At 33.2% G+C, this 72,089-nt stretch overlaps 1 protein-coding gene across 4 annotated transcripts; it reads right to left on the bottom strand.

The window, feature by feature from the left end:
- Nucleotides 1–21,815: 21,815 nt before the first annotated feature.
- On the bottom strand, nucleotides 21,816–58,845 carry LOC111502608 (longitudinals lacking protein, isoforms F/I/K/T-like). Of its 4 annotated transcripts, none has more exons than XR_012464845.1 (2): nucleotides 57,308–58,845; nucleotides 21,816–22,233 (listed from the first exon to the last, which is right to left on the bottom strand). XR_012464845.1 is itself a non-coding variant. In XM_074172620.1 (2 exons), exons 1-2 carry the CDS (start codon nucleotides 57,321–57,323, stop codon nucleotides 38,342–38,344), a joined length of 429 nt encoding a protein of 142 aa, XP_074028721.1. In that variant the 5' UTR covers nucleotides 57,324–58,845; the 3' UTR covers nucleotides 37,688–38,341. The 4 variants fall into 4 exon arrangements, 1 of the variants encoding a protein (XP_074028721.1); XR_002721749.2 differs by lacking the exon at nucleotides 21,816–22,233 and adding an exon at nucleotides 27,921–28,232; XM_074172620.1 differs by lacking the exon at nucleotides 21,816–22,233 and adding an exon at nucleotides 37,688–38,754.
- Between the last annotated feature and the right edge of the window lie 13,244 nt (nucleotides 58,846–72,089).

Genomic DNA, 72,089 nt, shown 5'->3' with positions numbered 1-72,089 from the left:
ATAAACAGCATTTTATTTATTAACGAAGGAAGATTGATGAAAATGATGATGAAAGTGATAGTAGTATTATTAAAAGGTGTATTGGTCATAGCACATGAAATGGTACTCCTACTAATAACTGAGCACTTTATAATATAATAGTTATATAGTTACTACGGGTATTAGGTTTGGAAAGACAGCTTTTCAGCTTTGTACTTCTTCATGTTTATATTAAAGTTACTATTTATGCTGCTGATACGACCATACATGTCTATCAATACCCATTTTGCATACAAACTTATATTTTTGACTCCTTTATTCTTTCTTAATTGACAATCCTAAAAATTGCATTGAAAGTTGTCATAACACGACACCAATAAAAAATATATAAAAATACATAATCATACGCCTACTTAAAAAAATTCAACAATTCAAAACGATTACATACATTAATTCATTGAGATAGTCAGCAACTGAATAGTAACATTTTTCCAACAGAAACTGTTTCAATATTTTTTTTTAAATATGTAAACTTTCCTTTCCTTTTATTTGAGGTGGAAGGTTATTGAATAATCTAGCACCCATGCTATTTGCAGATTGATTGCTCAGCTTTAAACATACCGTATGAAAATGTATATCTTTTTCCTTTCTCGTATGATAATTGTGCACGTTATCATTAAGTGTGAATTTATTTTTGTTTCAGAAAAAATACATACATGCTTCATATATGTTGTATCGTAGCTATATAACATATATATAAACACATGGTGTAGTCAATATACCTAAGTTTGGAAACAATTGTCTACATGAATGAGAGCTAGACACTCCTGCCATGCAGCGAACAATTTTTTTTGTGCTATAAACACCTCAGCACACCTAGTTGACATACCCCACAATAAAATGCCATATCTAAGTTGGGAGTCTATATGAGCGGAATAAAGAGTTATTATCTGTTTTCAGGTTAAAAGATTACGCATGTTCCTGACTAAGTAATTCATTGAGTTAAGCAATAATATGTCCACATTATGCCTTCCAGTCAAGGTGCTCATCAATATAAAGCCCTAGAAATTTCATTGTATCTTTATTAGAGCTTGATAAGGGCCTGTCATTCACTTCGATTTCTATTGTGTTACATGCTTTCTGTTTGTTATGAAATCTAAATAACGTTGTCTTATCAACATTCAAACACAAGTAGTTTTCATTGAAATAGGTACTAATTTTTTTTTCATTACATCAGTGCCCACCTTTTCTATTTCCGATGTTGTAGGAGCTGATATTGTCAGTGAAAAATCATCTGCATATGCAGTGTACTTGCCTGAATTGATATTCTTATCTATATCTGTCACATACAATATAAATAGCACAGACCCTAATATTGACTCCTGAGGAACACCTCTCTCAAAAGTTCTCAGTTGTGAGTTGACCTTCTGAGTCTTGCTGCCATTGTTTTGGGCTATACTAACATACTGCATACGATTTTTTATGAATGTTGATATCCAAGTCTTCGCTACCCCTCTAATACCAAATCTTTCCAGTTTTGCTAGTAACTTAGCGTGGTTCACACAATCGAACGCCCTGCTCAAGTAACAAAATACTAGACTTTCACCTCCTTCAATATGTTCTACCACTGTGCTATAAAAGGAAACTGAAGCCGTTATCGTCGACCTTGCTTCTCGGAAATCATGTTGGTTTTCGGTTATAATTCAAAATTTTTCAATAAATGTTATAAGACGGTCCAGAAGAGAGTATTCGAATACTTTTTGAGAACCGAAAGGTATCATTACTGGTCTGTAATTTTCCAAATTATTTCGATTATTTTTTTGTGAACTGGAATCACTTTCCCACATTTTAGTCCTTTTGGGAAAGCGCCATTAGAGAAAGACAAATTCACCATGAAAGTGAGAGGTGTTATTATCGATTTGATAACTTTTTTTAATCATCATCATCAGGAACATCATCTGGACCTGTCGAACATTTATTTTTTAGTCTATTATTTAATATGCTGACTAACTCATTTTCCTGAAATGGACTCAGAAAAATAGAATTGAGATTAAAATCTGTATTTTCTATTGGTTTTATGCTTTTTTTGTCTAATTGAGAAACCAGATCATTTGGAGCAGTAACAAAAAAGTTTTTGAAAAGTGTTGCCAACTCAGAGGGATTTTCAATCATTTCATCTCCCATTTTCATTTTTATGATTTGGAAACCTCTAAATTTATTTGACAACTCCGCAATCACCCTCCAGCATGTTTTTGCAGGGTCATCCGATGCAAAAATCCTGTTTTGATAATGTTTCTTTTTGGTTTTTTTTTCAATAAGGCTTTATGTTACTTTTTTGAGATACGATATTGGGTATATTTTTGTAGTATGTAAAGATCATTGAGATTATTACTGGACAAACTAACTTCTTCACTAATCCAATACTTTTTATTAATTTTTTCATTTTCCTTTTGTGGAAAATTTTTATTGAAATGATACATGAATACTGAATGAAAATAATCGAAAGCATCATCTATCTTGCTCATTTCATAGAGAACACGCCAACGTTCAGACATTAGAACGGTTTCAAATTTTTTTATTGCTTCTTGTGTGAAGTATCGTTTCGTTCTAAGACTTTCCATGTATTCGTTTTCATGTAATGGAAATTCATATACGATTGTTCTATGATCAGAGTAAAAATTGTCAACAACGCAACAGGTTCCGTTCTCATTTGAATTTACCAATATTTGAACTATAATAGTACATGTTTCCAACGTTATTCTTGTTGGCCATTTCACTATTGGAGTTAGGCAAAAAATAGATAAAATATTGCTCAACTCATGGAATTTGTTATTTTTGTAAACGTTGAAATTAAAATCCCCACAGAGAATAATATTGACATGGGTTTTATTCAAATAATCTAACACCTCATATATCCTATCCATAAATACATCACTATTTCCTGAGGGAGATCTGTAACAATTGAGAACAGTATATCGCTCACCCTTTTTAAACGTCACAGCACACGTTCCATTTTTTTTCATCACAGAACTTAGATAGATTAATTGGAGTTGCCTCAATATTTTCCTTGGCCCATATAGCTACTCCTCCACTTTTTTTTAATGGCCGACAGTATGAACTAATTAATTTAAAACCATTGAGATGAAATCGTATTGATCTGTTATTCAATTGACAATATACATATGAGGATATTCATATAATGGATACATCAATATAATTTTTTGCTATATCTGTGATATCAATTAGTTATTCAAATACTGCTGCACTTCATGCTCTCATGGCAATGTTAGTTTGCGAAATTTCACCCCGAAGTGGTTGACCTACAGTAATCCAAAGAGGTGAAGATTCTATTTCAAAAACTGAAGAAGAAAATAAGGATGGTGATTCTAACCAATTCTTTGTGCAATTTTTTTTATTTTTTGTTAAGTTGAAATAAAATAATTATTTATCGTTTGAATTATTATTATTAATTTATTTGTCACAATGTCAAACGGCATTTTAAAATTGAATTATTATTCACAATGAAATTTTTGTTGTTTTTTCCCAGAATTTCGCTCTTAGAATACTCGGAAATTCAGAATTAATTCCTTCGTTATCTACTTTGACTATATTTACAATAACCCAAATGGAATAATATTGCAAACAAAAGTTTCTATTCCTTTTTTTCTAATAATTTCTTTGTCATACACCTATCCAAACTTTACGCAGATACGATTTCTTCCACCGGCCATGACTGAGTCCGGTAGCTGTATTTCAAACACCTTATTCACAAGTTTTCTTTTCTGCACTTTCTCTGCAAGGTTGACTATTCCTGCACTGAAATGCATCAACCAATCCAATGTTTACGTTTTCCTGTGGTACCCGTTTCATTTCATTAACACACACTCCGGCAATCACTATTTTTATATCAAGGCCACTTCTTTCAAGGCCACCATTAGCGCATTCCAATAAACCACAGAATAATTGAATAGAACTGGCCGATACTTGATGAAAATCCATAAAAAAAACTGATTAATACAGTTTATTGTATGATTTTCACTATAAAAGGGTTTTACAAAAACCGCGACACGTGTTTTGCCAGTTTATGCTTGAGGAAGCTATTGTATAGCGAAACACGTATCGGGGTTTTTGTAAAACCCTTTTTTAATGAAAATCATACAATAAACTGTATGGATCAGTTTTTTAAACCACAGAATGTTTATCACCAAATAACTTTTTTCTTGCTCCTAAGAACTTGCACCTGATTTTATATGAAACACTAAATTATTCAGTTGATGACAGGAAATAATTGCAATAATAATTAATTATTGTGAAATGTAGATTTATGTGGATCAACTCAAGATTAGTACAATCAAAATGTGAATTTGTAATCACTGATAGCCCAGATAAATTCAGATAAAAGAGACATACTGAAGAAAATATAATATATTATAATTATAAACAACTTTTGAATAAACTCAATTTAATTCATATACATATTATGAAATGAAAACAAGATATAACAAATTTTCCCAAATGACAAACCACTTCAAAAGTACATCTGTGAAAAAATAATAATAGTAATTCAGAGCTGAGAAGATCTCCAACAATAATTTGGACTAGAAATAATTATTTTTATTCAATCAGCACAGCATTTCGAAGTCGCCCCAGAGCTGCGTTGTGAATTCTGAAAATATAATAGTTCTATAATATTTCAGTTCAACAGATTCAGTTGGGTATCATTTCTTAGGGATTAGAAAGTAGATAAAGATCGTCATGAATTTATGATTTCAGTTTGTATTTCCAAAATGCTTCAGAAAATCCAATATGTTCAGAGTTATTCTTTATCGATCGTTTCTTCTGAAGAACAAATGCACGTTTGTGTTATAGTGTATTATGTTATGGAAGGCTCTATTTTAGGAGATACTTTCATAATGATGTTAATAAGGGATAAAGCTTTCAATAGATTCAATAGAAAAAAATCGGAAATTAATTTTTAGTTCTATAAGGGCACGTGGAACGTCACTAATCAGGCGATTAAGAGAGAAAAGAAGGCATATTTCATCTCAGAGTTCAACAAAAAACAACATCAAAGATATCTGGGAAACCATAAAATCTAATGATTTTATACCGAATGAAGTTCACAGTATTCAAGACAATTTGAAGGCTCCCTTACAGTCAAATGATTTTTTGTTAACTCGATTCTTATTATTGAACCACCCACAGAACTCATTCTTTCTATATGGACAATAAATTGATATATATACTTTCACTTGAAATTACAAGAAGTACATAATGTGTTTGTTTTTGGAAAACTTTCTAAGATAGAAACTAATGCAATGGTATATGATTTTCTGAATATAAAAGTCATAAAAACGTGCTGTCCATATAAAATTCTATATATAAAGCATATTCTGAATTTTTGTTCGATTAACGGAATGGAATGGAAGAGAGCAGTTGTGAAAGTAGTACAAAAAAAACCAATCCATCAGATTATAAAGATCTACGTGCTATTAGTTTATTATCAACTTTGTCGAAAGTTCATAACTTGTGATGCGTTGTTTGAAACTTTTTGTGTAGTGATGAAAATTACTGGAGTGTTTTCCCAACACCAAACTGTTATTTTTGACACTTCGACACGTGTTTAGATCACCAAGTGATCATCTTCAAAAGAAAGATCAAACTCTTGAAGATGATCACTTGGTGATCGAAACTTGTGCCGGGATTATAAAAATAACGGTTTAGTTTTGGGAAAAACTCCAGTAATATTTGAAAGTTCTTAAAAGAGCTATTGAAGTTCATTGGCAATAACTGAATCCCCATTTCGTTAAGGACATAGTTGTGCAACTGCTTTGTTGCATGAAATAGACGATACTATTAGAGCACGTGACGCAAACAATAATACAGTACTGATACTTCTTTATTTTTGTAGAGCGTTCGATACTACTTACTTCAATTTAATGTTAATAATTCTTGGCTATATAGGACTCTCTAAAAAGGCTATACTTATCAGTAATCACTATCTCACCAACCGTCAACAAAAGGTTACCATAGAGGGAATTAGCTCAAAATAATAAAAGCTGATATGTGGGCTACCACAGGGTACTATTTTTGGACCCCTTTTGTTTGCCATCTACACATTTCAACTTGCTAAATTTTTAGAATTTTGTAATATACATTTGTACGAAGACGACACTTAGTTGTAGTGTAGTTTCTCACCGGAAATGATAGATACGGTTAATTTTTGGAATTTGAAGAAGAGAGAGAATATCACATGAATTGAAAGATGCTGGCTGGTTGAATATGAACGATAGGAGCGTGTTGGTTGCATGTTGCAACTTTGTTTGACAAGATAATTAATAGTGAAGTACCGTCTTACTTACACCAGAAAATTACATTCATAACTGATGTGCATAACATCAATGTAAGGCACAAAGGCCGACTTACTCTGCCCTTCAGCACAGAGTTCTTCAGAAGGAGTTTCAGCTACCAGACCTTGCAGTTTATTATGACATTCCCGATCCCATGAAACGAGATCAACCGGTGAATGATATCTGATTCGATTCTATAACGAATGTTTGAAGTTCAAACTGAATAGACAAAAGTGTTTTTGTATAATTCAGTGTTCATATAAAAGTATTTGTTTCGAAAGTACTGTTCTCTCGGGGATTCTGCTTCCAGTTTGTGTCTAAAAGTTACTTCTTTGTATAATTATCACATCTTTATGAAGACTTTATTTTAAAATTGATTGCTTTCTTCGTTTCTTTGAAATATTCCCATATTTTTTTGTATGATGATGAAGAACTAGGAAGCCAAAAGCTTTCTTTCCCAAAAATATCTTAGTTTTGATACCACTATGAAACATGGGTATATATATATATATATATATATATATATATATATATATATATATATATATATATATATATATATATATATATATATATAGCTGGATTGCTTCAGTTTTTACAGCTCTGACAATGAAATAATCAGTTTACTAAAAACAAGTTTATTAGGTTCACTAAAAACATTATAAATGCACTCTGAGGTGCTGCTTCAAATGGTCGGGCCTTTTAAATTTCTTTCCACATACACGGCATTCATAACTCTTAGGTTTTCCACAGTCTAGCGTCAAATGCATTCTGAGTGTTTTTGGATTCTTATAGATTTTATTGCACTGGTGACAGGAAACAGAATCTGAAATTATATTCAGTTGAAGCTCTTGGGCGGCTGCACCGGACATGTTGGAAAGAACACAATAATATCACAGTTTTTGTTTCTGCGGATGTTCTTTTTCATCAAATGAATTAACAATTTTTTATGTTTTTGATGAAAGTTTTCATTCAGTTTTTTCAATGCATAGAAATGATGAGAAAGTTGAAGCCTGGTAGTTTTTACAAACTTTCACAGATATTAAATGTATTAGATCTCTTCAGCCGTTGAAGTAACAAGCGATGTTGACCTCAAAATTTTGGAACTCGATAATTTTGTGAAACCCCACATAATTCCTAAAATTTGGATTACGAAACTTATTTCTTTGTTACTTTTTTCTGATAATAATAGCATTTATTCCTCGGACAGCAAATTCAGTCAATTGAAATGCCAATAATGTTTAAAAAAATGTACTGTTAGGCAAACACTTCGGTGTATAAACCAAGAATAAATTTCATACTCTGAAGTAAATTGCACATTTTATATGATTGAACTTGGTGTAACGTTTGAGGTAGACATTATATAATTCTACTAGAACTTCAAACTACATGAATGAGTGAAAATATGATAGAACTGACCGATACTTTATGAAAATGCATCACAACGTAGTCAAAAAACATACTTTAATGTGAGATTTCCACTTAAATGTTCACAAAACCCCTACACGTGTTTTGCATGAAGATGCATTTGTAAACTGTCAAGTGGAAATCTCACATTAAAATGTTTTTTGAATACGTCAAAGAGAAATTTGGGTGCACTAACGTATTTTGATGGAAATTGGAAAAAAATTATTATACTTATTTCCAGAGTTACAGTCCTCCGAGTTAAGAAACTTGCAATGACCTTCATTTTACACAAAAAAAGTATAGAAAAACAACTATTCGTTCAATATATCACATATCGCAATATTTTCCAAAACAAAACTAAAATGTAAACAAATTAATTTGAAAAGTTTTGTGTTGAGAAAGTTTTTGAAATTTGTGGCATGTCCTTCAAAATGGAAAATGAAACTATAGTCATTTTAACATGTAACCGCTCACCTAGCAGTAACATTGATGTTTTTTTAGAAAATATTTCAAGCTCCACTTTATGTGGAGCTTCTTTAAATATTTACTCTACTATCAGTTCCAGGTATAGTGTACACTTTAGTAAGCTCACACATATACTTCATAGTTTTAATATGTCACCCATCGTGAACTGGCCTACGATAGTTACATATCATTCTGCGACTATCATTGATCACGTATTCACACGGTGGTTTGTGTCATCGACAATGACGCGTCTGATCACCGTAGCGTATTGTTCGAGTTCGAGAACAGAAATCAGAAAAATGTAAAGATACCTTTCAAACCAGAAGAAGCTTTAATCAACAAGCCATTATCAATTTCAATAATGCTCTCACAAAAAAAATTGGAATGAGGTGTTCAGGTACTCAAGCCTTGAACAACTTTCAGTTCATTCATGGATTTTTTCTAATTCATTCAAATATTCATTTTCCTTTGAAAACATATTTTGATAAGAATAATGTCCCCAACAAAAAGTAAATAACAGGTGAAATTAGGAAAACCAGTATAAAACTGAAAGATTTACAACATTTAAAAAAATACTGATTTAAAAAAAATTATTTCCTTATAAATACAAGTATTCTACTTAAAAAATATACACTTATTTATTTGCATGCTATTTCCTGGGCTTTTCAATTAATTAAATTCAATGATTTATGGAAATTTAAAAAAAATATTTTTATTTAGATTAGGCGAATCCCTCTAGATAATCGTCAGTCTATGAGACAGCACGTCTAGAACATAAAGATGAACGATAATTTTTTTGCACATTATAATAATGACCGCGAGTTTGCGTCAGATCGAAATCGTCAGATTATTGAATGAGAGCTTTTTTTTGTTGCACATATTTAAAAATCTATAGCCGCTTCCCCCACCGATGAAAAAGTATATATTATATAACATTTTTTCCTTCTTATCATCTAAGTTTTGCAACCTAATATGTTTCTATGACGAGTAAATCTCCATTTTGCATCGTGGGCTCCCCTACTATAATCCAGGCGTGTTTAGAAAATATTACTGAACCTCTCACTCATTAATGAATTTGTTCTTTCTGAAAAGTGAGTTTCCACAATGTCTGAAAGTTGGAAAAATAATTCCCATCTTCAAAAAGGCATGATATGAATAACTATCGTCCAATTACTGTAACATCAAGTTTCTCAAAAGTATTTGAGTACTCATTTCACAACCGACTTTTAACAGTTTTGTATAAATGCAATATCTTCACGAAAAATCAACATGGCTTTCTAGCTGGTCGTTCCACTAGTACTGCCATTATCGCTTTTTTTGGAAAGGTCATAGAGTTCATGAGGCAGGCGAGTGCCTTGCTGGGATTTTCTGTGATCTCAGCAAGGCATTCGACTGTGTCAATCTTAATCAGTTAACATCGAAATTGTATAATTATGGATTACGATGTTGAACATTAGAATGGATTTCCTCTTTTTTGAAACACCGTCATCAGTCAAGTCAAGTCAAAAAAGTTTATCAGCTCTTAAGATTAATTACAAAATATTGTGAATGTGTTTTGTATGGGGCCCTGCTATAGGCTTATGCCTCTTCAGGACCATCATCAGTACGTATGTATTCCAAATATCCAAACTGAAAGGGTTGGTTTCGTCAATTCGCAGAGTAAAGCCATTAATATTGGCGTACCACAAGGATGGATCCTGGGACCTATTTTATTCATATTGTACTCTAACGATCTGAATAAATTCTTGACAGGCGTTTATGTAACAATGTATGCAGACGACACGCCATTGATAATTCCACAAAAAAAGAATTTAATATGCAAAAAGATACAGAAAAAGCTCTAGAACTGATGCAGGACTGAATTTGAACGCTCATAAAACCCAAATCATACGATTTCATAACTATCAAAGAAAATGCGATCCTCTCTGAATCAAGACGAGTGTTGATGTATCCATTGACAGTACAGATGAAACCAATTTTCTTGGACTCTTTGTTGAACTTATTGAAAGCTCAATCATTAATTTGAACGTAATTTCAAACTCAGTCAAAGTGAGAGAGTTTTAACTCTGTGTATAATTCAAATTGTAGTGTTTGTAGCAACAATACGATGTATCAAAAGTTGAAGTGAAAGAAAAAACCGAAATAATTAATTGTAATTTCACTGAAACATCCATGAATGAGTCTTCGTTTAGAGGGACTACTTTTATTATTTTTCCGGTAAAATTTTGGATAGGCTGCGCTCTCCGATTTTGAGAAAAAATTTGGGTTCAGTCAAAATGAGAGAATTTTAACTCTCTATATAATTTAAATTGTAGTGTTTGCCGCAAAAATACGTTGTATCAAAAGTTGAAGTGAAATAAAAAACAAAATAATTAGTTGTAATTTTACTAAAACTGCCAAAAAGAACATCTTATTTGAATGATGCCCAACATTGAAGAGGTTATTAATAATGTTCATGGCATTTTCTTTGTTTATTCCACATCCCAAAATAAAGTTCATAATGAATATATTAAACATGGTCTGAAAAGCTATGAATGATTGGAGCACAAATTGCAGAGAAGTAAAAAGAACGTTTTTGAGTTATGAAATTGAATTGATAGAATAATTGAATGGCATATTTTTCAAATTTGATTTACTTATAACTCAACCCGCCAAGTCGGTGGTGTTAGACTGAACCACTCAACAATCTCAAAATGGGAAAGTCTAAAAGTTTTGGAAACGAAAATAAACCAAACTTCCCAGGCTGTCAATTGCAAAGTGAAGCTTCGACATCCACTGACAAATAAATTTCATTCTCTGTCTGTTACTGCAATTTTCATAAGAAGAACTTAATGAACTTGTGATCCAGACAGCACCGTTTCGTCCCTCCAAGGTCTCATTGTGGTAGGCTAAACCACAAAACCATACCAAAAAAGACAAACCTGAAAGTAAAGGTGTTTCTTCATTTCCGCCTTGGGGAGCCTCGTTTACCTTTGATATTCAAACATACTGACACACATGATTTTTACAATCATTCAGAAGATTTGTGGCCAGAAGAGGAAGACAAACGACTGCATACAGCGAAGATGACACAAATTTTATTGGTGCTGAAAATGCCTTTTCACAATTGGATTGGAAAATGATAACTGCTTACCACTTACAGTACCACCGATAGGATAGGGTGGAAATTTAATCATCCAACCGCTGTCTCGTGGGGTGGTTGGTAGGAGAGGTTTAAAAAATCTGTTTAAAATGTGTTTTTTCCGTTAACCAGCTGTCGCACCCCTACGCGAACCCTCAGAAGTCGAAACTTGATCGAGCTAAGGATTAACGTGGTCTTACCTTTGAACGTGTGATTCCTAACACGGGTTGGACGATAGTAAGTGTAAATCGATAATTCAGACTAGGGCTTGAACCACCGACCAACATGGCAGTCAATTCTAGTGAGTAAACAAAGCACCCACGTCGAACCGCCTGGCTACCGAACGGAATCATGAAGGATCTACTGAGAAAAGTTTAGGGAAAAGCCATTCTGACATACGAGGAGTTATTCACAATCGCAAACTCGTCGTTGACACCATAAAACACAGTAAATCTGGTTCAGCCCTGTGCCAATGAAGATGATGAATGTAGTCGTAACTACGTGTTGAGAAATGTGTTGAAATGTTTTTTACCACTTTCATTCATAACTAACCTTATTGCAGTTTCGTCTTATACCTACGGACATTTTGTAATGAGTTTAGTGTATTCGTTTGAAAATACATTTTTCATCGTGCTTCAGTGTTTGTCAATTTGCATGTAACGATTATTGTATAGATTTCATTGGTATGATTTGTTCCAGTAACTTTTTCGCCTGAAATTATGGAGTAGTATGCGTCAAATCCGGTAGTTCTGATTTTTTGCAGACTTGTTTGTGATGTTGGCCTAATGAATAATCCAAGTTTATGACCTCGGGCGCCGAACGCAACTTTGTCAAAAAATGAATTTTTTCTTCAATTTTGGCGATAATAATACTAAAGAACTAGTTTTCAAAATCTGGTAGTTCTGATTTTTTGCAGAATAATCGGCTTTTTTCTCCAATTGTGGCGATAATAACCCTAAAGGACTAGTTTTTGAAATCCGGTAGTTCTGATTTTTTGCAGACTTGTTTGTGGTGTTGGCCTAATGAATAATGCATTTTTTTTTTTCGTTTCAGTTGTTGACTGGCCGGCTGCACATAACGTGAGTGCCGTTTGAATTCAAAATCTACAGAATGGCTGATCCCAGTCCCAGCCTGGGTTTGTGTTTTATATGTAAGGATACTTTAAGTGAAGGTCAAGTGCGCCTAGTGAATGGAAGAGGTGTAAAAACCCTTCTTGCGTCGAGTATTTCCCTTAAGAACATAGAAAATCAGCGTTTATTGAAGCGCGTAAATCCGAATTTGATCAAAGCAGCTGTTAGCAGTGGAAAATCAAATATTACCCCATTGAGGGCCACGAGATCAGTCTCTGAGTAGTTCAATTTCAGAGAGAACACTGTTGTTTATGTGGAGACAAAATAACTGAAGAGTTCCTTGTGGCAGAAAGGAAGAAGAAGCCAGAAAAACAGAACAATGTCATTACTGCGAAAAATTTGTCTCTCAGTGCAACAATCTTGAAAGCAGCTGAGAAACGTGGTGATGAATGGGCTCTTAAAATGAAAGAGCTATATCTGAGAACACTGATTTGGTAGCCCTTGATGCCAGATATCATCGGTTTTGCCAAACAAAGCTCTACCAACCAGGGGAAATCGTCAGCATCTCATAGTTGATAAGGCCTGATATTGCAGTAGTAGATATCCCAAAAATCAACGATCTGTCCGATGTCGAAATGACATATCCCCTAATGGGGTCGATCCAGACACAGTCGAATCTCAACCGGGACTTTCCAAGAGGGCTAAATCAATTAAATTTTTTTATTTATTACTCAATTCATTTACTACTAATTTGATTCATTACTTAATTTGATTCATTTTTAATATTACTCAATTTCCTATCAAATAAACTCATTAACTTTTGTTGTACTTATCTTTTTTACTTCATTATTCGTAGCTGAAAAAATAATAGACGAAATCAAAGATGAAATTGTTTTATTTCAAAACTGACTTTTATTTTAAAAACATGTGTTCCATTACATAAATAAGAATTTATCAATTTTCCTACATTTCTCTCCTTCCTCTTTGAGTTCATTTCAATGTCTTCCTAGTCAATTCTTCACCCTTAAACATCATCGTTCACACTTCTCATTTTCTTTTTTACCATCCCATCATAAAAAGCTTCAATGGTATAATCAGGGTCAAAATTAAATTAATCAGAAAAACATAATTGCAAAAAATTGCGAAGTTCGAATAAAATGATAAACTTTGAAAGGCTTAATCTCAGAAACTATTGGGTCTACAGAGACAGTTTTATTGTAGCAAATTTGGTCTACTTTAAAAACTGACGAAGCAAGTTTTTTCAAAAACTAGTCCTTCAGGATTTTAATCGCCGAAATTTGAAAAAACCCGAGGTCACAAACTCGGATTATTCATTAGGCCAACATCATAAACAAGTCTGCAAAAACTGGATTTGACACATGGTGTGACGTATAAAGTTACTGGACTATCCTAGGTATCGATTTTGAAGAAGCTACTGTGTTAGCGAAACATGTCGAGATATATTTTTAAATAAAGTTTGTGAATTTCAAATCGTGAGTTGTAGCTTATGAAAGGTATTTCATAGAGAAGTGGGGAAGGAGCTAGGAGGGTCTGTATTACAATTAATTAAATCTATTTTTAAATGTAAAAATGAAAAATAACACTGAATCAATTAATATTTCAAAAATATCAATTGGAAAAAATTAAACCATATTTCATTTTGGCAAACCTCCCACCCGCTGGAGAAGCAGCAGAATAACATTGTGACATGGCATATTATCAACTTTAAACTTGGTTGGGTAACGAACTGACAGCAACATATTGAGGCTGGAAGCAACATCAACGTAGCATTAGGTCCAAATTTACACAAAAGGTATTAATTCCGGAAGTATTTCACAAATGTATGCTCACATTGTCATGGTCCTGAAAATTGCTCCAATATGGAAGAAAAAACCTACGAGGAAGTTATTGATTCAGATGGAACTGTGGATGAAGAACCAATGCAGGCTGGAAATAATATTGGAGATGAAGAAGGTGATGGTCTTGAAGATCAACTAGAATTGGAAAGGTTTGTCGAATCTAACGATGAAGAAAACTAATGGAAAAGTGATTGAAATGCAACATAAGATATTTGTACATAACAAGATTAACTTTCTTATTAGTCAATGGGCTATGCTTGAAGACTGGCAGTAAACAAATCTAAAGCAAATGGAACTTCAAACGTTCAAGCCAGTCTCTATATACCTACACAGTAGGTTTAATGGACTGACGCCTATCAGAAAACAACTACTCCCCTGGCAAATACCACGAAGGGCGTTGGATTATATCAGACAGGCGTCAGTGCAGGAATCTTCACAGAAAATGTCCTGCATATGCAATTGGCAATACAACTGAAAGAGTCGACTGATGAGTGGCTAATAAGCCCGAAACCGGTCTGCAAGTGTGCCCGTTCCATAATTGAAGGTCGACTCTTTCAGTTGTATTGCCAATTGCATATGCAGGACATTTTCTGTGAAGATTCCTGCACTGACGCCTGTCTGATATAATCCAACGCCCTTCGTGGTATTTGCCAGGGGAGTAGTTGTTTTCTGATAGGCGTCAGTCCATTAAACCTACTGTGTAGGTATATAGAGACTGGCTTGAACGTTTGAAGTTCCATTTGCTTTAAACAAGATTAACGTTTTTGAAAATATTATAACTAATAATGTAATCAGAATGAAGTATCTGAATTCAATAGTATCATTTACATGTATATTTATATTTTATGAGATTTTCTATGACATGACAGAAATGTAATTAGAATGTGATAAGTAAACTTTTAACTGAATAAAATTGCAGCAATCACAATTTTTTTAATGAAATTGTTCATAATGATCGAAAACAAATTCGAATTCGAGTTTTTTTCGATTTTTTGCATTTTCTGAAAACATTTACTATAGTAATGTATTTTTTTACACCATCAGAAAGCAGATATCTCAACGAACAAAAGGCACATCGACAAAATAGGGTTGAATCAAATAAATTACTGTATATTTGGAACATAAATGGTGACTTTTCACCAAATTTCGTGAAAAAAAATGTCTTGAAAAAGATAAAAATAAAAAACCAAAAACTTAGTTATTTGAATTTTTCATATAAATTTTGAGATTATGTGAAAAAATTGTAGATAGAAAAGTTGTAGATTTTTTTATAACTTACAACTTTGCAATTATCTTTCTTTCATAGAACTTGTAGTTTTGCCGGAAATAGAGATAAACCATTTTTACGCTTGACAACTAACTTCCCCTACTTCCTGAACTCAGATCGCCCGTAATTTATTTTTCCTTTCAATTTTATCACATTTCCCTCCTTTTCTAATGGGTTTAATCATACTGTTTTTTTTTGGTTTCAAAAATGATCGACCCTGGTCTGTTTAGTGTTTTCAATTTTTATGTAATCATCATTGAATGGATTTTTATTGTAATCTAAAATGGAATGAAATGAAAATGATTTCTGCAAGGACTTTATTGTGTAATTTCCAAAACGATTTGAAATGAACCACTACACGTCTAACAAAATGAGGAACAACTTAAAGTTTTCAGAAAGTTTCATGCAATATGATATTTATATCACTCAAAGAAACATATTTGAGGGTTTCGTCCAAATCTTCGGATAAATTCTCAATATCATCACCGGATGATTCATCATTTAGAGAGATGGGACTTTGGGGAGGGTCATCCTCGAATGTAACATCAGACTTTGATGACTGTGGTATTTGTAAGAACCTATCGGGAGTTTCAAGAACCTGTGCTTCTTTCAATGGAGGTTCCCTCGTTTTAGTACTTGACCTCAAAACGGTTTTTATTGACTTTGGTTTAATTTTTCCGTCGGTCTTTTGCTTTACTGGATCAGTAGATTTTGAAATTGTCTTATTATTAATTTTTTTCTTGTTGCTAACTTGTTTTGTTCCAACTTGTGTTTTACAAGCAATACTTTTTTCATCGGGTTTTGAAGCCAGTTTAGAGGTAACACTTTTTTTGAGCGACACTTTTTTCATTACAGATGTTATATTTTGGGGAGTTTTTTCTTTAATCTTTTTCGTGATCTTTTTCACTACCGGTTTTTTTAGAACCGTGGTATTTCCTACCTTTTGTGTTTTTCCCAATTTTTTTTTAGGATTTCCTTTACCACCCTCCTTTTCCATTTGTAATAGACATTTTGTGCATTCCGTTTTATTTTTAGCTATAAATCCGCCGCAGTGACCACATCTGAGAATGAATGATTTGACTATATATTTGCCTCTTTCTTTGGTGACTTTTGTATTTTTAAGTGACACTTTTCCAGTAACTTTGGGTTTCTCAATATTTGTTGATCGGGTTTGTTTTCCAGTCAAAATATTCATTTTATCATGGTTTCTAGTTCGTTTTGAAGACGCAATTTGGGTTTCGTCACGGTCAAGTATACTAACAGTTGAAATTTCTTTGATGTAACACAGAGGATCTGTTGATTTGCGACCTACAAAAAAATTCGTAAATGAAAAAATTATGATGAACACATGCAATAATAACTACTTTCCCAAAAAAACTTTTCGAAAGTTTATGTATCTGGATAAAAATAAAACTGATAAAAAAATATAATAGTTACAGATATTCTCTCAGGTTTGGGTTTTTTTTCGTTAATATACATGCAGTATATGTATTTCTCATTCAATATACGAGCTTTGAAATGTGATTTAGCAAGCGATTCCCGTGTTAGGAATCTCAAATTAAAATCTGATACAGTCCAAGTAAACGATATTGGGCCCTTTTAAAATTGGAGGCACTCTCAAAGGCCAAAAAAAACCAATACATAGAAATGAACCGGCGGCGAACTAGCCACGTGGACTGTAGACTTGGTGGTTCGTATTGAATAATTTCTTCTAAACGAGTTTTATGATTGGCTGAAGAGTCATAAAATTGAATTTGAAGTCATGTTACGGTTGTGAGTAGAAATCGGGAAATGAGGGGATGGTTATCGTCGTCGCGTTCAGTTCATGAACGAGTGTGATAACAACGTAGACTTTTTCCAGTGTAGTGATTCCAATAGCGAAGGTGAACAATACGAAAAACAGTTACCAGTGAATAAGATTCGGATGCAATTGAATATTGAAACACAGAGAGTATGTTTCAATGTATATAAGAATCTACATAACGAATTTGGTTTCGAGAAAAACAAAGTATTACAAGAAACATCAGATTTGATCGAAATTCCTTTCTAACCTGTACGTAAAATAGTCAAAACCTAAAGTTATGAACGCAAGAAGCGATGTGATACAGGATTACCAAAACCTTTAGATGTTCATCTAATAAAATCGAAAAAAAAACAATGTACGACAGTTACAAAAGCAATGAGATTCCTACAACTGAAATCAGAAGGAAAAAACTGAATACCTCCAGCCATAACGTGAGCTGCTATGACAGAACTCTTTAGAATTGGAAAAAGAAACTAGGATTTAGATTTAAAATAATACATAAACGACAAACAGTTATGGAAAACAGAAGAATAGTGGAATACTTAGAAAAAATAAACTGAATATAGACAAGAACAACCGCAAATTTTCTATTTGGATGAAACTTGGTATGACACTCACAACACAATTACGAACGGGTGGACTGATGGTTCGAGAATGTGTACGCCTAACGTGCCTGCATTGTGCATTAAGGAGGAAGTAAAGGATGGGTTCCAAATTCTTTGAAATTATGTGGAAAAATCTTAAGGACTGCAATGTTAACTATCATAAGAACATGAAAGCTGATATTTTCGAGGAATAGTTTGAGAACACATTGATCCCAAATTTGGATGCGAATAGTGTAATACTACTTGATAACGCTTCCTACCATTCACGACAGCTCATCAAAGTACCGAATAAAAATTCGAGGAAAGATGGAATACAAAGTTTTTCAATGGACATCATTTTGTATTTTGAAGATTACTATATCAAAAACCAACTACTTAAAGTTTTACAGTCAGAAACATTTGAAAAAGTGTATGCCCTTGAGAATATTGCTGAAAAGTATAGACACACCATACTGAGACTTTCCCTTATTTTTGTGTTTTCAATCCCAACGAGTTGATTTGGGGTAAATTGAAACAAAGCATCAGGCGTAAAATAATTTTCCAAAATTTGATAAGCTTTCGAAGAAAGTTAGTGAAGTGTTTTCAATTATCACCTGTTATTTGAATCCCTACTTTTCCACTCACCTGTGTAAACGAAATATTTATTATATATATATTATTATTTATATTTTTACCTGATTTGATGCCTTATTACACAGATTTGCTAATATATCAACTAAGATTTCAGTGCAAGGCCACATTCGTTTTTGACTTATCGTTTACATATGAAGTAATAGATAAAACGTCAGCCTTTTTTTATATTTCATGAATTGAGCAAATTTTTGACGCCCAATCATTGTCTTCCAAATGAGCAGCAAAGATAGTGAACATTCATTATATCGGTAGCAAACCTTATAAAACAACTTGCCATTTTGTGTTTGAGTTACTACTCAGATCCCAAGAAAACAATGTCTAGAGTAGGAGTATTCAAAGCATCCTGATGATATTTATTTTTGTGTCACAAGCCGACAAATAGTTTTTACAAAATCGTACAAAACAATTCAACTATATTTTTTTTACAATGATTATATTCGGCTATCAACGCTCATTTCCAGAAGAGATTTCTGATGAGATGACTTTCCATGATATCCTACAAGGTGTCTTCTCAAAACATGAGGATACTTGAAGCTTGCTTGGCACTCCGGACACTGCAGTGACGGCTGCTTTCCACATTCTACTTTGATATGTCTGGTCAGATTACCCTTTCTGTTATAGAAACGTTTGCAGTTAGGGCAAACAAAATTACCTTAAATCGAAATAAATACGTAAGAGTCAATGAAATTTTCAAGAAATATTTTACCGCATTCCACTGCTGAAGCACAATTGAACAAAAAGGATATATGAAAAGCGTTCTCTTTCATTTATTTGCTTTTTATCATCCCAATCTTCAAAATATTTTTTTCAGAAATATTTTTATATGGGATTCTGTGCTGGCCCTACTCTAAATATTAGTATTTACAAATGAAGAAACTAGATGGCATCACACTGATCAGTTCTACTGACGATATAGCATAAAGAAACGCTCATGGACCTAGTAAATACAAGTCTCTAATGGGTCGCTAATTAGTTGGTGAGACAACACCTCAAACTCACTTCGCAAAAGACTGAAGAAGTACTTCTTACAACCTAATGGAAGATAACCCCTATCCAGTTCAATATCCAAGGCAACATAATCACGCGTTACATATCTGGGGATGTGGCTGGATACCGAACTATCTTTTTCTGAATATATCTGCAGGGCTTTCCTGAAGCACTAGTCAGTCTCTTACCTGATGTTGGTGGTCCCTGAGCCCCAATAAAAAAATTGACAAGCAGGGTTCATACGTTCATACGCATTTGTTCTACGGAGTACCACCTGGCATCCGGTAACAAGAAACTATACTTGCGTGAATCCAACGGGTGATGTCTATACGACCCTTTAATGTAGAAAACATGATGAAAAGGCTGGTGAATGTGAGGAAATGTGAAACGACACATTTGCAGTCATGAGACAAGTTATAGCTACAAAAGAAAGACTAGGTGGACTCAATGAAAGTCTAGGTCCAGACGCCCTAAGTCAAACGACGGTCATCAGATAACCATCACCTAGCCTCCTAGGTTTGTTCAATAGCTGGAAAACTGTTTCTGCTTGCGACCAACCTCCACTTCTCTGTAAACTCAGTTCAAACGCTGAGATTCGAAAACTCTTTTTCTTGAACCATCGTTACAAGGGGGACAGTTGGGACTATAAACTCAGCTTTGTATTTTTCGGTTACTACAAGGCCCATAAGGGTCCCACGAGTAGTCCATCAGTCACAGCAGAGCTTCGCATTACCGTAACGAAACGCTGATCGTTATCTTAAAAGTTCAGTTGTGACATTCAGTTGACTCAGAGTCATACACCCTTCTGGCACGGATACAAACATCTTAGTATGAAGCGTCATTTACGAAAACTCAGTTTTTGGGGTTTTTGATTACAATACTCATTATTCAGTTAGAATTGTTTCAAAATGCTTGAATGAACTCTGAACTTCAAATTCGGCCTAGTACAAATTCGAACTCAACTTTAGACACTTTACCTTCATATCATATCAACTGCATTTTGCTATATATTTCTAATAATAATAATAAAAATAATAATAACAATGGCTTTTATTGATGGTTCCATACAAAAACAACCAATCAAATGGCAGGATTCAATATCTGCGTATGATAAATCATCGCAGAGATTGCTCTTCCATCCAACCATAAGAACAAAAGAAAAAAACAGTATGATATCAAAAACAGTGCAACAAGTATATACAGCGAAATTGAAACTCAAATATATCGATTTTGTTGAGCGTCGATAAAGCTTGATTGATTTCGACATAAGTCGATTAGTTGGATCTATTTATTGTGAGAAGATATTTTTTTATCTTTCGTTTGAAGCTTCCTAATGGCAGAGGTTTATATTCAATGGGTATCCGACTATATAAGTAGGTAATATGGTAAGTGAAAGATCCGCGAAATAAAAAAGTTTTATGCTGTGGTATTGTTAAATGTGACCTGAACTTTCAGTTAAGATGGTGTACGTTAGTTCTGAAGAATATTTTTTCGAGAAGATAGGAGGGTTTTTTGTTTTAAAAAATGTTGCAGAATGAAATGTTCATCTGGATTACATATTCAACCAACCCACATCTCCGAAGAGATGGGAAATGTGTTCTCGTCTCCTCTTACCCGACCCGTAATGAGCCTAATGCATGCTTTCTGAAGCTTTTGGACTTATATCAACATGTTATAAGAGATATAATCTCAAGCAGGGCTCAATAAGACCGTTCTGCGCTATTGGCGAGTTTGAACAACCTACCTGGGAGCTGTAATTTTGATATCTTTTTTGCTATAGATACACTAGACTACACTATAGACTACGCTTCATCGACGCTCGCAGTGCAATGTTTCGATGTTGTCAAAACCACAGGAAAGGGCGAGTTTGAAAAATCTACCAGGGAGCTGGAATGACTCGATGTTGGACGGTTAAAGCAGAAGAGTTAACAATCAGAAGATACATTTGGGAGCGATGCCTTCGATATAACAAATCCCTTAACCGTCATTTTGTGTGGAGCAGGATGGATCAACTGAGCGAATAGTTTGAGTCTATTCTGTGTTTCATTATGTTACACAGGACAGTATTTTTTTTTTGTTTCCGTCGTCAGCATTCCCAAGCCGGATTGTTTTCACTGTTTTTTATTTGCTTCATCCAATGATATGGCAGCTGGGCAAGAACTTATTCAAATTTTTTCCGCGCTCAGAAATGACAACTCCGATTGTTTACTCTTCTGTGGTGAACGTTTGTCACTTTGGGTCTTTGGGTCAGGAGAAGAAGAGCCACACTTTTTTGGAAGGAATATAATTTTAGTCAATTTTAATATAAATTTCATCACAACATCTGAGAATCAATGAGAAGCATTCTTGATAATTCTATAACCAAGAGTAGCCATAAAGAATGTTTTACAAACTTGACTGTTTGCACCTTGATCACTGAGGAGAAAATAATTTAATGTCACTGTACGATTCCTGATATTCATCGATGTGGGTCTTCTATTTTTACATTCTTCTCTGGTAGTGTGAGTGTCTAGGAAGAGTTTTCTCTCTGATCGTGATAGAGACCAATATTCTCTATTTATTTCCTTTCTTCGTTCTTCACTGAATCGGTAAGGACATCTCCTCTTGCAGGAATTTGGACAAGGTGGTTTTACATCGTACTTTGAATCAGATGTGTTTTCTCTCATCCGTGTTGGCCAATAATAACCTGAATTAAGAATCACTTAGGTACATAAGAATATTACAAGTTATTTATACAAGTAGTTATTACTGAACTGACAAAAGCAGATCGGTAAACCATTGAGAGTATGGCAGGGTGGATCATTGTTCGGGGTTGATGAAATTGGAGAAAATATTGATAGAGGAGTGAATAAGAATAAAATTTCTACCTTCAACTACTCTACTATGAATTGAATCTTGAATGTTATAATATCCATAAAATTATTTTTTCCTTACATTATTTCAATCACCTATACATGATATTCTATCTAGATTGTCTATTAAACTATCACATGTAGACACATAATGAAGTGTAATGATGAATTAGTTTCTAACTCATCATAATTTGGTGTTGAAAAAGGATATTTCTCCACTAATTTTCCAACTAAACACACACATCAATTTTACATCACATATGATATCCGTTTGGCATCAGATCGCATATGTAGTGTTTTTCGATATATGTGAACGTATTAAGCTGCATTTTGAAATATTTATCTATATCGTGTTACCCAAACATAAATCTTAAAAAATTGTACAACGTCATTATATCAACGTAAAATTTAATGGGAATATCAACAAATTGAACTCAGAAAAGACAGTGACGTGTCTCTTTGACAGTATAGAATGTTTTCTTCAGACTGAGTAATGGATTATCAAAGAATTGAGATATTCAAACAAAAAAGTGAGAATACTCAAACTGAACACAAGAAAAAAAATCATTTACTACCAGTATCCATCGGGTACTCTACTGCTACATCAAGTATAGCTTTCATCTATGTATCCTGAACCCCCTCTATTCAATTGGAGTTTTTTGAATGATGCAACTAATTTTCCTTTATTTTCAGTATTTCAATATTAACATATGTCACAAAAACGATTTGAAGTTTTCTAACTTCTATTTATTATATGCGAGTGCTTTCAACAGCTGGACGTGCTATCATCTTGGCTCTATTCAAACTGAACGTTTCATCCTCTTGTTTATTCTTTTATGCGGTTAGAATGTCAGTGCAGTTACTGCAGGTAAATTTGCCTGTATTTGGGTCACATCAGGAAACCTTATGGACATCTGGGAAAACTTAAACATCCATTAATGTAAAAGTCATAATTCACTTATCGAGGAACAAATACAAATCAAAACACAAGACCTAACATTCAATATACTACACAATACATTACACATTCCTAGAAACAGTGAACCTAGAAAAAATCCGACACAAAGGATATTACCTGATGTGACCCAAATACAGCGAATTTACCTGCAGTACCTGCACTAAGACGTTCTAATCGCATAGGAACAAGTAAGAGGATGAAACGTTCAGTTTGAGTAGAGTCAAGAAGATGATTAGTCCAGTCATTTAAGGTTTTATCTGCGGAAAAATTCCTACTGAGCAGAATTTTTGGTATACACCTTCATTATGGCGTTTTAATGAAGATGTGAAAATTCGACATTGATATCGTGCCGGCTAAAAAAGTTATGAGGATCATAAAATAAGTTTTTTGGGAATATATCGCGACCTATGGCTGGGAGGTCAATAAAAGTCATTATAAAAATTATTCCTCATACGATTATCTACAAAAATGTCTCTTAAATTTTTCTGTAAAATCAACCGTTTTCGGACTAAAGCGCTGAGAAAGCGACTACATTATGATAATGCACTCGTTTCCGCACCACCTTTGAGGTAGAATGCAAGGCGCGTTTTTTTTTACATGGTTTCCCCCGTAGGCATAATCCATGAACTGTACTAAAAGGTTTTTTTTTATTTTATGCTCAATAATTTTTTATTTGTACATTGAAAAATTGAAAAAATTTTTTTTATGATTTTCTTTTATATTTATTCGTCGTCGATATCCTCAATTTCAACTTCATCAAAAGTTGCTGATGAAACATAGAGTGGACCTATTGCTGTATTTAAATCAACATCTTCATCATTTTCTTCACTAGTGGACTCTGCGTTCAAGCATCACTGACCACGACAATGTCCACAAGATTTAGAACATCTCAATCCAATTTTTTTACATCCACATTTGCCGCCACAACCTTTTGTACAATTACAAAAGTTGTTATTGGTTGTAATATATTATTTTTCAACTCCCAACCCCACAGTTCTGGGTGAATTTCTTTTCCTAGCCAGGTTTGTATTTGATAATAAACTCGATAAATATGCTGTTGAGCTGCTGAAGAAGTGGGTGGTAATAATTGAAATTTCACAGCTGTGCTTTGTCTTGTTAGTTTAGCACGGCTGCAGTGTCTGTAATTGTCAATTGAATTTTCTGATTTTGGAGCACCGTACATTGCTAGTAGAAAATGTATTCCAGCTTTGACAAGGGCATCTCGAGCGCAATTTTTTTGTTGGAATATTTCTGCAGAATTGTGTAAATCGGGTCTTTTTTTAAACATCTTCATGACTTTAAGTTTTCCTTTCCCAAAAAGTGTTGAAGTTGTGTCACATTCGTTCATAGCATGTAGAAACAGAATATTTTTTTGCAGTGTGGATACTTGTTGAGGCTCTCAGTCGAGTATATTTTTGTTTCAACATTGTTATTCCCTGGTTTCTTAAAAAAATGGATGTAGGTTGATCAAGTATTTCTGTGTATGCTATGAGAAGTATCAATAGATCTATGTCTTCGCCAACGATAATTGTAGTATTATTTATTGATTTTTCAATTGCTGTTTCAACTATTAAGACGTCAGCAAGATCACGTGATTGTCTTGTAGAAATACCAACTTTTTCGAAATTCTCAAGGGGCATTTCAATCATTTTTCTTTTGTTAAATCGATTAGATAAAAATTTTTCTTGACTGACAGGAACTTCCATCGATTCATTGAAGTGCACTTCACAAAATGTAGAAATGGCTGCGGTTCGTCTTAGTTGTTCCATCGCTTTGATATTTTTACTAGTATCGGAGTAACCATCAAAAATGACAACAGTATTTTAACCAAAATTGTTTGATAAATAATTTATATATTTGTTGATGATAATATTGAAAGTATCATTTTTTTGCCATACAATGATGCATGAGGAATCCACCATCAATTATGTATGTTGCATTATTACATTAACTAATTGATAATTAATTGGCTCCAAGTATTGATATATTTTTGATTTCTGACTTTTTCTCATGCCAACATTATCAAATAGTGCTGTTGGATATGGACTTAATTCATATTGTAAATATTCACAAAGATTTTCCTCAATTTTTTAAAAACTAATTCGTTAAAATAGCAATAACGGATCGATGAGTACCTGAGAGTGATGAACCATGATAGAAATGTTTACAATAAAGAACGAAACATCTGCCAGTGGAGGTCATTTGTATTGTGTATAGTAGATTTTACTAAGTTCCGAAACCTCTATAATATAAGTATTTTTTCTCAAAACGCCGGAGTAGAAGTTAGAAGTTTCAAGAAAACTCAAATACATTGATAAAAAGCAAAAGAGTTAACGCCTTATATGTATGCGGTGTACAATACCCTATGTGAGTACATTTTACTTGCTTTCTCAGCGCTCTAGTCCGAAAATGGTTGACTTTACAGAAAAATGCAAGGAACATTTTTTGTAGTAGATAATCGTATGAGGAATAATTTTTATAATGACCTTTATTGACCTCAGAGCAACAAGTCGCGAGATATTCGCGAAAAACTGAGTGTTCGTGACCATTTGACCCTTATAACTTTTTTAGCCGGCACGATATCAATGTCGATTTTTCACATCTTCAATAAAAAAACGCCATAATGAAGGTGTATACCAAAATTCAGCTTAGTAGGATTTTTTTTGCAGATTGAGGTTTAAAAAACCTAAAATGACTGGATTAGATAGCACGACCAGCTGTCGAAAGCGCTCGCATATGATGAATAGAAGTTCGAAAGCTTCAAATCCTTTGTGCTGCTGAAAAATAATTCTATCAAAATCAATAGATAAATAGATAAGTAAGTACTATAATGATCATTCACATATTGATTTCAATTCAAGAGCCACCGGTAGACAGCTGTTTCAGCCAATTGGGTATCGTCAGTACCGGGAATGCGGTCCTTGATTGAAGACAAAATGTGAATAACCAAGAAAAGTACTTATTGAAAATAAATGTGTAAACGCAAGCGAGAGATAAGTAGAACCAACTATTGGTGTGACACCCAAGTGAACTTGTCAAGTTTTCATGTCAGTGTTGGTGGATATGTCTTCAATCGAAGACCGCCTGCCCGGTACTGACGATGCCCAATAGGCTGAAACAGCTGTCTACTGGTGGCTCTTAAACTGAAATCAATGTGAGTATGGTCTGAATAGTACTTATCTATTCATCTTTTGATTTTCATGGAATTATTTTCCAGCAGCATGACTGCATAAACCTTTCTCGATTTCATATAATTTCTAAAAACATGTGGATTCGTTTTCCGATGGCATTCCAGGTTAGCTTCCCAAATTTTTGCTACTGCAGTTGTCGGTTGATTGGTCAAACCACCAACACTGACATAAAAACTTGGCAAGTTGACTTGGGTGTCACACCAATAATAGGTGGTTCCACTTATGTTTCGCTTGCGTTTACGCAGCTATTTTTATCAAGTACTTTCTTGGTTTTTCTCATTTTGTCTTCAATCGAGGACCGCGCCTGCCCGGTAGTGACGATGCCCAATAGGCTGAAACAGTTGTCTACCGGTGGCTCTTGAATTGAAATCAATATGGGAATGATCAAAAAATACTTATCTATTTATTTTTTGATTTTCATGGAATTATTCTCCAGCAGCTTGACTGCATTAACCTTTCTAGATTTCATATCATTTCTAGAAACATGTGGATTCGTTTTGCGATGGCATTTCAGGTTAGCTTCCCAAATTTCTGCTGCCGCAGTTATCGGCTGATTGGTCAAATCACCAACACTGACATAAAAACTTGGCAAGTTGACTTGGGTGTCACACCAATAGGTGATTCCACTTATGTTTCGCTTGCGTTTACGCAGCTATTTTTATCAAGTACTTTCTTGTTTTTTCTCATTTTGTTTTCAATCGAGGACCGCCTGCCCGGTACTGACGATGCCCAATAGGCTGAAACAGCTGTGTAATTTATTCTAATAAGAATTATTTTCACAACGTTTCACATCCCATTTCTGGTGATGTTTGGAGTTTTTCAACTAGACTCAAGACATCACTTGTGAAACGTTGTGAGAATAATCCTTATGAGAAAAAATTACACAGAACACGGAGCGGAAGCCGAGAAAACAGCTCATTATATTTTGTCCATATTTTGTTGCAATTATTTTTGGGTTTAATCTTGTGTAATCTTGAGTCCTTTTCTATGACAAAAATAGCTTTTAAATGATCGTTCTTATACTTCAAAACTCACTTTTGTGGTTGAATTTTATGACGAAAAACTGTGTGATGAAATTTGTCGATAGGTACTTCTGAAATCCATGAAAATGTTCACAAGTAATACTGTGTTGTGAGATTTTCAGTAAATAGTTTACAAAACTGTAATTACACTAATAACTACACGTATTCAGTGCTACTACGACTGAAAAGTTATTGTATAGTAAAACACGTTGTTTCACTGTGATAGCAACGGTTTTTCAAATTGTGTGATAAAAATCTGGCAATGAAGTATTTCCTAGAAAAAACGGAAATATTGTTAGGTAAGGTTCATTTTCTTCCTCATTCTTGCTATGGCAAATAAAAAACAAAACTTATTTGGAAAAACAATATACCTTCCAGAATAATACAGTTAAAATATTTCAAAATCAACTACACGTCATCAATAAGATATATCCGGAATGCTCGTCTCAATCAGCTACTCAATTGTGAGAAAAAATGCTTCTCTGATACGTGATGGATCATATCTCTTTTGTATCTGTAACTTTTATTGCAGATACTGCATACAAACTGAGGTATTCTGGAACACTGGAAACGTATGTGTTGGACACAGTTTTTCTTGTATTTGTATCTCCTGTGGCATCGGAGACATTCAGTGTAGTTTTGAAAGACACGATAACCCGGCTCTGAAAATAAGTAAATGTAAGTTTCAATAAGTACACATGAAATTTCGATTTGAAAATATAAACAGACAAGGAGCCTGAATGTGTTGGAAGATATGCAATTTGGGAGTCAAGCAAATATTCAAGTATATACCTCGTGATTCGTATGGAATATGATTCGTATATATGATGAGGCAATCGATCAACAACGGAGAAAATTTTATGTAACGGAATTGGACGATATTTCATAAAAATGTATGATAACATATTTACGACATTTCAATTTGAATTTTTTGAAGTTATAACTTTTTATAGGAGGGTAAACCGCGCAGTAACATAACGCAAAACGGCGACAGTATGTCTACCTCTATGAACGCGCGTACATACAGTGCGGTCCATATGTATGGAATACATTCATTTTATCGTTATTGTGTACTATGTGAAAGGAACCTGAAACAGGTCGATTTTTATTCTTAAATTGACAATTTACAGTATGAAAATATTATCCCCCTCCAGCACCCCTTCTGAATTATAAGCACCCCCTCGAAAATTTTAAATAGCAGAGGGGGTCTTATGGCACCTTGTTGGAAAGGGATTTTAGTCCTCTGTTCGGCAATATAAAGATTTTTAAGTTTGGTGCAATTATAACTGAGAAAATTAATTTTTACAATTAAATTAAATGTTCAAAATGACCACCGTTATTCACTTCTTGACAATAACCTGATGTATTAAACAGACCATCTATTAAACAGACCCTGTAACACGCTCCTTACTAACCTTGAATCCTGGAAAAAATCTTTGAAGATACTGAAATATTAGACAAAAAGTCAAATAAACAATTAATATGAATTTAGTAGGATGCTGTCATTTAGGTATTTAAAGTTACTAAAAGACATCAGTATACAATTTGTGGGCGTATTAAATTTAATTATGGCTCATTTGTCCGAGACTCAAAGAATAGACATTTTAATTATGATTGGTTGTGGTAATTAAACAAGAAGGAGGTTTGTGAAATATTTTTAATAATAAATACCCTGGTCAACACGTGTTGCAGTCTACAGTTAGCAAAATTGAAAAAAATTTCGTGAAACTGAACATGTAAAAAATATTGGAAAACCAGGTAGAAATGTTCAATTTACTGATGAAAAAAAGTTAGATGTACTTCTAGAGATTGAGGAAAATCCGCATAAGACAACTCAAGGACTTGTCGCCGACAATGATGTAAGTGAATCATCTATTTTGAGAGTTTTGCATAAAGAAAAATACCACACTTACAAAGTTCAGTTGGTTCAGGAGTTAAATGAAGATGATCCTAATAGAAGGCAAGAATTCTGTGAATTGATGATGGACAAAATGAACGCAGATTTGCAGTTCATAAACAAAATAGTGTTTTCTGATGAAGCGACGTTTCATTTAAATAGAACAGTTAACAGACAGAACTGTACATATTGGAGCAGAGAAAATCCTCACTGGAAGTGTGCGACTCACACTCAATATCCTGAAAAAGTTAACGTTTGGGCTGTTATCATTAACAATAAAATTATTGGCCTTACTTTTTTGAGGGCACTGTTAATGTTGAGGTTTATCTAGATTTTTTGATTACCTTTTTAGTGCCTACATTACAAATACATTTTTCTGATGTTAATCATCCAAATGAGATACATCGTACTATTTACTACCAATAAGACGGAGCTCCACCGCATTTTGCACGTACAGTTAGAAATTATTTAAACGAGGTTTTTCCCAATAGGTGGATCAGAAGACGTGGAACGATCGAATGGCCGGCTAGATCCCCCAATTTGACTCCTCTCGATTACTTCTTATGGGGTTATTTGAAATCTAAAGTATATATCTGGAGTATTTGTTGCGAAATTTTCAAAGATCGACGTTTTTCCATCATTTCAAGAATGAGAAGTAACTATAGTAATCAGTTGATTTCTTGATGGAGCAGAGTTGTGTAGAAAAATATAGAACCTGCTAAATAGATGAGGTGAACATTATAATGAAGCTACACAATAAATCAAAGGCCTAAAACCAATGTTAACTCAGAAAAAAAAAATGAAGACATTGCATAAAATGCGTATTGCTTTTTGCGTAAAAAATCGACTGATTATTCCATTATAATGCATTTTTAGTTTTGGTTGTAAATATATACCTTCTCAACATAAAAAGGATGAAACTGAATAGAATTTTCAACAAAAAATGTTGAGAAAGGATGTATTTCTGTATCAAGTTTTCAAGTTATTGTATGAGATCGGATTTTTTTCACTTCAAGATTCAAATATTTGTAGTACTGATTAGTATTGTTTGTCTTAAATCTCTCCCAATTCTTAGTGGATTGAGAAATTCCAGAATATAATACAAATTTACATATTAAATTGATGGATGTAGCCGTTACTACATGGTAGGAAATCATAATGAAGAAAAGTCAATTGAAACTTTCTATGTTCTTTACCACTTTTATTTGTAACTAACGTTACTGCAGTATCGTCCTATAAGGACATTTTCAAACTTGTACATTAACAAATCTAAAGAAATGAACCTTGAATGTTCAAGCCAGTCTCGAATATACCTACACAGTAGGTTGAATGGACTGACGCCTATCAGAAAATAACTGTTCCCCTGGCTAATACCACGAAGGGCGTTGGATTATTTCCGACATGCGTCAGTGCAGGAAACTTCACAGAAAATTTCCTGCATATAAAGATTCCTGCACTGACGCCTGTCGGATATAATCCAACGCCCTTCGTGGTATTAGGCAGGGGAGTAGTTGTTTTCTGATAGGCGTCAGTCCATTCAACCTATTGTTTAGGTATATTTGAGACTGCCTTGAACGTTTAAAGTTCATTTCTTTAGATTTGTTTACTGCCAGTCTTCAAGCAGAGCCCACTGACTAATAAGAAAGTTAATGTTTAATGTACATTAATGTTTATTGTACATTAATATTTAATGTATAAGTTTCAAAATGTCCTTATAGGACATTAATGTACATTAATGTTCAATGTAAAAGTTTGAAAATGCTATAGTTTATATAATGACCCAAACTTAACACCATTAACCAAAACCTACAACTGGATAACTAAGAAAAAACTCGATTATTTACAATTGTTGAAAATATGTACCTGTACTTCAAGATGTTATTACACCCGTTATTACAGTTTCATGTGGAGGTATCAAATAAAACCATATTTTATGAAATATATATTGTCAATAAATGAAACGAGCTAAACTTAATACACTATAAATATTATTTCAATATCATTAAAAATGCTTAATATAAAATAGTTCTAGGTTGGCTCTTCTATCATAGAAAAAATAAACTCCATATATTACAACAAAGTGATTTACTATAAAATTTGACAATTTTGTCAACACTTAAATTTTAGTCAACATCTTCAATATAAAAATAGCATAAAAAACTTTTCTGAAAATACTCATCATCTATATTTTAACCTATATAGGTATGCATACAGTGTCATCTGTCCACTACATATGGAATTGAACTCCGGATTGGTTTTTGCTCACAATCAGACGAGAAATAATATGGACGCTTGTCACCGAAGGTCATTTGTTACTCATCAGCATTTGAGGTCATATAATATGTTAATGTGAAAACAGATAATATTATTCATTACTTGGAATGTCATTGAAAAATCCTACCTACCCAAAACATGAAGCTAATGACCATATTTTGATGACAAACGATCCTGTTGTATTGTTTCTATTCAAAGCAAATACTCATGCCAAAGTCCAGTTTCATATAAGACTGGTAATGTCCTACTGTTTTGAAGTGACACTGTGTCATACTTTTGTGTTTCGTTTGAAAAGAATCCACTTTACATGCTTAAAAGAAGCTATGTTCAAGCGAATTGCATGACGAATTTTGAAGCACTCATTTTTTGATTGCGATAAAATAGTTCTAAAGAGTATTCAAACATATATAAAAGAAAAATTGAATTGGAAAATGATAACCAGCCCGTGATTCCAATGCCAACGGAAAATGTGTTACAGCTTCTAAGGGCCACAACCGTCTGAAAATCATCCGGAATCGTAGGATTTCAGTATTTCAAAATCAATGTTGTGCAAGCAGTAGAATTTTATGATAAACCCATCCGAATCTAATCGGGAAAAATAATTCTGATATAATTACATTAGTAGTCCTAGAGGATTACTGATGAAACCACCGAAATCTTATTGTATATCTAAACCAAATTTTACTGCATTCAACTGAAAGAGAAAAGAAAACGTATGATTCATTGTAATTTTGTTAAAAATATACGATAAGTTACAATGAAATTCAACTTATTACTTAGTACCTTTCGAAGAATTGTAGACATAATGTAAAAATTAATATTTTTAGCTGGTTTTTGGCTTTTGCATTATAACTAGATATACAGGGTGGGGCACCGAAAACGAACAGATCGAATATCTTCAAAACACATGTGTTCTGAAAAAAATGCAAAAACACATCGATTTGTAATCCAAGCGGGACATCTTCCTATCATAACCTCAACTGTCATACCTCTTTCCCCTACCTCGGTGACTATCACCCAAACAATTTTAATAGGGAAAGTAGAAAGTGTTAAAAAGATAATTTCATAAGGAATTCAGCCATGTCAATTTTAGCTACCTAACAATTCATAATTTTCGACCCTGAAAACCACCACTTAGCAATTTTGAATCAAATCTGACCATAATTGCAAATCTTGTCCGCCATTGTGAAGCCGCCATCTTGTTTTAACCCCTAGGAAAACTCCATAATGCATTGTCACCGAATTTATGTCAAATTAGCTTGCAAATGAAGTATTATAATTTGGAATACGGAACAGTTTTTTTCCCGCAAGAAGGCGCCAAAATCGAAAGTTAGGTAGCTAAAATTCTCATGGCTGAATTCCTTATGAAATTACCTTCTTAACACTCACTACTTTCCCTATTCAAATTGTTTGGGTGATAGTCGCCAAGGGGTGGAGGAAGAGGTATGACAGTTGAGGTTATGATAGGAAGATGTCCCCCTTGGATTGAAAATCGACGTTTTTGCATTTTTTTCAGAACACATGTGTTTTGAAGATATTCAATCTGTTTCGTTTTCGGTGCCCCACCCTGTATATAAGCTACCTTCTGTCGTTCGAATCGTATTACTTTAATGATTTGTCTGTATAGTAGCAATATATTTATAAGTGTAATGACTTTCTTTTTCTAGGTTAAGTTAAACAAAATGTAGAATTGGTTAATTTTATATCTGTGTATTAATATTTCAAGTTGCTTCATTATTAGTTGAATTAGGTATTGGCTAGATTACGTGATTTGGTTGGTTTCATGAAAAAGTTCTTCTGCTAGAATTATATATAAAGTGGTGATTTTTCTAACAATAATTTTGAAATAAATCCTAAAACTCATGCAATCCCAAGATTCTAAATGATACATAGATACTTACATTAAGATACATAAAGTGGGTTCTTCTCAAATGAACATTTTTCAATGTACATACTCACTTAACATAAAAATATCAACAAATCATTAAGCCACCTATAAAATGTCTTTTTTATTACTAGGAGCATTATTATCTATCAGAGTATTGGAATGTTGAGATATTTTGCAGTATCAAAAACAAGGGAATATATTGCAGTGGCGGATAGGCGCAAATTGCGGAAAATGTTTGTCCCTGACCATACTATATTGTATTTGTATAATACATAACAGGACATCACAACACATTTTCCTATCTTGGAACATTAGTGACTGAGTATTAGAAACAAAAAATTTCATGAAACTCTGGAAATATCAAATCTAGGAAGATGAAGGATTAAGTTGGCAATTTGTTGCAAAACTATTCACTTTGAATGGAACATCACTTTGAAACAATGAAGTTTTAGGAGCTAAAATATGACACGTTTATGAGAAAAATGTGGAAATTGTGGAAATATTCATATCATCATATTAGAAATACTGAAAATTTTTCTCCGTATCCTTTTTTATTTTTCGAAAGATACTTAAATTTTGTTTAGGTAAATTCATACATTTTTGGTTTACTTCATCGATATTTCAGTGATGTTGATCACAAATGCCTATTGGATGATTCAAAATCAGGCAATCAGGCGTGGTAAGTTCTAGTGTGTGGAATAGCGAAAGAAAGTCAATATCTCGAATTCTGTCCGAAATAGTAGTTTCTCACTGTATTCATCGCTTATAGTTAGTGAAAAAGGAAATAACCGCTTCTGAATTTCACCACTTTTATTACCAAAGGCGCGATTGATTGTCTTGTCTTATATACAGTTACGGAATGAATCGAGTTTTCACTTCGTGTATTGAAAAATGAAAAATGAATATATTATGTATACTGTTCCTTAGGTACAATATTTTGATAAGTTGTATACCAAGTTGTGAAATTGTTCAATGTATACTTTGTACTTTTCAATTTTTTACTAGTACCGATTTTTACAATAACTATTTCTGAAAATATGCAAGAGAACAAGGAAATTAATTTTCTACTTCTATAATATTCAATGTATTGTTGATTCTCTCGAGTTAAAGTGAATCCACAGATTTCACTTCCCAATATATTCAGAGGTTAGACAGTTGAAAACACAAATAATTTTCACTATTCCCACTCATAGCGGCTTGAAAATTTCCATGAATATTCATGAAAATAGATGGTGACTCTTCAAGTTTGTCAAACCCAATTAGATGATCAAATAGCAAACAATTAACCCACCAGGCCTATCCGCCATTGCAACACAAATTTTTTTTGATTGGCAGTGACTTATGATAAGGCCTAACACAGTTCAACGAATACAACTCTAGAAGGCATTCAAAATCTTTGTAATGATCAAGGATAATGTAGATGGTTCAGTTCAAATAGGAAACAATTATTAATACCTATAATATTTTATTTAAAAAAACGGAAGTAAGTGTTTTTGAACTATAGGAAAAAACTTTTCTAAAGTTTCCAAATCTGAAACTTCAATGTCTCTCACCTATTATACCACAATTTTAAGACAGTAAGAAACATTGACCCCATTACAAAAAATGTCTTTTAACAATACTGAAAATTCAACTCATTACTACTTCGTGAGTGTCTAAAAGGTGAACTCCGCAGAGAAAATTTAAATAAGAAAAACAAAATTTGGATACCAATACCAAAAATATAAAAAAATAACAAATGATTTCAATTCAAAATAACAGAAGATGAGAATCGATAATAAAATAATTTTGACTTGAAAGCCCGATAAGCTTTCTTTCTCTTTCAAGGCACTATACTCCATTCAAGCAGAATTATACATAATCTTTACACCTAGATTCACCATGCAGGCAAATACAACGTCTACTATGTGACGTCAAATATATATGCATGAAATGTTGTCATTCATACGGCTCAGATTCGAATTTTTTTTGGCCATAATTGGCATAAATGTGGCAACGTCTAATAAAACTTGTTCGTTCTCTAAGATCAAACAACTGTGGCGGTAAAATATACTTTTTGGGGAAATGACGACTATTTTGGACAGATTTTTGTAACTGAATCCTGATCGCGCTAGGAATCACACGTTGAATAGTTAGACATCGGTAATCTTAACGTGCATAAATCCTAACTTTGGACAGTTGTCGTTACTGGAAAACGACAGCTATTTAATGGAGTCCCCTCTTCATTTCACTTTTTCACCGAGTTGACTTTCGAAACAATACATTCACATTCAAATACTTTTTTAATTTCACCTATATTTAGGGTTAAATATATCGCACAGATTCAGAAGTTATCAATCCAAGTTTTTTTTTCTCTAAAATAAGAAATACCGTACCTGTCTCTGTCTGTACCGTCTCTGATTTGAGCAACCCGATTTCTGTAACGTGACGTCTTTATCATTATAGCAACGTGATTATTCCTCAACGAGAGCGTCCGAATGATATATACATTGGCCTTTTTACAGATCAAGCAACCGAACTGGATGAGTTCCGAGAGCAAGGAAAGTGACAAGTGACAAATGTGACAATCATGGAGTATAATTGAAGTTTAATGTTCACTTGCAATTTTGAGCCAATCGCCTATTTATTATTGGGAATAGACGAATAGACGTAAATTCGTTACAATACTTGTTCCAAACACACCTGTTACAAAAGTCACTATATGAAGCCTTGAAACCTACAACTGCGAAAACTACTTATCGAAGACTATGTACCGACGACTATACTAGGTAGCAGCCAACATCAACGGATAAAAGGAAAGAAAGGTCACTAGTTCCAGCACTGCAAATTGAGGCAATGAAAAAACTCCATAACGTTTCGGAAAGTTGCCAAAATGATTATCTGAAGCTCTAGAAATGTTATAGACAACAATAGTAGTATGTGATATATGTGAAATACTTGTCAATTTGGCGTATCCCCATGCCTGTAAACAATTTGTAGAGCAGATTGAATTGCAGGTCTTCATCGACGGTTTAACTGACATCGTAGCCGCCTGATGACATATACTGGATTGATAGCTACACTTTAGTGAAAACCACAAGTTCATACAAACCATCTCTATATTGAAAGAGTTGAAAAGAAAAACAAAATTTTCCAAAACTAGACGGAAACCAAGGACACCTGCAGAAGGACTGTTGGAAACCAAGGTCTCACATGATATGAAGAAGGAATCCATCAAAGATGATAGTTCGACAATATAAGAGAAACGACCCAACGCCCGAAAAAATAACAAGTTGTCACCACCGAAGGGAATCACCGATTTTGGAAACAAAAAATTAGCATCTTATACGGGTCGCCACCGTAATATTGATGATTTGAGGCTGGTTTGAAAGGCGCCCGACTCAATTAGCAATTGAGTCTCCAAGTATAGTGCAGTTTTCAAGTGGTATTGGAATTAATGAGATTCCTTATTCCTCTGCGATGGGCTATTGCATTTCAAGTGGGCAGCCCAGACCAAGTTCAATGACCAAGTTCGATAGAGTTACTATTGAGTCAATTATTGCTGAGACGAGGAAGAGTGATGTAAACGAGGTGACTGCTGCATCTATACAAGACAGCCAAGAATTAAATCATTGGGTGGTGGGAGCAAAGAACGAGAAGTCTATGAGCTCACGAGAAAATTACTTTTCAGATTACCGTATACCAGATGAGGAAATTGCTGGTTTGGAAATTCAAGGATAAAAGTTATAACAAAAGAAATCTATGTGGTAATATCATCTCCAGAAGAACAAACCACCCAGTTCAAAACTGCAAAGAAGATGTAACAGCTGTATCTGATGACCAAGAAGAATAATGACTTGATTACTGGTCGTCAACGAAATAGTAGGTCACAGAATCAAACCGATACTTTGCTCAGTAACATGACTGACGTCGGATCCTCATTATGGCAACATGTCAGGGTTCTGCCATGGACTGGACGAATGTTAATGAATGATATCGTTTGATCAATAGGTAAGTTTGTGAAGCAAGGAAAGCTTCGAGGTTATATTTGACAAAATTATGAGTGTGATAACATAGGAATTAGGAAAGAATAATGATATTCAAGAATCTGTAAATGGCCAAATAGTAATAATTTGACTACTGTCGAATTCCTACTGATATAATTCTTCAATTAATATAGTTTAACTGAAAGCAAGCAAAGTTGCTTGGTTTACAAATCTCCTTCAAATATGTACCCGCATCATCAAATATTCAGATCCTTTTGTGGTTTATAATGTAATATAACTGAAGATTTTCCTTAAGCCACCATTAAAAATAAATTCTCTAGAAATAACTTCAGGAAGGCCAGAGAACAGTGCAAATAGAAGAAAGAGGGTAGAGGCATATTGTCAATATTCAATCTGAAGCAAGAGTAAACCGATATGCATTAGATCCAAGGAGTGACAGATAAACAACCAAAATGACATATTTAATGGGAGCGGATATTCATTGCGTTTCAATAAGTTAGACCGATTTTTTTGCGAGAAAGGTATTTTTCATGCCCAGTATACTAGTAGTGAAATTCTATTAACATACTATTCGTTAATTTTTCTCGAGTTATTGAGAACTGACTATGCAGCTTTATAGTATATATCAGGGGTGGCATAGAGGTTGAAAGATATCAATTAACTTGACCATTAAAGACCATATTTGATATGTGAAAGTGTTGTATATCATATAAAAAACTTCATTCTTCAAGATATTTCTTCAGGTGGAAGATCAGTTCCTTCCCCTCTAACACGAATTGCTGCTTCGTTGATAATTTCACTTTTAATACTTGCAGCATCTGTAACTTTGTGAGTTTTTCTCAAATGTCGTATCATATGTACTTTCTGTTTTGCTTTATAGGTACAATAAGGACATTTGAAACGTGGTTCCTTTCCACATTCCCATTTTCTATGGTTACTGAGCGAACTTCTGACTTTGTAGCTTTTTCCACAATCAGCACAGACAAAGGCCTTTTCATCTTGAACAGGTGGCGAAGAATCAGTTGATATTACGAATGACGGAGATGTATTGCGAACTTCGATTGATGATTCTCTTAAATTTTCCCTCATTATCATCATGGGAAGAACTAGGTGGGATGGCCATTCATCCGTATCATTTTCTGAAAATGAGCAAGTTTTAACTGATTGAAAACTGTAAAGAAGAATTATTAGAAAAGAGACATGCTGCGACGATCCATGTTCAATATTTTACAAATTATCATTCAATGTCAAGCTTCATAACACAAATTATAATTGATTTATTTAGGTGAAGGGGTAGTTATTTCAGATAGAGTAAATTAGTAAGGCGACTTGATTATATGCCAATATTCTATCGACCGTTTTTGGGTTTTTTCTCCTTCCACAATCTGACAAAATATAAAAATTGTAGTGGAGAACAGGTGTGAAAAAGGCAAACTTTCAACACCTGTTTAATAATTTTGCGTATCAAAAATATCTAAGAAATTACACAGATACTTATGTTAACTTTTTGGAGGCTGAAATCTGCCTCTATTTCAAGAATGAGAAAGAAATCTGATGAATCTCGCAGTTTTTTCTTTGATTCATTGTATTTTCAAAACGTCCTCGTTAGAATTCGAAAGTGTTTTGAAATGTGGAATCTAGATGTGCCTTCTAGAACATTCAATGTAGTAGTCCTAAATGATAAATGACTCCGAACCGGATATAATTATGTCAGGTCAGACAATTCCACTTCGATAAATTTATTGGGACACCAATATGACTCAGCACAATCATGGCGCTTGAACTGCTTAGAACACTGTTCTAAACCAGGAAAATATACAAACCTCAGCAACTTTTGTTGCTTTATAAAGCTCAGATCTGACCTTTGATATAGATACTGTCACGGAAAGTGTTCAAGTGACTTGGCACATTTGATTCCACCAAGAGCGGTACATATCAGAAATACGCGACGCACTGTGGATGTTTATCGTTTTGAGTTGCAACTCAGTACACCTAGAACTTCACTGTTTGAGAACTCTTTCATTTGGAGAACTGTGCTCGAGTGGAATAAACTTAATGACAACTTTTTTCGAAATGGATTCAATCTCCAGCGATTCGAATCCAATGAGAATCACTACTTTCGTACAGGCACCACTCTTAGAGCGCCTTAAAGATTTTTATGTAGTGCTTGTGTTTTGTGCTTATAAAAAAAAGTACAAGGTGTCCTTTGATTTTGCCACTACACTGTTAAAAATTGAAGTAATTTTCCAGAACATATTAGGAAATATTTCACAATCAAAACTCTGTGTTACTGTAATAACCTGATAAATAATGTAAAAATGAAAAGTTGTGTAATAAATCAATACAAATGATGTAAAACTTATTTACTTTGTGAATATTGAGATGAAATATGAACTTTTCCTGGAAGTTATGGAATTAGTTATGTACAGAAAGTGATCTGTGAATTTTAATAAATATTGGTAAAATCACTACCTACATTCTTCACAGATCACATATCAAATGGGTAGATTTTACAGTGTATATCAAGTATATTTGGAACAGTCCATTAATATGTTATCGTGTTGTCGAAAAAGGAGAATTGCTCTTAGGCACTGTGCATCAAATAAAGATCGAAAATAACATCGGGTCGCGGGGAGCCAGGCGCATACCCCTATAACAGATGACCGAAAACATCATGTTCAAGCAATAGAACTTGTGAAGAAAATTTGAAGTCATTTGTGATTTCATTGTTTTTTAATTAAGGTTTATTGTGCAAATAGTGAGGTATTCAAAGTGATTAAAACGGTAAGAGATAATGTTCAAATGTAAATTGTGTTTATATGAATGTCTGTATCACTAAGAAAGTATGACTTACATCAATATTTCCAACGTTGCTGGAGTGATGCCTAATGTATCTGCTTACACATTCTTATTCGGGTGATAACAGCGAACACCATATTCTCGAAATCTTATAGAAAATTTAAATTTTTGTTTTCAAATGAATGACAGATAAATCAAGTGAAAGTTTTTCTGAAATTAAGTATATAAAAATATCACATACTAACAATATTCACTCTTCTTGCAGCAACCAACTCCTTGAAAAAATGATTCAGGTCCATGTACACGTTCCTCAGTGAGATATAATAATGCTGTTATACATTGAAATATATATTTGGATTCGACCTTCATATAATAACATAAAATTGAATTCGAAAAGACACGTGTTTTGGGCTAGTTGGCCCTTATCAATATGGTGTAGACAAATGACATAGATTGGTTACACATGACATAGACATGGTTACAAATAAAAGCGCAACTATATCCAATCATCAACAGAAGTCAGTCGAACATTTGTGTTTTTTTAAGAAGATCTAGTATTCACAAAAGGCAGCTACAGCTACCTACATGGAATTTTCAATCCGGAAATGGTAACAATAGGAATGCTCTGATATATAAATCCAAGAGAAAGATTTATCGGCAATACTTTGCTTTTATTTCAGTGCCATGCTTAATAAAACTTTCCCTTTGATACATAACACTCAACTTTCAAACAAATTAACATGAAGAAAAAGTGAAACATGTCCATTGTGAAATAACAAACAAAGTAATATGTGAAAATACATTGTAAAAATACAGTGAATACAGTCAACAATGTGAATACACATTATTGATAAGGTAAATATTACATAAGTTCTTCTGCAAAATTGCGTTACATATCACAGAATTTTGAGTTACTTTTAAGGAAATTCACTTGAAATATTATTTTAAATTACATTACATATGCAGAATTATTCCAATTCATATTTTACTGTTTCATTAGTATTTGTGGGAAAACACATAAGTTCTCGTGTTATTCTCCATCCATTTGTTCTACATAATTTATAATGGACTGTCTTCGTTACAACCACTGTTGTATTTTAACATGACATTACGTTGGTTATTTGTGGCCAACGTAACGTTATCTGAATTTACACAATTTTTTTAACAGTGTATAGATAGATATCTTTCTTCAAGACAGGTAGTCAAGAACGATCAATTTCTTAGTTGTTCGAAATACACTTATTTGCATATAGAAAAATTTACGCTGATCTTTTCGAATATTTGTCTATCAGAGTGGGATTTATTGACAATTATTCTCATCTTGTTTCATTCAACTCGTTATTCACCATCTGGTTTCAAAATGTATTCTGACAATTTTGATTCTCTTAACTACCTATTTCTGATATAATCCTGATGTTCATGAATGAAGTTTGACTAATATAACTTTCACCACAAAAACAAGGTGTTTTATCAATGGACATTTTTTTCTGTGTTATATGTGTGAGTCCAGATCTCTGTGCTTTCATTGATTCGTAAAAAGTTGCATACTCTGGTCAACAAGGGCTTTTCAGCTAAAACTTTTTTCTCCACCTCAGATGAATATGATTGAGTTGTCTTCGATTCGGAATAGCGTGTAGAAACAATTGAATTGAAAAAAAAAATTGGTTTTGTTTTTTGCGAATATCTCAAAAACTATTTGTTAAAATTTTGAAAAGATAAAAAAAAGAAATTTTCCTACCTCCAGGAACTGTAGGACCAATATTTATAATTTTCCCAGATGGATGAAAATATCCTTAAACGGGAACTCCTTGCGCAAGACACGCCTAGTTTGGACCTTCAATGAAAAAATATTATTTCAACTTGATCAATATCGAAATTGAGGGTTGAAAAAATTCAGACACCTACTGGATCAATGAATAAACAATAATTCACTGTCAAAATTTTCCAGCTAATTGTGCATTAATTACCAATCTTTTTCTACTTGAACAGATCTGATTTTTTTTTGTTTGGAAATATTTTTGAATAGATTCCCGTTGGAAAAATGATAAAATTGTTATATTCAAATGTGTTATCAACAATTAACTCAGTTTAAAAAAAGCTTCATTAATCATTTGATAACAAAAAAGGTTTCAATTTAAAAAAAACTGTTCAAAATCTGTTTTTCCGTCAACCAGGTGTCGCACCCCTACGAACGACAACTCTCAGAAGTCGAAACTTGTGCGAGCTAAGGACTCACGAGGTCTTACCTTTTAACATGTAATTCCTAACACGGACGGGTTGGACGATATCAAGTGAAAATTGATTGTTCAGCGTGGGGCTTGAACCAGTGACCAACACGGCGGTCGATTTGAGTGAGTGAATAAAGCACCCACGTCGAACCGACCGGACAATAGACAATTTGTTATAAACAATTCAATTATCAGAGAGCAAGATGAATTGGGATCTGAAAGAAAGGTTCCTTAATATCAAAGGCACATGGTAGAAAAATTATAAATCGACAAATCTGTTCAAAAGCAATAAACAATTTTCCTATCACAATTTGCGCGTAAGATTATGTTTCCAAATGACATTTTTAAATTATTTTATAAACAACGAATTCTTTCTAACAAAAAAGTTTTAAAAATCATTTTCATGTAGCTTCTGAGCATAAAAAAACGGGCCGATATCAATATTGAAAATGATTCAATGATAATGACGCTTTTTCATTTATAACCTGAGAAAATTGTAAAAATTTGAAAAATAACATTTTTTTTTAATTTTTCCAACGGGAATCTATTCTGAGACCTTCAAAAATAGCTCCAAAGAAATCTCAGATTTGTTATTCAACAATTATCGCACTTGCAATATTTCTGTTAAAGTAGAAAAAACATGTTAATTAACTATTATACAATTGACTGAAAAATGACGATAAATATTTTTTTGCCGCGGATTATTGTTCATTCGTTTATCCAGAAGGTGCCTGAACTTTTTCAATTCTTGATTTCGATATTTGATAAGTTGAAATAATATTTTTTCTTTACTTTCGTAAAATGAAAAATAAGAAATGAATTTTTTGTTTTTTACCACTTTTATTTGTAACAATTGTTACTGCAGTTTCGTCCTATATGGACATTTTCAAACTGATACAATATCGTAACTGTAGTAACGATAGTTACTAATGAAATTGTTAAAAAACACAGAAAGTTACATTTCTCAGTGTCGTTCTATGCGGACATTTTCAAACTGATACAATATTGTATCAGTTTGAAACTACAGTAACGATAGTTACAAATAAAAGTGGTAGAAAACATAGAACTGTCATTTCTCAGTTTCGTTCTATATGGACATTTTCAAACTGATACAATATTTGTTACAGTTTGAATCTACAGTAACGACTTATTTTGAAAATTTTCAGTTTTTTTTTCAAATTTGAAAAATGTCAAATAGTTTTTGAGATATTTTCAAAAACCAAACCCAATTTTTTTCAGTTAACTGTGTATAATTTTCGCAATTTTTGTAAGCGGCACTTGAATTTTTTGAACCATCTACACATTATTCCGAATCGAATGACACCTCGTTCATATTTTTCGGAGGCGAAGAAAAAAATTAGAACTTGAAGGCACTGCTTGACCAGGGTATCCAACCCCATATCCATTACCAATCAGTCTTATCTTTTCAGATAGACCTGGACGGTATAATGTTACTTAGTTAGAGAAAGATGTCGATAGTTGTTGAGTCGGTAATTGTTGAGTAAGTCGTTGTTGAATTGGTAATGTTGTTTTTTGGGTCACTTGGTTTTTAATTGACTGCTTATTTTCTATTAAATTCATTACTGAATCTATGAACGAATAGATAAACATCTAGAAATACATATGTTGTGTTACATGATAGAATTTGTTACGATAGTAGCTACTGAAATTTATGAAAAAACGGCATATTGAAAAAAAATACTTCATGATGGAATCCAATATACGAAACGTAGCATTAAACATTGGTTCATTGGAAAGACACAAAAAATATTCTGAGGTTGACGTCTCTGCCACGAGTATGTTATATGTCTACCCGGAATGCGGTACGTTTTTATTTTGTGGCCGGTACTTTCAGTAGAAAGTACCGGCGAGCGGCGAGCGTTTCGTCACATGAAGTTTTGTTTCCGATTGAAGTAGAGTATTTTATAAACCTACGTGCGTTTCGAGTATGAAGGTGTAAACATTGCCAAAATAATGCAACAATTGACCTTGTATAAAATGTGTTTTATGAATTTTTCAGTAATTTTTTCAAAAACACGAAATTTTCAGGCAGGAATGATATAGGGTTGGAATCTTCATGAATAATTTGTAAATAAAAGCAAAACAGTTTTAATATTTTTTACTGGATTCATTCCACAAATACATCACATGCAAACATGACAAAATGATACTCATTAAATCAACTTTAGAACTCTCAACTGGGTTTTGACTATTGCATCAAAGTATACTTCTTTGATATTGCAGAGTTTTCTTGGAGGTGACGGGTCTAGGATCCTGCAAATTTTCAAAGTTGCATTTTGACGTTGTAGTTACACATTCAATTCTATTTTGTGACTATATTTATAATGACTTTTCAAGTGATGCTTCCTTTTACCGACATATCCACATAAGTTGCATGTGAATTTTGGAGCAACACCACATTCGTAGTGCAAATGGTGATGCAGTGAAGACTGATGTTTATATGTTTTGCTGCAATTTCGACAGCCAAATCGTTTAGGGGAACCTACAACAGTAAAGACAGATTAAAATACCATCCTTAAGAAGTGAGAAACCAGAAAAACAAACATCTTTATTTCGTACCTAGTTTGTTTTTTTGATGGGCTACACTTTTAAGAATGAGATTAAGATACTGAATGGAGTATATTTGTATCATAATTTTTGATTACTGTGGGTGCGGTTAAATTACTCGAATTTAAAGTATGGAGTGAAAATTGATTTAAATAGATTTGTAGATGGAAAAATTTTCCATCCATCAATAATGACAAATGACAATAATGACATAAATAGAATAACATCATCCGGACTTCGTAAAGCATGATCTAGAAAATGATTATAAGAACAGTTTGATGAAAAAATTTCATCACGCAAACTTTGAACTTAAAACTCAAATAAATTTTTGTAATCCAAGTTCGAATTAACCAATCGTATTCGGTATTACAAATATGATTTTTCGACAAACAAAAATATTGATTTGTTACATTACAAATTACTACACTTAATATACTCCTAATTCAACATCCAAAATGCTGAATATATTCCAGAATATCATTAATATTACAATTACTACAAAAACCACAAATTATTTTCTTTTTCTATTCAAAATCCAAAAGTATCCTTGGTACTTAATAAAAACTCCATATGCATATAGTATTCTCTGTTTTTCTTGTAATTCACTTCACTTTGACGAAATTACCTTAGATTGATATAATCATTAAAACTGAACTTGGCTTGGAATGTCTTAATTTTTTATTTTGTTTCACTGTAATTTCATTTCAGGATTTTTTGCTTAGTATAATTGTTATTTTCAGCTATTCTTTTTTAATTTTTACATTTTATTGGTTCTTTCAGGAATTTTAAATCATTTTATATAATACTATAATATAGGCAATACTCTTCTCAGTACACGTTTCACTAACCAAGTTGCCTTCTTCGGTTTTTTCATCTCCTGAAGACGTCAACCTGGTTGGTGAAACGCTCATCGAAAAGAGTGGTGCATTTCTGGTGACCGGGAAAACTGTTTGTTTTTGGATTTATTCTACGTCAGAAGTTCCAATTTTACTTTTCGTTATGAGCACTTTATAATAGAAAATTGAAATAATTTGAACAAATTACATTTTAGCCAATTTTGAAATCACATTTGAACTTTCAACTATAACAATCAAATAAACTAGTGTAACTAGTTTCTTGAACCTTTTCACTGACATGAAAAAAATTAATTACAAAATGTTTCTATTGAATGGGGTGTAATTTTCAGAAGGGGTCAATTTTTGAGAAAGAAATGTTTTAGATTTCTACTCCTGTAAAAAAATGTGTGAATTTTCCAAAGAAAGGAAGAAACCAATCAATTCCAATTGCTTTCTTTTCTCATTTTTTATATAAAGCTGGAGAAGTAGAGACTGTTTTTTTAAAAAAATGTTTCTCTCACTAAAACTTTCACAGTATTTTTCAATTGATCAATATAACCTGATAATTATTTAACTTTAATGGCGAATTATATTCAATCTGACTTGGTAAGTTTCCTCAATATACCTATCTTCTTTTTACCGTTCGTTTCATATCTTTGACAGAACTGACTACAATACTTAACAGGAAACTCTTATCTATACTAAACAGTCAAATAAAAATTCAGATATATCAGTCAAGTTCATTTCTGAAAGTCAGCGTTATACCTACTTGATCACTTCCATAATGGAAGGAAGAAGATTTCAAATGAATGAAAGAGAAAAAGAAAATTTGCCTTCACTCATCTGATTACTTTGAAAAGATGCATCTCTCCAGTTTGGAACAAAATAAATATATAGAAATCAATCTAATGAATATAAATAACCAAAAGTTACTGTGTCACTGTAAGTAATAATTCACCCATTAAGTCGAATATACTTGCAAATTGGTTTTATTTCATTATAAAAAAATGGGTGAAAAATGTTCATGTTAAACGGTTTTATCGAAAAAAAGGTAATATTGATGTAGGCCCTAGGTAGAAGTCATCACACCACTCTCCTCAGCAATCTACAGTATTGATCATATGAAAAAAATAATAAAATCGTTGGGCGTCGCGTCACCTGAGTAAATCTATTTTGAAAAAAATCAGTTTTTCAAATCAGTTTTTCCGTTAGCCAGCTGTCGCACCCCTTACAACGACAACTCTAAAAAGTCTAAACTTGTGCGAGCTAAAGACTAACGGGGTCTAACCTTTTATTGTGTGATTCCCAACACATGTAAATACTACGCCCAACGATTTAATTATTTTATATATAATCAATACCGTAGATTGTTGAGGAGAGTGGTGTAATGACTGCTACCTAGGACCTTCCGAATAATTGTTTAGTCATTAATATATTATCTACATCATTATTATTATTTTTTCAATAAAACCGTTTAACATGAAAACATTTTTCAACTTATTTTATTTTCAAGTTTTCAGTTTCTAATTTTGTTTCTTTGATTTAGTGCCTCTGTATTGCAGAGTAATATATAATTCGCCATTTTGTAGCTGCGGCATCTTGAATTTTCATCTGTTTCAAAGTGTACTACTATTCTACTAGTCAAGCCCTGTCATTTGATACCCATATGGAATCCTCGATTTTGTAGCTGCGGCCATCTTAAATTTGCGTCTTTTTCAAAGTGTACTACTATTCTACTAGTCAAGCTCTATCATATACAATATGTAATCCGCCATTTTGTAGCTGCAACCATTTTGGATTCTCTGTATATTATGTATCTGTAGTGTTGGGAGAGTGAGTGTACGCCCACGAACTTGGGCCACATGTGACTCATTGTATATCCTCCCGAAGAGTTGTCCTTCTAGGTCGTCGTCCATCCTGTCCTTTCCAGAAAGGGGGACAGGTCAATAGGAGACATTTCCTTCATATCGGCAGGTGTAGGCCAATACTCACCGAACACACACTTTCTTATTGACGATAACTCCGGACACTCGCATAGGACATGCCTGACGGTTTCATCTTCCTGTTCACAAATCCTGCATAGAGGTGTGTCGATTAGCCCCATATTATGAAGGTGTTTTCTTAGTTGACAGTGGACAGTCAGAAATCCTACTGTTAAGCGTAGATTTTTCCTGGTCATCGCCAGATATTTCTTCGGCGCCAGCTTCCCAGGGTCGCCCAGGGTGATCCTGGCAAGATTGCATCCTTTTATTCCATCCCATCTCTTTAGGGATGGAGCATGGGTGTGACGATTGGCCAGTTCCTCAATACTTACCTAGCGTAGGGGTCAATCGTGATCAACCATTTTGGATTTACAATGATACAAAATTCGTTAAATTGTTTTGTCATCAAAGATAACTGTGCGTACCAAATTTCAGATCAATCTATCAACAGGAAGGGGGTCAAACTTCAATCACTAAATTTGACCTAAGCAAATAAGTGAACAAACAGGACAAGCGAAATGAAACAATTTAATAAAAACAACGTTATGCAATGTTACTTACCAGAAAAATAATGCGTTATTCAGATGAAAGGTTAGTAAAAGTACAAAATCTCTACTACACTAGACGCAATCATTTCATGTATACGGCGAAGTTTCTGGAGACCGGAAAATATTTCAAATGATTTATCCACCAAACATCAAAATATTTCAAAAATAATGAGAGTTAACTACATTCCGTTGTGGATTTTTCAAACTTCACATTGTCATATTTTCGAAAAGAGAAAAATATTTCTCTAATCCTGTTGTGAAAATGAGTATAATTGTAATAATTAAGGTCTGTACTTGTCAATGTGTATCAAGATTAAGGATTCACAGCTTGACATGATTTTCAAGCTACTTACCTGATGGCCCAAGTCAATTATTAGTAATCTAACGTCAAGTTGAGTCAAGTAGTTACTTCGCCGAGTTCTTGAAAATCCAGTTGTCTTGATATTATTCGACACAAATTAATTTCAGTTTTTTTGTCAGATAAATATTCACTCAACACAAATATAAAACTGATCTGGCAATGAAGACTTCATTTGCCAAATAAAGTAATTTGTTTGGTGTATTAAACAAGCAATGGAAGTGAAACAAACGATAGAGCAATAAAAAATATAAGAAAAGGTACCAGTTGCAACAAAACAAAACTTTTTTCTTCATCAGCCTCAGCTGATTCCAGTTTGGAAAATTATTCATTAGGTGGTAATTAGCCAACCATGAGTGAAGACACTTGAGGGTTCGAACGGATCTATTGCTCATTCTGTTGCGGGGTTATGTTATAGAAATGGTCACAAAAATGTAACCTTCATTCATATGTTGACGATTTGAATTATAAATACTTTCAATACTTACTTCATTACCGATGATTTCAACAAATAAATGACATAGACTAGTGTGAATTCTGTCCACTGGAAACCGTCACTTAAAATGTTCACACCACGTGAAGAAACTGTCAACAGATCGAAGTATAATCTGTGAAAAACTGGAAAACAATGGTAAATTTTCAAAACGTGTTTCTCTTTAAAAACGGTGTATTCATAATAGCAGCCTCCCTCGGTATCTTCCTCACGTCTTTAGAACATAAAATTCTCTACTTAGGACAGCTAATTGATTACAATAAATTGTATGTATCCAAGAGAATCATTTGCAGGTATCACTTCTAATATATAACTGTTCCTTCCATTATTTTCGTTTGTGTTGATGGAAATGTAGAAACTTACACCAGAAGAAGCATGATGAAAAGGTAATTGGAACTTTCTATATTTTTTACCACTTTTATTTGTAACTAACGTTGATGCAGTTTCGTCCTAAAATGACATTTTCAAACTTATACATTGAACTAAAAATTATTGTTTAAATTAGCCTTTTTATAACACTACTGTAGGTAATATTAAAGGTACTCAGCTTAATTGAGTTCTTGAATTTTGTGTACTTGTGACAATGTGGATACGCTAATTTGAAAACCACTAGATCGATTTGATCAATTAACAGGTTGCACCCGCAATGTTTATGCTTATTGATTTCCAAGAATTCCAAACCATTTGCAACCCTTCCTTGCAACCCTTCCTTGTGGTTGCATGCCAAGGAATGGTTTGAAAACGTCGAATATACCGTTTTGAGAAATTTCGACCACATTGTCCCCACATAAACACTATTACACTACGAACACTTAATCTTATAAACTTCAGACTTCTCCAACTTGTCCACTTTATCTTTGGCATTGAAAAGGAAATCAGATAACCTGGCATGCGGTTTGAATGCCTATTGCATGCCCAGAAAAATTGATAGAAACAGTAAAGAAACTAATTTTTAATTCGCCTAGCCTGCAGGATTTTACAATAGCCTTTCTTTCATCAGGAGCTGCAGCTGTGGCAGTACTGCATTGCACTTGAATTTCTTTCAACCGGTCCTGCTGCTATCCAACCAAAAACTAGGTTGATGTCTTGAACAAAAATTTACATGGCAGATATATTTCTATGTATGGCAGATATATTTCTATGTTTCTATGTCCGTAGAGATACTAGTCCGGAAAATAGTTGTCTTCCGACAGTAATTTGACGAAACGTGCTGCATCGAAAAACTGAAAAAGATTGGAGAAATCTCGAATTTTGCTCGAATTATTGATCTCCATGCAGTCACTATACGAGATTATTGAAATTTCAGCTGGTAGGTAATCTACTCAATTGATTTCAGCGCGGTCCTGCCGTTGGAAGAATGAAACGCATCTGCAACACTATCATCCTCTACGAGATATCTTATAATTCAATGTCCAGCGTGGAAAGTAGTTGTTTGCCGGTGGGTATTTTGAAGAACCTACTGTGTGGATACGTCGATAGCTCCAATTTTTTTTCTTTTGTCTCTCTTCACGATACAGTCTACAGACTCAAATTTTGATTTCTATAGGGAGAAGTATATTTTTTTCGACATGTTCTTTGAAAGGGATCGCAATGATACAACAATTCATTGTGAACAATAAATTATATTGCAAATATAATCATGTAAAAAGTATTAAAAATATATAGAATTTACTAACAATTTGTACTTGAATTATTTCTAGTTTAATCATTAGAATAAGAGGTAAAATAGATTTCTCTAGTAGAGACAGAATTACCGAATGAATTTCAAGTTTCGTTAACTAGAAGCCAGTAATTATTACAAGAAAATGTATTGACATATATTCTGTGATGGAAACAAACAAATATTCGATAACTGTTGGTAATTATTTTACCTTATAGCGTGAAATACATTTCAATTGAGAGTTTTATGAAAATTTCGAGTTATGAAGTTGGTTTGAATAGGATTCCTAATAAAAAAAACATATAATTTAAGTACATGAAAATAGTGTACCTGAAATACCAGTCTCATTCCCTATATACCCATATACATATTTGTATAAATATTAATTCAGAATAATTGATATAAACGAAATATTTTCATTTTTCAACTGGTGACAACAGAATAGGCAACTTGTTTTACTTTTGTTGACGAAGCCCAAAACATATACTTGACTGGCTTGCATAAGAAAACTTCATAGTGAAGTTATTTCGAATGATTAAGCTGTAATTTGAGGAAGAGAAAAGTTTCTGCTCGTAGTTCTCTTTCTTCATACAAAAATATGGGAAACTTCCATGTGTTTTTTTTTCTGATTGATTCGGCCGTTACTTGATGAAGATCCATAGTAATTTCACAAACTACACCTAAACGATTTGATCTCCACAAACTTTATTGAAAAAATATATCACATGTTTCGCTAAACATTAGCTTTTTCAAGTGACTTGAATCTTGAATGTTATCTCTTACATATATTTTATTTTCAAGAGTTTTTGTGAAGATATCTGATTCAATTCCGTAATAAATATTAGAAGTACAAATTGAATAGAGGAAAGGTTCAACCTTTTGGAATGTTTAGAAATCAATAGATGAAAAAATTCGGGATTATTGCTTGATGATCAAATAGATTTGAATTGTTCCTCTTCATTGAATTTAGTTTGCAATGAAGAAATAGGTAATTAAGACCGATTTTGAAAGTAGGTGAAATGATAGCACAGGTAAATTTTGTTATTCATTATTCTCCAGCCTTATGAGTTGTTCCTATGTACATAGATATGTTAATATTCCAGGTAACTAATTCATATATTGATTACAAATAAGCTATTGCCAAGGACCCTTTCTTTGGAGAATCACTATCTGGAGTGTCATAAACAACATCATTCCTTTTGAATTCTTGTCTGGGATGCCTGAGTTTTTTCTTGTGAGGTTTGCGGAACTAGGTCTTCTACAACATCAACGAGCCATGCTTGTTCGGGCTCGAGTTAAAGGCAGAAAGATATGGTGTAATTAATTATTTACCATCCTATTGATAAGTGTTACGCAGCTTATTTTATAATATATGCCAAATAAAATTGAACACCAGAAAAGCTGCAAGTTGTAATTTTTTTTTTTTTTGGAACCTAAGATACCAACCGGACACTTTAAAAATTGTGTTGTTGAGCTTGAAAAAGTAGGAGCTTTCAAGTCAGCCCTTGATGACCTTTTTGATATTGCTCATCCATATATAGTACTGTTTTTCTCTCTTTCCTTCACGTTTTCCATATTCTTTTTCTCTTTCAATATCTACTTGAGCCTATTCCGTGAGTGCTTTGCTTACTGCTTGTTACTGCTTAATGGGTTTTTTCTTTTTAGAAGATGTAAATTTTATTGCAACTACTGGAATCTTCAACAACCAGCACATCAGAAGAAGAACAAGAAGAGATGGAGGTGATCTTTCCGACACAGGGGATGGATGACCAGAAATACAGAAAATGACGTCCGCTAGAGAAAGTGAAGACATTATTACCGAATAATGTGAAAGCAAAACAAAGTCTTCATCAAGTGGATACTTTGGACAAAGATATTGATTTTTTTGTTTCTCATCAAACTCTGAATTTTTCCAAAAGATTTGAAATTGATACGTAGTTTTTGAGTTCTAATCCTGATGGTGTGAAAATACACATTGAAAATAAAAAAAGTGAACGGTTTCAAAGTTGTCGACACAGGTGAAAGAAGGGTAAAATTAATCCAAGACTTCCAATTTCTGTTTGACGAAAGACGAAGAACAACAACAGTTTCTGTTACAAGTTGTATAGAAATGTCGAAAAAAAATTTCTGACTCTTCAAAAGCTTTATCTAAGTCATTTCCACCTTGATCTGATAAATTTTGCTTCTATATTGCTTTTTATATTGCTTCCTTTTTAATTATTAAAGAAGAAAATTTGTAACAGTATTTGTTCTTGTTTTTTTATACCTTTTTGCTTTCATTTTTTTTTTTTAATCCATCATTTTAAATTTGGATTGTGCTGTATTTACTCAGAAAACAGCTTTAACTACACCCTTTTCTATGTTTAAATCTGTTTTTCCGTTAACCAGCTGTAGCACCCCTACGAACGACAACCCTCAGAAGCCGAAACTTGTGCGAGCTAAGGATTAACGAGGTGTAAAATTTTAACGTGTTCATAAAGCTTGAGGAAGCTTACAGTATAGCGAAACTCGTATTGAATTTTTGTAACCTGTTCAGTGAAAATTGAATAAATTGAAAAGGTCCCTTTGCATCTTTGAAATTTTAAAAATTTTTTTGGGGTTACAGCTTTCTCATCGTTCTACTTCCATTGAGAAATTATATTAATATTTTCTACTTGTACTTCTGAAAGTATTTAAAAATAAGTCATATTTTTCACAATCTAGTCCCATATGTCATTCTTACATCTTTGTTTCGGCGAATATAACTTTCTTGCCTTTTCTGTTGTCACTGGAAGACCCAAAACCAATAGAAGTGCAAAACATTTGTAGCTTTCTATTTTCGAAAGCTAGATATTATATCTAACTCATTGTATGATTGTAAATTCCTCAAATTTAATGTCACATTTCAGTTTTTGGTGTCTCATGAGATTCTTCTTTTCATAATAGGTTCGTCCGCAATAGCACATGTAACTACCTCTACCCTTTGGTCTCCTCATCGGTACAGTTCCTAAAAAAATGTTATTATTCAAATATTCTATTCTATATAAATCATTGGAAAATAATTATGTACAAATGTCTATATCAGAAACAATGTTTGTGTTAGTATTTGTATCCCGCCAGTTGGGGTTCAGAAGCAGTGCATATTTCCATATATTTCAACAATTGCAAAACATGATTCAAATTTTCTTTTCACTACCAATTATAATCGATATTGGTTACAGTTGGTGGTACACTCAACTATTTGAGGCGCATACGCATTCTAGGAAGACAACATGCTCGAGTAAATTATCATTTATAAGCAATTAATTAAACAAATTATATAGGGTTGGACTGTCAGACTCTTGGATGAAGTTTGGTACTGCAGGTGAATATAATGACGTTTGAAGAATGTCCACTCCATCATCCATCATCAGTCTAAAGCATGATGTCCCTTCTTATGAATCCATCGTCATGCTAACAATTATGACATGTGCTTGCTGAATCTCGAATATATCTGAATGACCTTACGTCGAGGATAGAGTAATTTTTGTTTTTGTACTTCCGACGACTACCACACTCTGAAAGAGCAAATTTAAACTAAAAATGATAATAAACCTTTGCAAAACCCATTACTTACCCTTAAGCAGCAATGAAGTCCGATCATTGGATCTGACATCATCATCAACAATGGTTATGTTAGTTGAATAGGGGTATAACAGATATGTCGATTCAACAAAATAAACATCACGACTGGGTTTTCAAGGCTCCCGGCAGGGGTGGAAATGGGGTTGAAAATTTTAAAATTCATCTCATAGAAAATTGACTTCATAAACCTATGAAATTGTTATTCTTGGATTAGGTTATGTTATTCTCGGTTTTCTTACCCTGATAAATGGACTTCCTGAAGAACATATCTCAATACTGTGTTGTACTGGGTGGATTTTCCATTATATTATTTTTTATATTCTCAACTTATTTACCTCCCTCTGGGGTTTGCAAATAGCATCTTTTCCGAACGATCACCAGGAATGAAATATTTCAATTTTGTGTTCCAAATAAATAAAAAACCCATTTGTAACAAACCAGTGGTAAATGCTACTAGAAAAGCTGCTTCTCCCAATTGTGTTTTTCTGTTAATCGTCTGTCACCCCTATAAAAACGACAACCCTCCGGAGCTATCAAGATTAACGAGGTCTTACCTTCCAATGTACAATTCCTAAGCACGTTGGAAGCACCTGTATAAATTAAGAATTCTACCCCAAAATTTGGTAAATTTGATTTAAAAAACGAATCCACTCGAAATACACGTTCTACCTCTATATTCTTACTTTACCAAGTCTAAAACACTGCAAATTAGAGAAGCGAGTATTAATTGTGGCAACATCGCTTCATTGTACTAGTTCTCTCTAGGTTCATAAAGTGCTTAATGTGAAAGCTTTAGGAGTAAGTGGGATATATATGATAAATTTATAAATATTCAGGTAAAGATAGAATTCATTTTATATTATAATGAAATATTCTCATCGGTATAAACTTAAGTGGATATAACCAAATATTTATTTCTATTCGAAATATTGATGACCAAGAGAGTAACGAAATCTAATTGATTTATATTTTATAAATATGTAGTGGTATTATATTAACAATGTGGTTCAAATCAGTGTTCTTAAAACATAAATGGTCCATGCTATTTATCGTATGTAAGGAGGAGTTATTATGTCAAGCAACTGATAATACATATAGTATGCGTGAAAAATAAAACAGATTGTTATGCCTCTGCAACTCGACGACTCAAAACTTCAACAATAAAACATTTGTTTGAAGGTGGTTGACAATGTTTCGTGGTTCATTTTATTAGTTTCGACTTCCTTTGTCTAATATGATATAAATTGATTTGAAATTCCTGAAAGAATCTGTAAAAATTAAAAACATTAGCTGAAAATTAACAATTATATAAAGAAAAAAACTGAAATTACAATGAAATAAAATACAAGCAACGTCATGAAGTAACTGGGCTTGGAATATTTTAATTTTTTCTTATTATTTTTTTTCTTGTTATTATTTTTTTTAATTGTCATCTCGTGTTGATAATTCAATTTTTTATTTTAATTTTTTGGTTGTTTTTTTTGTATTTTATTTCATTGTAATTTCAGTCTCTTTGCTTAATATAATTTTTCAGATATTTTTTTTCAGATTCTTTCAGGGATTTCAAATCAATTTATATCATATTAGACAATGGAAGTTGGAACTAATAAAAAACAATAAAACACTTATACTTCAAGGCCATTTGACTATTATTCAACCCGTTTGCTTCGCTAACTAGCACTGTCATGTAGTGGAATGAACTAATGCCTCGCTAAACCAAAGTTTTTCGATTTCTCTAACGAATCGTGGAAATATATCATATTAGGAATAGCACGTTGTTAGGCACGTTGCAAAGTCTTGTTAAACTTCAGCATGAACAAGTTTCAACTGGTTAGCAAAGAAAATAATTTTAACTCAATAGTATATACCTACTCATAGTGAAAACTGGTTTTATTTTTAGTCAGAAAGTACTTTTGGAACTAAATAATGCGAACAAAATTTAAGAAATTCACTCCTTCCTGCTTCCTACTCATTAGGATTCGGCTAAGTGACAAAAAACTGCTTCCCAACCTAAAACCTTGAACATATGTTGAATCACATAATACAAATATTTGTAAAAGTTTTCTCATCGAAAAAATTCTCAAGATAGTGATCACTCAGAGACCGGTTTTGGACCATTACTGTTCGTCAGTGTAGGATAGATCAAACCAAGACACCATTACCTACGAATTTCTTCTGCTTCTAAAGTCCAAAAATAGTCCAAGAATGAAGATTTTTACCTACTATTGAGTATGTAATGCCATGTATTCTATGAGCCAATCTCGCTATTTTGAAAGGAGGGTTTCTGTGAGGATAGTTGAATAATGATTTTTCACATGTAATCTAATATCCGTCGTGGTACTATCGACAGAATAGGAAAAGCAAAGAGAGAAATATTTTGAACCTCATTCGACATCATTGAATTTTTAAGTGTACGTATCTTTCATCATATCGGACTGATTGATTTCCAATTAGAAATTTCATTCTTAAATTGAAAAATACATTTCAAATGATAATACCTTTTTTCAAATTGACCATCAAACCTCCATGTTCAAAACGTTTTCCTATTAATCTTCACAATTGCTTTCGTGTTACGACATTTTCAATTATGCTATACCTACTAATAAAATCTACATACCCTTTCCCATATTCATTGTCTGGATTTCTAACGAGCCCCTATTTCCCCCACAATCGTTGAGAACATAGAATACACTCAATAGTGGTTGAGGTTAGGGTCACTGTAACAGCGGTTCACATATCGTATTGTCAGACAAGCTACCACACTACCGAAATGAATTAATTCTGTAAATTCATACACTTCACATTTTTATATACCGCCACAATAAATGATGAAATTTTTAAATCGTATCTTTAACATATTATTAACAAACACAAACATGAGAGCGTAAAGAATTAAGGACATCAACACGTGGGACTCAGTAACAACGGTAAGCAAAGTGAATCTCTAGTCCAATATAGAGGCATCCCGCCAAGCACGATGACGTCAGCAGTGAGCAGAACGGTACGTTGGACATGGTGAAATGATTGTATGCGATTTTCTGTTCAACGGTGCGGTGATGCCACATCTTTCAGATAGTTCATCATTTCGGAATTACACATTTTATATTCTCCTTTTATTTTCAACATATTTGTCACTCACAATGTTCAATTCATTATATTTCAATAAATCTCATGCATTCAAAAATATTTCTGAATAAATGTTCACATAATATTTTATTATAATAAATAATTTTCAATAATACTGTTACAGTGTTTAAAGTTATGGATTCATTTTCAAACTGTTGATTGCAATTTTTACATTATTGTGCTCGTCAAGTCATTCAGTAACCAACTAATAATGAATTTTCAGAAAATGTTCTTGTTCTTATACAACTTCCTGTATATTTCTGTAATATTAATTTCATACTGATATTCTTGAATGTTTCGGTAATTTGATGTTTACAAGGGAGTATCCAGTGTAGGGCAAACCATTTTGTAATATGATCTCTAATTACGACTACAAGTATATAGTCGTAGTATGGTATAGTATATAGTCATATATAGTCGTGATTACATAACACTCAACTACAACGATCAGGTTATCTAAAGTAATCTTCGATCTGATTGAAGCACTCTAGTAGTTACTACAAATTACTTGAGGTCTCAGAATATTTAGTTTGCCATGGCAAAGTGTAAAATAAGAATCAGGCGTCATAAAAAATATATTTATTTCTTATTATAAATAAACAGAAGACTTCAATTTGTAGTTATATATATTTATTCATTATTATGTTCATTATAGATTGGGAAACAGAAAATCAACCTTAAATAAATTATCAAAAAACAATCAATGAAGTCGCCTCGGAACGACAATTGATTTTTATTGTTGTTTTTATTTTTATTGTTGTTTTAAAAAAAGTTTCACTACAAAAAATGGATATTAATTTGAATTATAAGATCAAATTAAAAAAATTAAACTGGCTCTAAAACAACACAAGAAACGGAATTCGCCAGTTTCGTTTCAATTTTTTCTGGTGTTATTTGAGACGATATTGGAAAACTTCCTCATTGCAATTTCTCAAGATATTTTAACTAACTCTCGGTTTTCGATTCTCTTATGCTGGTTTTTCGTATCTCCGGATGTACTTTTGAAAAAAATGTGGCTTTTCATGTAATGTCTTCAAAAATATGAGCTATCGCTCATATTTTTAGGACCTTTATCTCTATTTTTCATGTTTTTGAACTTGTTGATTAGATTATTAGTGCAACTAACGGTTTATTCAATTATAATATCCCACTCATTGTCAATGTTTTATGAAACAATAATATATTTTTTATAAATTAGCGTTCTGCAGCTGTAGAGTAGGGAGGGTGAGTGTAGACCGACAGCAAGAAGGTGTACAGGTCACTAGGATACATCTTTATATTGGCAGGTGTAGGCCAAGACTCGCCGAACACACACTCTCTTTGGCAACCTTGAGGTGTCTCATGGTGGCCTCCATGAAGGTTTTGGAAGGTGTAGCGACATTACTGTCGCTGCGCAGCTTCTTCAACCTTCTTGGGGTTCCCTCCGTGGAGGTGCACAAGTGAGAGAGCTTTCCTGCAGGGACAGCCGGTTCCTTGCCTTTATTCAAGGCAGAGCTCTTGGCGCCCGCCGCAAGAAGTGTCATCGCTGTTGGAGGTGGAGTAGGGGTGGAGGGGGTGCACTTATAGTTGCTGCCACTCCTGCCTCCTTCACTCTCTTTTTCCTTTTGACCTCCCGCCGCAAATGCGCTTACGCCTTGGCCTTTTTGTTACATAACAAGGTGATCTGCTATGTCCAGCCTCATTCCAAGCGTTAGCGTTGTTATACTGTTTTTTATTTTTTTTTCTTTATCATTCTTTTGACTTACGCTTCCGAATAGTTCTTTCTTAGGAATCTTAAACTTTCATTCGTTTATCTCCTCCTTGCGTTTATTTATTTTTATGCATTATTTACATTTTCCTCATCATTAATAACGTTCATTTCGACTAATATGATTATATTTCTCCATCTCATTTTAATTTATTCTAATATTCCACTTTCTCATTACAGTATGATGGTTTTTGTAATTTGAATACAATTATGTACCTTCACATCACCCTGTTAATGTTACTATATTCGTGTTTGTATATTCTTATATAAAACTGTCTTGTTAGACCGATCGCCTGAGTATCAGGCTAATGAGTTTATGAAGTTGACTTCGAATCCCTATGAAAGGTTTACGTTTTGTGGATTGTTGAGAAAAAATAAAACAATATAGTCTTTCTACGTTTATTTTATCAAATATTTGAGTTTTCTGAATCAATCACCCTCAGAGATTCCTAATTTTATTTTCATTCAAATGGCAGGGTAATATATTTGTCCGAACACCTTATTAGAAATGAAGTTCATCCACCATAAACGAAAAATAGTAGTAATGTGATAGTAATCGACGTGTCAAAGCCATTTACCGGGATTGTTGGACGAGGTATATAGGTTTTTAAGACGGGCATTTTCAAGACGATAGACGAAGCCTTCAAACCACAGTCAACAAACCAGGAAAATAACTTTGACACAATTATCTCCGGTCGACACTGTCTACACTCTATATAGTGAAAAACTGTGAAATCTATCCAAGTCCCCGTAAATAATAAATCTTTGAAAATTCACCCTTTACACTTATAATAATGTTTTCCGAGATTTACCATATCCAATCTAACAAAGAAATTAGAATTACAGATTATCGGCTCTACCTGACATTTTTTGAATAAAATGTGAAAATTTTGTAGAACATGAATTATTTCGATTTCATTCGGTAATTTATATAGTGTATAAAAGCCAAATTTGACATATTGCAACGGAAATACCTTCAACCCCCCGTCGAATGTCAGGTACAACCTCCAATTTTTCAAACGAGAAGTATATGCTTGTGATATATCGTTTGAAAAATGTCTTATTTCTCTATTCAAGAATGTTATCTTTTTCGAATTTATTACAACAATTGAGATTGAACAAATTATAATCATGTGGTTACCGAAATTCGATAAAATACACTCACAACTCATTACAATATACTCAAAACTTATTTCATGTTGAGGTATTGATAATAAGAAAGTAAACAAAAACCATAGCAATGTTCTTTTTAGATGGTATCCTTTAAAACACTGTAAATAATTTCTGTGTCAACGTTAGTTCAAAACGCTTCGTCAACTTTTTTGTATGTTACAACATTAGTTGGCAGTATTTCAATTTAAGTTTAAAGTTCGTTAACTTAAAGTCTGACAAATGGTTAGATTAACGAAAAAGCATAAGATAATAGTTTCACAAATGATTGGTTACGGAGATAAAACCCGAACACAACAGGAAGTAGCTCGCCTAATTCATGAGAAATTTCCTAATTTACCGCCCATATCTCAAAGAACAATAAGCAAACTAGAGAAGCAGTTTCGCGAACTTGATCATGTGGGGCAGATAAAAACAGCAGCTGCCAATGCAATGAGTGATGAACTCAAATTAGATGTGATGCTTGAGTTTGAGGAAAACCCACATACATCGAGTAGGCAGACATCCACTACATTCAATGTTAGCCATACATCGATAGTAAACATATTAAAAGAAAATAAAATGCATCCCCATAAAATGATACCTACTCAGGAGTTCATGGAAGACGATTTTGGTAGAAGAACTTATTTTTGTGAGCAAATGATGTACATGTTGGATAACAATATCATCCAATTAAAAGACGTTATGTTTTCTGATGAGTGACTTTGTCTCTTAACGGTCATGATAATCGGCAAAATCGCCGCTACTGGTCAACGGAAAATCCTCACTGGATGAGAGAAGACCACACGCAATACTTTCAAAAGATTATTGTTTGGCAGGGATTGTAGGAAACCATATCATTGGTCCCTTTTTCATTGAGGGCAACTTGAATGGCGATAATTATTTGGTACTACCTCAAAATGATATCGTTTCAAGTTTAGCAAATTTATATCCTGATCCAGGAAACCCTCAAGTTCCAGTGAATAGGATATGGTTTCAGCAGGATGGAGTATCACCACATTATCTAGTTAACGTCCGGTAATACCTCGATAAAACATTTTCCAATCGGTGGATAAGGAGGCGAGGATGGATTGAATGGCCAACGCGATCACCTGATCTTTCATCATTAGATTTTTTATGGGGATATGTGAAAAGCAATGTGTACAAAACTGGATCTGAAAATAATGAATAACACTTGCAATTAGGTCGGGCACGCCTGATATGTTAAATCATGTTAGAAGACAGTTTTCTTTGAGATTATGAGGTTGCCAAGATGTTTGCGGTGAACATTTTGAACGTCTTCGTTAACATCCATATTTCTTTTTCGTATTCTACATTTCATTACGTTTTGCATTAGATTTTAGTTTTTGAGTGTAATTTATCGAATTTCGGTAACTTCATTTTATTTTAATTGTTGCGATAAAATTGAAAGCGATAACATTTTTGATTAGAGAATGAAGAGACCTTTCAAACAATATATCACAAACCTATACTTCCCAATGAAAACATTGGGGGTTGTACCTGTCATTCGAAGAGGGTTGAAGGTAGGGGTGGCATTTCTACGTTGAAGAATGTCAAATTATAATTTACATTCGATGTGTTTCGGAATTTTTTCAAATATACAGTAACCGAAATAATGAATTCATTCCGCTTGGCTTTTACAAACTGTATAAAGTAAACATAAAAATAATCATTATCAATATGAAGTGATGAATTCAACGAAGTTTTTCAAAAACTTTATAGAGTGAAAATTTGATACAGTATAATTTCAGTACAACATAATAGTTTTTCACTATATAGAGTGTCAACATATTGATTACAACAGTATTCTCAAAATCCTCTACGTTTTCTGGCTGTATGTATTATAAACTGTAAATCCCAATTGTAACTGTCCTCATCGATAGTACTTCCATCGCTAGAAATGAAATAATGTGGAATCATGTGTCTTCGCAAATTATCAACTCGATGAGCTTTGTACTTGCATTTGAGGCAATGAAACTTTTTCTCCATACCACATTCCCCCTTGTGCCTTGACAAACTTTCTGGATTTTTGTAACTTTTTCCGCAGTGGCAATAGTACCTTCTCCCTGAAATGTGATTATTGTACAAAAAATTCTGAATGATGAAATATAACCATCAAATCTTCACAAAATCATATGAGAAAAGTGCGAAACAATTAACTGTTCAAGATTACATGATATGTACAGGACCTGATGATAATTTGAACATTGAAATTAGGGAAACTACGATAACGAAAATCATTTGAATATTTTGCGATTTATTTTTTCTTTCTAGATAAACATGAACATAATCAATAATACTGGAGTTCTTTCCCAACACCAAACTATCATTTCAATAGCTCGACACGTGTTTCGATCACCAAGTCATCATCTTCAATAGGATGATTAAATCTCCAGTAATATATATTACTACACCAAAGGTTCCAAATAGTGAATCACAAGTACATAATGAACATGGTAACCTAAATCACAAATAAAGAAATGAACCCACATATGTTGTGCCCCAGGGGATGGACCAATCCTATTCAATATTTACTTGAACAACCTTTTCCTACAAGACATGTTTTGCGAAGACTAAAACTGGTTTAATTTGAAACAGAAATTAGAACTGACCTTCATCAAATCAAATTGTGGTTCGACCATAGGCTCTTATCTATTAAATTTGAGAAATCCTATTACGTACCATTCAGTAGTTATGATAACTATCAGAATATGACATCAAAATCTCCAATACGGAAGTCATCAAACCCACAAAGAGAATAAAATATCTTGGAATAATTTTAGACAGAAATCTCAGATGGAACCACCACATAGACCACATAGTTAAAAAATTACGTTGCATACTTTACAAAGTCAAACGAATAGCAAAACAAAAAATTATGTTATATAAGAGTTTAGTGGAGCCCCATCTGAGATATGGTATAATTGGTTGGGGTGCAGTGTCGAAAACTCATCTACATTCCCTTGAGGTTATGCATAAGAGATTTATCAGATGTATCCTTCGGAAAGGTTACGACTACCTTAGCGATCTACTTTATTCAAAATCTGGAATATTTTATCCAAGACAGCTGTTTTTTTATAAATATTACTGCTGTACAGCATAAAAACAAAAAAAAAATTAACTAAGTATCACCATAAATATGCTACACGTCGGAATCATAGTATTGTCATACCATTAATGCTCAAATCAGTTGGGCAGAAATCCTTCCGGTATTTAGGACCAAAACTCTACAGGTTTCTTCCTGAAAATTTAAGATGCGAAACAAATCCCAAAAAATGTATGACAGAGATTAAATTATTTTTCAAGAATATACCACGAGCAGACATACATAGACAAATATAAAAATAAATACTTACTTCTACGATTGTGTATATATATTGTGTATTGATTTGTTTGTAGTCTGGAACCCTAATGATTGAAATCTCTATATTCATTGATTGTTTGATTTATTTATATTATGTCCAAATGTGTCCAGTTTAAAGTTATGTTTTTATCCATACTTAGTACCCATTCAATACATTAGTTTATTTTGATTCTTCATATTCTGTTCGAATATGTCCAGTTTAAACTTATATTCTTATCTATAACTAGTACTTATTTCAATAGATTTATTGGTTTCATTTATTCATATTCTTTTTAAATGTAGCTATTTTGAATTTATATCTTAGTACTTAATTCAAAGGATGAATCTCATTCAATGTCAGATTCAGTATTCTCATTCCTTACACACAGGCAGATCATTTTGCCTCGTAAGATGTATTTTATTTGTTCACTGTTCATTTCTATATGTACATGTATATTTACTGTAAACAATCTTAAAAAAGTGAATAAATACATATTATTATTATTATATTCAATGTAACTATTCGCTGTATACAAAGATCAAGCAGTTTCATCTGTTTGGTAATGAGTTTATCATTTTCGTAATAGAAGAAGAATGAAAGTTCTCTAATTCTCATCAGTTTCAAATATCATTGACATCAATTTTAGTATACTATAGAGACGGGAATGAGGTAAAACTCACAGAATATAAGAAAAGTGTTATAATGATAGGCGGCAATCTTTTGATTAAATATCAGGATTGCCAGATATGCCTTAGTCAACACTTTATTATTTTCACTTGGTCTATAAATATTTATGTTATTGGGTTCGGTGACCCATGAAGAGTGCTTTTTACCCCATTGGGAACAACCTGATCATAGTAGTTTTGCAATTTCACATCTGTACTGAAAGAAAAATTAGTTACTCAATGAATTTGGTCGGTTTTTCTTGACTAGAGACACTGACTGGTCCAGAAATACAAATTTTTTATATCTCTGATTAGGTTTCATTCAACCAAAAACAATATCTACTTACTTTTTTTCCAAATTGTCAAATTGATATGATCAATATATTTTGCAGAGTTCAAGAAAATACCTACTCATCCCTTATGTTCCTTGGATTTTATGAATAATACCAGTAGATGATTATGAATTGTATTGTATTTAAAGCATTAAAATATCTGATAAGGCATGCGAATATACATTTCTGTATGGTACTTTTTGAGTAACAACAAATATTCAAAGCAAAAAAATCACGGTATTATTCTGTACGTGATTTTATAAAAATGATGTCATAACAATGATGTCATAACGAAAAGTAGTGACTTGATGGAAATAAGAAAAAATCACATAACTGTTTTCCAGCTGTGCAAATGTTTTCAATGACGTGTCATTGAATTTTCAACCCAGAGCAATTTTTTTGACGAATCAAAATATCCTCTCACTTTCTGTTTGAATAAAATAATTCATAAAAATAATTTGAAATAATCTACAAATATTTTTATAAATGCTACAGGGTACTGTTATTTCAAACGATGCTGCAGATAATTACTAACGAATTCAGTAAAGGAGGATAAAAATATGTGGAGAAAAATTCCAGGATGAAATTCGCACACTTTAGAATAAGAAGTATTAAAATACATGAGAAACCATTTTCACAACATGACATGAAATGAAAGTGAAATGAGCATACAATGAGCCTTTTCCCTGAGAATAGTACAGCAAACGTGTCACGAGAGGCAGCACTAGTAGTAGGGACAAACAATAAACTATTCACATGTAAAACAGTGTTATTCACGTAATATTAATTTATTGTTCAAAAATATAAACCTGATATAAAAAATTATTTTGTGGTAGTATAATGCCAACAAAGCATTGCTGTTTTGCGAATTGTACGTCGGATAATCGATATCCGGAAGAAAACGTGTTTTTTATACCACTTATAAAACCTCATAATAATTAGGTAAGATGTAAGAAATGGATACATGCTTCGAGGAGAGTGGATTTAACAGTGCAAAAAATAAATAAATATTCATAAGTATGCTCTAAACATGAAATGTATAGTAAATTTTTCATAGTTAATTATCATTGATTAGAATGAGATATAACCTCAATCGTTTATTAAATTATATTCATTATATTTTATTAAATTTATTTCATTACCATCTATATTTGATTCATATTTCACTCGGAAATAAGTCTGAAATTCATAATTATTTTAAATTTCTTTTATTACAGTTTGAATCTACCGCTACTGGTTTACTAGAGTATACTAACTTGTCTATTAATTCACTTTTTTTCCAGTTACTTTTAAATTACGGCATGCAAGTCAACGTTTTAATGTTACAACATTGTTATCCTTTACAGTTGCAAATTTTAGTTTTACTCCAGGAACATTTTCTTCTGTTAAAAACATTCTTTTTTAATTGTATTTCACCATATGTTTATATGAGGATTAGGCAGTGTTTGTCCCTACCGAACTACTAACGCTGCTATTGAGTGATTTTTCGTACTTCAGGAAAAAGGTTCATTTCATCCTGATTTTTGATCCTGTGTAAATGAGGAAACTTTGATTTCAAGGGATTTTTATAACGCATACAGCGTGACTCACGGTCGATGGTAGGTTAGACGTTACTTTACCTGCTTTATCGATCTAAAATATTTTCAGCATTGCGGCGTTGCCACTTCCATCAAAAAGTCCAAGCAACTTTTTTTTTAAATGGTACACCCCATATACCAATATATTTTTGGAATCGCTCTGGTATTTCAATACTTTTTTGTCAATAATGTCCTTTACCTGTCTCTATCTGTTTTAGAGATGAAAAATAAATCGTGCTAAATATGGTCCAACACATAGCCTTAATTGAAATTAAGTACATCAGTACTCTCAGTTCATGAAAAGTTGATATTTTGATGATAGTTTGGACAAACTCGAAATATTCAAATAACACCAAGAAATCGACTCCATATCATATAGGGCGTGCTAAAATTACTATTATTTCCATTGTGCATAAAAGTAGTCGAAAGTTCATTTTTTCAAATGAAACCCCCTGTTTATTACTCGGTAAATTGAAAGATGGTGAAAAATGCTTCAAGATAATATATCATGTCCCTATACCTAAATCATCAAGTTTTCTCAATAAAGTCGCTTCTTCTAGAAACATTATTTTTTTTTAGAATTTGGGTTTAGGTAGCAGTGGAATTATCAAGCTTATAGCAGTTCGGTTACTTTTATAAGTTATTTACAAAGAGTTATCGACGGTGTTTTGAATCATCTTCCAAAATGAATGCAAATATCGATTATTCAAACGAAGTTCTTATGAAATTATTTATTATACACATGAACAAAGTAATCAAATCATTGTCAGAACGTGTAAAAAATTCAACCAAATGTATCCTGAATTAACACCAATGAACGAGAGGAAGTTTGTAAGGTTACAAAATAATTTTCTTAACTATGGCTCAAAGTTTCCAGGGAACAACTGTACCAAAAATCAGTCATTTCTAGGTGAAAAGTAAGATTTTGTGGGCTAAAACATGTGAAAGTACAGACAATAACAGAAAAGGATGATTCAAAATAACAATATTTTAAACAAAATTTCACATTACATTCTAAACACTTTGAAATGTTTTTTTGTACGCGACTTGTGGTTGCTTTTTCAATTTCCTGGGGATCCAGATCTTCAATACTCCGCACTATTCGCCATCGCAATTCTTCTTTGGTAGGCACTGAAGTACTGTATACCCTTTCTTTTAAAACACCCCTTAAAAAACAAAGTCAAGTGTCGTGAGATCGGGTGATCTCGGTGGCCAATCCCACGGCCCTAAACCAACAATCGTCGAAGAGTTCGTCAAGTTTCCTGGAAACTTCCTGGGTGGAATAAGCTGGCGCTTCGTCCTGTTGAAACCACGAATTCCTATATTCCTCTAAAGGCAAATTTTCAAGAAAATCGATTACAGTCGTCCTTAATATTTGGAGATATCTCTCTGCATTCAGTGTGTCTTCATAAATAAAAAAGCTAATTTTATTGTTCTTCAGAATACAGAAAACATTCAGGTCAAAATTTTCTTGAAAACCCATTCCTTTTGTAACATGAGGATTATGATCAGCCCAAAAATGTTTATTCCTTCTATTGAAAATACCATCCCTCGTAAATTTTGATTCGTCGCTCCAAATGATTTTTGACAAAAATTCCCGATCTTCCTGTTTATGAATCAAAAGGGATTCACAAAAATGCATTCTACGTTCGAAGTCTTCTGCTTTTAGAGCTTGAACTTTGGTAAATTTATACGGATGCATTCCGTGATTTTTCAAAATTCGTTGTACTGAAGCATGTGATACACCTAAATCTTTTTCTGCACTGCGAATGGAAGCTTCTGGATATGCATAAAAATATGCCAGAACATTAACAGTATTGTCCTCATTTGAAGTAACAGGTTTTGGTAATGTTGAAGGCGCTTTTAACATGGAGCCATAGTTAAAGAAATCATTTTGTAATCTTACAAACTTCCTCTCGTTCATTGGTGTTAATTCAGGATACATCTGGTTGAATTTTCTAAAAGTTCTGGCAATGATTTGATCACACTGTCCGTGTATTATAAATAATTTCATAAGAACTTCGTTTGAATAATCAATATGTGCATTCATTTTTGGCGATTTTTTGAAACACCGTCAATAACCATTTATCAATTACTTATAAAAGTCACCAAACTGTCATAAGCTTGATATTTCCACGGCTAGCTAGAAATCAAATTCTTTAAAAATTATTTTTTGTACAACTGTTATTGAAAATCTCTTTGATAGAAACACTTCAATCAGAACACCTACCAAAAAATCATTTAGAAAAGTTCACACATGCAGTTCGTGAAATTGGTAATATTAAATCCCTGTGAAGTTACTGACGATGACGAAGTAGTATTCAGTCCAACTGTAGAAAGTCCTTCATGACTAACCAATAATCCTCCTTAAAATAACGTGAGTTGGCGTATGTAGTTGTAACATATGCCTTGTGATCCAAAGATCGTGTGTTCAAATCCCATGGACCCTATAATTTTTTTTATTATCAGCAGTAACGTTATACAAAAAAATTTGTATGATACATTTGTTAAAAGGGATTTTATTTTGCTCGTAAGTTTGCTCCACTTGCTGACGCTTGTTTTGCAATAATCCCCACTCACAAAATAAAATGTCACTTTCAACACTTGTAGGTAAAACGTGAATAACTATTTTTCCACAAAAACGGCTTTATTAAGAAAACTTGACGATTTAGGTATAGGGACATGATATATCATCATGAAGCATTTTTCACCATCTTTCAATTTATCGAGTAATATACAGGGGATTTCATTTGAAAAAATGAACTTTCGACTACTTTTATGCACAATGGAAATAATAGTAATTTTAGCACGCCCTGTATGATATGGAGTCGATTTCTTGGTGTTATTTGAATATTTCGAGTTTGTTCAAACTATTATCAAAATATCAACTTTTCATGAATTGAGAGTACTGATGTACTTAATTTCAATTAAGGCTATGTTTTGGAACATATTTAGCACAATTTATTTTTTATCTCGAAAACGGATAGAGATAGGTATAGGATATTATCAACAAAAAAGTATTAAAATACCAGAGCGATTCCAAAAATGTATTAATATATGGGGTGTTCCATTTAAAAAAATATAATTGCTAGGACTTATTGATAGAAGTGGTAACGCCGCAATGCTGAAAATATTTTAGATCGATAGAACAGGTAAGGAAATGTGAGAGGTGGAATTTTCAGAAAAATCATGCTTTGCGTTTTCCAGAAACGTCTAACCTACCATCGACCGTGAGTCGAGGTGTATATGTATATTCTCTTTGCAATTTCAGGAGATTTTAGTTTCTCCTTTTTTCAGTTTCTCAGATAATTCAATCGAAATGATATATTTTATAATATTTTAAAAATGTTCATCACGTAATTGAACCGTTTGTTCGTATTCGCAGCTAGTGACAGTAACAGTTACTAGCTGACAGTTACTGTGAAACAGTTTTGCAACAAATTTGAAAGTTTTTTTATGAAAATATCATATTTCATTGATAATATGAATTCAAATCCATGTAATGAATTTAATACCTGTGTTCAACAGAAGGTTCTGAAACGCTGAATGAGGTTTCACATTATACTAACGTATAATTCGCTGGTCTAAGAACTTCACCACTCATTTGATAATAGCCTATCTAAAATATATGGCTGAATAGTTATCGAAGTTCAACAAATTCATTTTGTAGCATGCAAACATGAATTACATTTTATCATCCCGATCACATGTTTCACCCATATTTTACAAACATGGTTCAAGTTAGTCCTGATTATCAGTTTTGATGAAAATGTAAGCATTGTTCAAAAGTAATTTTTCATGTAAACCACGTGTACGGTTTACAAAAATATACATTTCGTTACCCTGCTACGACGAGTTGATAAGTGATGACATCATTTTCTACCGGGATAGTCCTCGGCTCGTTTCCTTTTATTTTGAAACCAAGTTGATACCACCTTATAGGAGAGTCCCAAATCTCTTTCCAATTTCTTCTTCGTTTCAGAGCTTGGGAAAGGTGTGCTCCTGTAAACTTCTTTCAATACTTCAGTTTGATCTCTTGTAATAGTTGTTCTATTGCGCATAGGATATTGATCGTGTAATAATGTTTTGAATGATGCATAGCACAGTGATGAATGTTTCGAGCTGAAAGCTAAATAAAAATCAATCAATAAATGATGTGATAAAATTCTATGACGAAACTCAATAGAGGTCTTCGAAAACGATGGAATCATAAAAAAATTGAAGAAAAACATGTATTTAGTTCAAATAAGTTGAAAGAATACACCAATTGCTAATTGGGCAATAATTGAGAAATAGTCAGTACGGTAAATATTAATTCACAATTGTGAATTAATGAAGTTAATACTATAGTTATTGAACAAATTCTTTCATTCCTGTAAATCCAAAAGAAGCATTTTGATTGTGATATCCACCAGGTTTAATAACATCTCAATAAAACTGGGATAAGGTGGGAAATAATTCAAAATTTGAAGCATTTTTTTGAAGAAAGAACACAAGCACTACAGGAAACTCCTTGAGGCGCTCTAAGAGCGGTGCCTGTACGAAAGTGTTATTTCACATTGGATTTAAATCGCTGGAGATTAAATCCATTTGGAAAAACGTTTTCTTTAAGTTAAAGAGTTCTTGAACCTCAAAACGATGAGCAGCCACAATCCGTCGCGTATTTCTGATATTTACTGCTCTTGGTGGATTCAAATGTGCCAAGTCACTTGAACACTTTCCGTGAAAGTATATATAGAAGAGAGACAAATCTCCAACCTTTCTTCGATGTTCCAGACTATCACAGTTGCAAGTGATGTTCGCGTCTCCAACCAGGCGGATGGCTTTTTTCTGGATGGAATCCAGCAGCTTAGAGGCGGAGCTCCATAGATGAGAATAATATTCCAAAGGAGGCTGATCTGAGCTTTGTAAAGCATCAAAAGTTGCTGAGGTGTGTATAGTTTTCCAGTTCGGAACAGTGTTCCAAGCTTTTGAGAAGCGGCTTTTGCAAATTCAGCGAAATGATTGTGCCCAAGACTTATTGGTGTCCATTTTAGTCCCCAACAAACTTATCATTGTCTGTTGACCGGACATTATTATATCCGGTTGGAGAAAACCGATGCCTGGTTTGGATTCTGTTTTCTTCCAATGAGTCGTTTACATACAATAAAAAGAGGGTTGGAGATAACATAGATCCCTGGGGAACACCAGCGTTGATGGTAAAAGTATTCGAGAGATATTCATCGACGGCCACTTGCAGGGAACGTTCTTTCAGGAAGCTGAAGAGCAATACACAAAAATTATCCGACGAGTCATAACTTCGGAGTTTGGCCAGCAAACCCTCATGCTACACACAGTCAAAGGCCTTAGAAATATCGAGTGCTACAGCTCTTGGCTCTCCATGTTTTTCGATTGCGCTATTTCAAATATGGGTGACATACGATAGAAGGTCGCCTGTT

This window comes from Leptinotarsa decemlineata, unplaced genomic scaffold (assembly GCF_025532065.1).
Source record: "Leptinotarsa decemlineata unplaced genomic scaffold, Ldec_3_MD MMD2_tig00000133_RagTag_RagTag, whole genome shotgun sequence".
NCBI lineage: Eukaryota > Metazoa > Arthropoda > Insecta > Coleoptera > Chrysomelidae > Leptinotarsa > Leptinotarsa decemlineata.
This window is presented reverse-complemented; position numbering and strand designations above follow the sequence as displayed.